This window comes from Hypanus sabinus, chromosome 8 (assembly GCF_030144855.1).
Source record: "Hypanus sabinus isolate sHypSab1 chromosome 8, sHypSab1.hap1, whole genome shotgun sequence".
Taxonomy (NCBI): Eukaryota; Metazoa; Chordata; class Chondrichthyes; order Myliobatiformes; family Dasyatidae; genus Hypanus; species Hypanus sabinus.
The window spans coordinates 81037653-81109741 of record NC_082713.1 but is presented as its reverse complement, the minus strand read 5'-3'; the positions used below and the strand labels follow the sequence as shown (position 1 = coordinate 81109741).

General features: G+C 47.8%; 1 long non-coding RNA gene across 1 annotated transcript; it reads left to right on the top strand.

Moving 5' to 3' along the window:
• Positions 1-14535: 14535 nt before the first annotated feature.
• Positions 14536-32738, top strand: LOC132397770 (uncharacterized). Its single transcript, XR_009513440.1, has 3 exons — positions 14536-14627; positions 21084-21183; positions 25982-32738. It is a non-coding gene; the product is annotated as an uncharacterized LOC132397770 (long non-coding RNA).
• The last annotated feature ends 39351 nt before the right edge of the window (positions 32739-72089 follow it).

The window sequence follows — 72089 nt, the reverse complement described above, 5'->3', positions numbered from 1 at the left end:
GCACAATTTGCTTTTCCACTGAATTTAGTGTCATCATGTCAGGACACTGGAACAGCGATCCACTCGCAGACCCAGTACTGTGCACACGGTGATATTAATTGAGTATCAATATCTGAGATGCAAACAAAGTTGGCATCAAAGTTCAGGCAGAGATCAAAACATCCAGAGGAATCCAAAAACCAGAATTGGGAAACAGGCAGAATTGATATTCAGACAGACAGAGTACAGATACGAATGCTGGAAAGGGAGTAGAGCAGGACCGGGGACAGGAGCACCTGGCAATACAAAACCACAGACCGACTGCTAGGTGGAAACACACAAAAAGACAGAATTCAACTGGAGTTACTGACACATCAGCAAACTTAGATACACTGCACTCGGTCCCCTCTTCCAGATCATTAACGTATATCATGAACAGTTGCGGGCCCAGAACCAACCCCTGCTGCACATGGCTCACCAGAGTAACACCCATATATCCCAACTCTCTGCTTTCTATTAGTTAACCAATCCTCTATCCATGCTAATACATCACCCCCAACCATGCATGCTTATCTTATGAATAAGTCCTTTATGTGGCACCTTATTGAATACCTTCTGGAAATCCAAGTAATAACATCCACCTGTTCCTCTCTATCCTCTGCAATCATTATGTCCTCAAAGAACTCCAGTAAGATTGTCAAACAGGACCTGCCTTTGCTGAATCCATGCCTGATGGATCCATTTTTTTCCAGATGCTTCACTATTTCTTCTTTTCTGATAGCTTCAAGCATTTTCTTAACTACAGATGTTAAACTAACTGGCCTATAGTTACTTGCCTTTTGCCTGCATCCTTTTTTGAACAGTGGTGTGGCATTTGGCATTTTCCGATCCGCTGGGACCTGCCCAGAGTCCAAAGAATTCTGGTAAATTATCACCAAAACCTCTGTTATAACTTCTGCCATTTCCTGCAGTACCCTGGGATGCATTCCATCAGGACCAGAGGACTTGTCTATCTTCAGGCCCACAAGTTTACTCAGCACTACCTCTTTAGTGATAGCTATTGTATCGAAATCCTCAAATTCCTTCGCATCCATAACATCTCTCTTTGACATGTTAGATATGTCTTCAACTGTGAAGCCCGACACAAAATAGTCATTCAATTCTCTGTCATTTCCTCATTACCCAATATCAATTCCCCTTTCTCATCTTCCAAGGGACCTACATTCACTTTAGCCACCCTTTTCTGTTCCATATAATTATAAAAACTTCTACTAACCATTTTTGTATTTTGTGCTAGTTTATGTTCATAATCTAGCTTCCCTTTCTTTATTGTTCGCATAGTGGTTCTTTGTTGCTTTTCAAAGTTTTTCCAATCTTCCAGTTTCCCACTACTCTTGGCAACTTTGTACGCATGAGCTTTTAGTTTGATGCCTTCTTTTAGTTCCTTACTTATCCAAGGCTGGCTTTCCCCACCCTTGCTGTCCTTGCTTTTAATTGGAATATACGTTGTTGAACACTGTGAAAAACTCTTTGAAAGTCTTCCATTGATGCTTAACCACTCCACCATGTAGTTTGTGTTCCCACTAGCCAAATTCTCCCTCATCCCATTGTGGTCTTCATTGTTTAGGCATAATACACTGGCTTCAGATCAAACTACTGCACCCTCCATTTGTAACCCAATCATACTGTAATCACTCTTTCCAAGAGGATCACTAACAAGATCACTAATTTTACCAGTTACATTATACAGGACCAGATCTAAGATAGCACCTTCCTTTGTAGGTTCACTAACATGCTGTTCAAGAAAGCCATTATGGATGCAATCTATGAAGTCCTCCTCAAGACTGCCTCAACCTACTTGATTCACCCAATCCATGTGCAAGTTAACATCCCCCACAATAACTGCTGTTCCATTTTTACATGCCTCAGATATTTCTCTGTTTATTGTCTCTGCCACTGTTATATTATTATTCGGATAGACAACTCCCACCAATGATTTTTTTTTCCTTTACTATTCCTAATCTCTACTCAAAGAGATTCAGAATTCTGCTCCTTAGATCTTCTATGGGCCACTAGATCATACCCCCCTGTACTGATTTGTTCCACAAGTCACTAACCTTGTTTTGAATACTACTGGCGTTCAGATAAAGTGCCCTTACACTCATTGTTCTTTTAAAATCTTATAATCTTTTACTCTTTTGCACTTGACTTTTCTTCACTCCACTTTTACTTTTCTCTTTTTTATCTCTTGCTTTTTCTTTATCTTTATCCACACGTTTATTTTTTACTTTATCTGTACTTCTCCAATCTGTTGAACCCACCCCCCCTACTATTTAGTGTAAAGCCCTATCCATAGGCCTGGTTATACAATTCACTCAGATCCAGGTCCCATCACGGTTCAGGTGGAGCCCGTCCTGTTAGTACAACCCCTTCTTGCCCCAATACTGGTGCCAATTTCCTATGAAATGAAACCCATTTCTCCCACACCAATCCCTGAGCCATGCATTAACTCTCTAATCTTTTTGACCCTATGCCAATTTGCACATGGCTCAGGTAGTAAACTAGAGATTATCACCTTCTTGGTTGTGTTTTTTAATTTAGTCCATAGCTGCTCAAATTCCCTCAGCAGAACCTCTTTCCTTGTTCTACCTATGTCATTGGTACCCCCCCAAGGCAAACATGTATGTGCCCATGGTCTGTTTTTTATCAATTATGCTGTTGTTTGCACTGTTGTAACTATATGTTGTAACTATGTGGTTTTGTGCAGGTCTTGTAGCTTTAGTTTTTGGTCTTGTTTTGTCTGGTGGATTTGGAGCTCCTTTCCGGGGAACGCGCTAAGACAGTAGCACGATATTAATACGCAGCAGCCTCCCCGGACTCCGGATTGGGGATTGCCAAATATTATGTGGATTTTCTGGTGTAGTCTGCTTTGTCATATGCTTTTGTGATATCATTCTGGAGGAAAGTTGTCTCATTTTTAATTGCATTTGTGGTTTCTAAATGACAAATAAGCTGAATCTGAAGTCACCTAGCCTGACAGGCTACACCCCAGGTTCTGAAAGAGGTGGCTGAAGGGATTTTGGAGGCAGTAATGATAATTCAAGAATCACTACATTCTGGAATGGTTCCAGAGGACTGGAAAATTGCAAATGTCACTCCACTCTTTAAAAAATGAGAAGGGCAAAAGTCAGAAACTGATAAGCCAGTTGGCCTAGTTCAGTGGTTGGCAAGATGTTGGAGGCCTCAGGTTACTTGGGTGTGCATGATAAAATAAGCCGAAGACAACGTGGATTCCATAAAGGAAAAATTTGCCTGACTAATCTGTTGGAATTCTTTAAGGAGGTTTACATAAAATTTCCTGAAAATAAAATGGTTAATGTATGAGGAAAATTTGATGCCACTGGGCTTGTATTCACTGGATTTTAGAAAAATGAGGGACAATCGCATTGAAATCTACCAATGTTTAAAGGCTTGGATAGAGAGCTCATGGAGAAGATGTTTCTAATAGTGAGAGACTATGATTGGTAGGCATGGACTCAGAATAGAACAGAAATGAGGAGGAATTTCTATAACCAGAGTGTGGTGAATCTGTGGAATTCATTGCCACAGAATGCTGTGTAGGTCAAGTCATTGGGTATATTTAAATCAGAGATGATAGGTAAGGATTAGTAAGGACATACAAGGTCACAGGAGAATGGAGTTGTGAGGGCAAATAAATTAGCCATGATCGAGGGGCTGTGTGACCTAATTCTGCCCCTATGTCTTATGGTCTTATCATCTAAATCAGAGCACATGGAGGAAACCTATACGGTCATAGTAAGGACATGCAACCTCCACACAGAGAGCACCAGAGGACACGATTGAACCCTGTCTCTGATGCAGTGAGGCAGCAACACCACCAGCATCAATGACCCTACCATCTTCACTTTCATCTGCTCTGAATTATTGTGCAAAAGCAGCTCACTGTACAGCATAAACTTTCCCCCCATTGTATCTCTTCATAAGACTTGTTCTATGCCTCCAAACAGAAAATGGAGCAGCTCAACCATGAAAGTTCACGCCCTATGTGGTATTTCATTCAGTCACATGGCTCACTGTTACTCCGTACACATCCATGGGTTACCCAAATGTTTAGTTTAGGAGTCCAAGTTTCACAATTCCTTTAATTAGCTTTACTGCCACCATACATGATATCCCTCTCTAAAAGATACAAGTGGATAACTGTTATTCTTTATTGTGCCAGAGAACTTACAGAGGAGGACAGGGATTGCACATGTTAAAGCAGAGTGACTTACAGGAGATAAATTGGGGGTGAGGGGGGAGGAGAGGAAGCAGGGGGAGCAGCAATGAGGGAGGAACAAAGGAGGAGCAGAAAGAGGGGAACAGGGGAAGGAGGGTCAAAGAGAGGGAGGAGCGGAGAGCAGAGTGAGAGGAGTAGAGAGGGGAAGCAGGGAGGGAGGGATGGAGGGGGGAGCAGAGAGATATCAGGGAGGAAACAGGAATGATTGTGGCAGCAGCAGAAAATACGGTGGACAGGGAATGTTTTCTGTGGGTTCCCATCCGTGGCTGAGCTGCTGCATTGCACAAGTCTCATGTTGTGGTGGACATCTGCATCCTTCAGGAAAGCAAACTGCTGGACAAACCTCATGTTACTGGTTCCTGTTTAAAGTAGCAACCACCCATAACCCAGCCCCTTATGTCAGAGACGTTTCCAGGATCCCCCATGCATTGTCGTTTTATTATAATGCAGCAGAGGTCAGGGTCTGTGGTCACCAGGGTGCACCTGGGCGTTCCGTGGCAGCCGGTGATGTGAATGGAGTTGCTGAGTGACGTGAGGGTCTCAGGACGGGGCTGTGATGGGTCAGACTCACGGCATAGCAGTTTGAAGATGAATTTAGACAGCTCATCCTTGTCTATTGCTCTTGAGTCCTGCACTCTACAGGTATCACAATCTTGCCTGCAAGATCAAAAGTGAGATTTTGTGTGTTTAATGATTAATGTTTCATTAATAAATTATCAATCAAACCTACGATCTAAAATGATGTGGTAGGTGCAATGTTAAGATGAGTCCTGACACGAGACAATATACTCATCTAATTTTCTAGTTCTCTGTGATATTTATTTATTTGTTTTAATTCAGTGATATAGTATGGTAACAGGCCCTTCAGGACCAGGATGTTAAAGTTCCCACTCCTTGATTATCCTGTTACCGAACCGCCAATCACAATGTAACTTTGAAATGTGATTTATTGGCTCCCTTGACGACTCTCCATGACTAAATTTGGATCTAACCTCAATTGTCAAGGCTCCATTATGAAATCTGTTTAATTTGAAGCATTAACTTTTTGTTGTTAAATTTAGATTGAATCCAGATTGATAACTCTACTGTACTAAATTGGGATTCAATGTGGGTTATCAACTCTCTGTTTTGAAATGGTTTCCACCTTAAATCCCTACTCATTTTGTCTCAAAGCTATAAAGAATAATATATCCTGGAACCATCCCCTCTAAAAGATGCTGATCTTTTTTGATGGATTCATGTCTCTGGAATAGTATCTGGGAATAACGCAGTGTGCAAAGTGTAACACAACATAAGATTACTGCTGTCAAAGAATACTTTAAAAATCTCTTGAAGACCTCTTTTAGACAGATGCAATCTATTTAAAGTAAGCAGATTCTCTGGTTCTGCCACAACAATGGTGCAAAGAGGGGTCTGATTCAAAAGCAATGACAATGGCATATTAATTTCATCTCAGCTCTTGTTCTTCTCAACTAATGGCCAACAATAAAATATTATTACCTCCACAAACAGTAGATTCCCTGTGAAGATTGCTTACATTGTCCTGAAAAACACATGTAAAATTCATATTGCTCAATATAAATGTGACATTTTGTTGCTGTTTCAGTTTTCATTTCCATTGAACATCAAGTCAAATCAATGACAGTATTCAAGTTGTTCTTCATTTGCTATAATGCTCTATAGCAAGTTCTGGGCATAAAATCACTAATGTAATGCTGTCTGTGGTAATTATCTATCTCTCACATTTATCTTCTGACAGCTCAGCTTCTCTTTGATAAACAAGAGAGTATTTGGTCAATATATTGAACGTCTGTAATTAAAAGCAAACGTTTGATGAGAAACAAATGCTTGCAATAAAAGCACATAACAATTTAACATCTTCCAGTGACAATTCTTTCTCCTCATCTCAGTGGAATCATTAACACATTGAAAACAAGTTTAACATAAATCATTAACTAGCTAAAATAGTTCACTATACTGTAACCATATACAGTGTTTTTATGCTGTAATGCCCTGGTTCAGATTGCTACTATGATGCTGTGAGGTATTGTATATTAGTAATTTTCGGTAAAAGCACCATGTCCTGCTGGTAGAATGTTAGGTTTTGGCTAAAGATAAGGGGCTGTGTTGTTCAATTTAGGAATGAAGCTTCCATTATTGTGGGAACAAATACTCCCATTGTGAGAAGGCTTGTGGAAGCCTGCAAAGAGAGAATGGGGAGAATTTTGTGAAAACCTTCTCCAATCACTGGTGTTCAAAGCTGTTTTTGAGAAGGCACAAGTCCCTCCTAAGCAGGATGATGAGCATTAATGAGGAACTGTGTGGCACACCCAGTCCAAACCCATCGTATTCCATCCTGGGGAAGTAGAGTGATTCCCCAGAAAGCCTGATACTGGTGCATGCTCCAGAAGATCATGAAGAAGAGTCATGCTTACCTGCTGGAAAGTTAGTGAACCCTTAACTGCAAAGACCTTCAGCTGTACACGTAAACAGGATGACAGTGATTGTCAGGAACACCTCGGACATGGGATGCCGATGGCACTTCTTTTCCCAGTGACCGTAATGCCTAATTTTCCAGTGAGAAAACCCTAACCTTAACCCTAATCCATCTCCTGGATCGGAAAAGTTAACAGCAAAGTCATTCAAATTTGGTGACTCTCTAGTACTCAAGGGATGGAAAATGAGACTAACAGAGAAGATGGCTTTTCTACTGATGAGTTGCTCTGAGAGTACAAACCACACTATCTGAGTGACAGAGGACACCCCTTTCAGAGAGAGTCTCGTTGGAAGTTGTTTGGCAGCATCTGGTGAAACTAAAAGGAGGAGTCGCTGTGCATCACCCGTAGTGGTGGTGAGGAAGAAGAATGGGAAGGTATGAATGTGTGATGACTATTGGACACTGAACAGACATATAGTCTCAGACCAATATATTGTCACATGGATCAGGGATTCTCTGCCCTGCCTGAGTGGAGCAGAATGGTTCAGTGTGCTGGAGCAAAGGAGTGAGTATTATCCATGAGTAAAGCTGACAAAGAGAAGATGGCATTCATATGTCCTCTTGGATTCTACTGGTTTGAAAGAATGCCCCAGGGCATATCAGGAACACTGGCTAATTGCCAACATGTCATAGAGAAGACTGCTAGGGACATGAACCTGCTTGAGGTACTGGTGTGCTTGGATGATCACTTAGTGTTCGGGTCCACACTGGAGGAGCATGAGATGAGGCTACTGAAGATGCTAGACTGCCTGAAAGCTGAAGGGTTAAAACTGTCCCTGGACAAATGCCAGTTCTGTAAGACTGGATGGAATAGCTAGGGATCTGTCCAAGATAGAGGCAGTGACCACATGGCCAAGGCCCAAAAATGTGACCTCCCTACATTCATTCCCTAGATTCTGTGGGTACTACCGGAGATTTGTGAAGGACCATATCAGAGTGCACCACCCTTTGAATCAGCTTCTGTGTGGCTACCCTCCCTTGGGGAATAACTAGAAGAAACGAAAGGAAGAGGTATGGTTTATCTTAGCCCTTTGCTGACAGATGGAATGCAAAATATGAAGAGAACTTTCAGCTGCTGAAAGAATTGCTGACTAAAGCACCTGTGTTGGCTTTTGCAAACCTGCAGTTGCCGTATGCACTGCATACCAGCACCAGCTGTGAGGGTTTAGGTGGTGTTCTATATCACGACCAGTGCAAAGGGTTGCTTTCATCAGCCAGCGTCTGTCGCCCTACAAGTGAAACTACCCTGCATATAAATTGGAGTTTCTGACATTGAAATGGGCCGTGGTGTATAAGTTAAATGACTACCTATATGGTGCCAAGGTCGAGGTGAGGACCGACAACAGTTCATTGACTTATATCCTGACCTCAGCAAAGTTGGATGCCACAGGTCATCACTGGTTGGCAGAGTTATCTACTTGTGATTTCAGCCTGAGATATCAGCCGGGGATCCAGAATATTGATGAGAATAAGTTGACCCAACATTTGAATGAGGTGCCAGAAATGGATAGAGAGTACCCCTGCTGTGCCAGTTTCCCAGCAGTGTGCCGGTTTTCCACAGTGGGGAAATCAGAGGCAAGGCTATGGCATGATAGAGCTGCGGATCATTTGAGAGCTTCTAGTTGCGCCATTCCACAAACTTATTACAACTTGACTGTTCTGGATATGAAGCAGTTGTCTGCCTTCAGTCCTGCAGAACTGGCAGCATCCCAGCAAGACGACCCTTGAAAAGGGGCTATTAGGTCACCTGTCAGCAAAGGGGACGTGGCCCAAGTTGAAAAGATGAAACACCTTACCACAGCCCCACTGATGAGAGAATGGGACAAACTGGAGTTGAGGAACCAAGTTTGATGCAGGGTCACGTCTCCTCCAGAGGGGCCTCAGTGGTCCCAATTTGCTTTGCCTGAGAAGCATCAGATGATTATATTGAAGTCACTTGCTGATGATTCAGATTACTTGGGCTTTACAAGACCCCCAGATCAGTTCTATTGGCTCTGAATGATGCCTGACGTTGAAGAGTACTGTAATTCGTGCATCCAATGGATTTGAAGAAGATGCTACCTACTAGAGTTGCTCCATTATCACACTTACAGAGTACAAGACCACTTGATTTAGTGCGTAGGCTGAGAAAAGTCCATCTCCCACCCCCGCCCCACCATCCTCACCACATTCTACAGAGGATGTTTCTAGACTATCCTGAGCAGCTACATTACTGCCTGGTTTGGAAATTGCACCGTCTCAGATTGTAAGACCCTGCAGCAGATAGTGAGGTCAGCTGAAGGGATCATCGGGGTCTCTCTTCCCGCCATTACAGACCTTTACAACCCACGCTGCATCCACAAAGCTAACAGCATTGTGAAAGACCCCACGCACACCTCATACAAACTCTTCTCCCTCTTGCCATCCGGCAAATGGTACCAAAGCATTTGGGCTCTCACAACCAGACTGTGTAACAGTTTCTTCCCCCAAGCCATTAGATTCCTCAATTCCCAGAGTCTAGTCTAACACCAACTTACACACACACACACACACACACATTCACTCACTCACTCACTCACTCAACTGAACACCACTCTACTCCCTTTGCAATTTTTGCTAATTTCTTTCTCAATTCCTGCTAGAACATTGTTTACATTGTTTGCATTTACATTTACATCATTATTATATTGTAATTTGCCCATTACTGTGCCTATTGCCTTGTTTATAAATTATTGTACTATCTTGCACTTTGTGCACTTTATGTAGTCCTGTATAGGTCTGAAGTCAAATGTAGTTTTGTGCTGTTTCAGGTAGTCTAGTGTGGTTTTGTGTTGTTTCATGTAGCACCAGGGTCCTGGAGGAATGTTGTTTTGTTTTTACTGTGTACTGTACCAGCAGTTATGGTTGAAATGACAATAAAAAGCGACTTGACTTGTATGGATTTCCTCTCCATAGAGCCTGATTCCAATAACATTGCAAATGTCTTGGTCATCACTGATCAATACACCAGATCTGCTTAAGCCTTCCCCACAAAGGATCAGGGAGCATCCACAGTCACCGAAGTGTTATGATAGAAGTACTTCATTCATTATGGCCTAAAAAGAAGAATACACAAGTGACCAGGGAAGGGATTTTGAGAGTTGGCTCATGCATGAGTTACTGGACTTGCTTGGAGTTGAGAACTCAAAGACCACCGCCCAATCACCCTCAGGGTGATCCCCAACCTGAAAGGTTCAACCGGACTTTGTAAGACGTGCTCGGAACCCTGGATATTAGCAAAAAGAACGAATGGAGTCAGCATATTGAGCAGTTGGTGCACTGCTACTGGTTATTTAACGTTAGGGCGAAGTGAGATTACCTGTAGATCTCTGTTTTTGAGCTGGCAGCGAAGACTTGCAACAGAAGACCTATCTTTGTATGTGTCTGACATGAGGAAAGAACTGCAAAAGACTTATGAGCTTTGCTACTAAACAAAATCAAGGAAACAAAAGGAAACATGATTAAAAGATTAGGTTCTCTCAACTGATGCCTGGAGACAGAGTTTTAATAAGAAATTTGGAGTTGCCAGGGAAGTATAAGCTGGCCGACTGCTACTTGTCTCCACCTTAGAGTGGAGAGCCGGATGCCAATTTGTCAGAAGAAGCCAGTAGATTGAAATAGCCCTGTCAAAGTTTTTCACTGGAATCACCTTTTACCCCTAGGGCAGGAGGTACATGCTGACCCAGAGCTTGACTTGGAAGCTACACCCAGTAGGAGAACTCTGCACAGGAGGAGGAGAACAGAAAGGCAATCATTGGAAAGACCTGAAAAGGACCCAACCACTGAACGCTGTACTCAGAAAATAAGGAAATGGGGCTGTGCTGCGCATTACCTTGTGCAAGAATTGAAGGTATTCCTGATTCCTGACTCAGATGTAGCGAGGAGGACTGCCAACAGGCAGGCAGACGTGATGATAGACAATGAGGGGAACTGGGCTCCAGTATAATTGGAGATGAAGCTGAGCTCAGTCAGGTGACAGAGGGACCTGAGCTGCCGTAAGGCACGAGTGATGACGGGGGAGGCATCCCCAAGTAGACAGGGACAGTCACAAGGAGTGCCTGAGGCTGAAGAAGAGATAAGAAGGTCTCAGAGAGCCAGGAAACCCCAAAAATAGGCTGGTGTCTGGTACACCGGGAAAACAGTGTTGCATCTATACCCATAGTGAGATATGTTACTGCCATTTACAAATGGATTGGGGGGCTCCTGAAATTTATTTCATTACTGTGTTATTAATAATGATTTAATGAGATCCAAAGTCAAGAGGACATGACTACTTTTGGTAGTGGGAGAATAAAATGCCTTGGTTAAGGTGTTCACTGTGATGCTGTGAGGTATTTCATTTTAGTAGTTTTCTGTAAAAGCAGTGTCCTGCTGGTAGAATGTTTTGGTTTTGGCTAAAGAAAAGGGGCCACGTTGTTCAACTTGGGAATGCTGTGTCAGCCAATCAGGATGGTGGTATTGGCAGAAGGTTCTAGAGAGAGCTAGCTGGAGAAAGATTTGGGGTTCTTGGTCTTTTGGCAGGAGATGTGTTAAAGAGAAAATCAAGAAAGATACCCGTAGAATTCAATTCAAATGTTACATAGGGGCCACGGAAGAGAACCCAAGTGCAGGACACTGGCACGTCGACTCAGTTGGGGAGACTGGCGTAGACCTGAACGTTGAGCAGGAAACCAGAGGGATCTTGATAAGGAGATGGGATTCACAGGGACTCTCTAGAAACTAGAGCGGAACTTAGAACTACCAGTTCTAATCGGAACAGGGAACAAAGTATCACACAAGAATTGACCAACGAACTGGCAACCTGTGATAACATCGTCCTCGTATTTATTTCCAGTCTCTGATGAAAGCCAGGTGTACGATTATTGAGTAACTAGCAGCAATTGATTGAAATTGGGGCATGATCAGGAAGAAAGAAGTGTTAAAGGGGAACGGCCAACTGGAACCATGACACCAACGGATAGATGCAATAGCAAGGAGTGCTTTGCGAGTTGAAAGAGTCCAAGATGGGAACCTCTACCTGTAGTTGGCAATGAGATTTCAATGCTGTGAGTAAGAGTTATACCCAGCTTTTGGAAAAGATGAACTCCAACAGTCTTGTGCACATTTAGACTGGTCGAACTATAATGGGCCCTTTTATTTTTTTCCCTTTCTTTTCTTTCTTTTAATAACTGATAAAACTGAAATTGGTAAATATACTTCCTTTATAATTTTATGCTGATGTATGATTTGTCATTTCTTGGTGACTGATAATTCTGTATGGGCAGTACCTGCACAGCATTCCCTTAAGTCAAAGTTCTGTTAATCGGAACATCCCAACTTTCCTGTTTGGTTGAACCCCAAATCATACCAACCCTGCTTATGAAAGGTGGCCTTCTCACCGCTGAGTCACATGGCTGTTAGCAGAGTTAGCCAACGAGCCAAGTTTGCTTACAAGCCCCGTGACGGAGTTACAATGCAATTATAGTTTAAACTAACACACACAAAATGCTGGTGGAACACAGCAGGCCAGGCAGCATCTATAAGGAGAAGCACTGTCGACGTTTCGGGGTGAGATCCTTCGTCAGGACTAACTGAAAGGAACAATAGTAAGAGATTTGAAAGTGCTGTCAAGATGAAGCCACACTCAGGTTGGAGGAACAACTTATATACCGGCTGGGTAGCCTCCAACCTGATGGCATGAATATTGACTTCTCTAACTTCCGTTAATGCCCCTCCTCCCCTTCTTTCTACCCATCACTCTGCCTGTACTCCATCTCCCCATTTCTTCCTCCCTAGGCCTCCCATCCCATGATCCTTTCCCTTCTCCAGCTCTGTATCCCTTTTGCCAATCATCTTTCCGGCTCTCAGCTTCACCCCACACCCTCCGGTCTTCTCCTATCATTTCACATTTTCCCCTCCCCCTCCTACTTTCAGATCTCTTACTATCTTTCCTTTCAGTTAGTCCTGACGAAGGGTCTCGGCCCGAAACGTCGACAGTGCTTCTCCTTATAGGTGCTGCCTGGCCTGCTGTGTTCCACCAGCATTTTGTGTGTGTTGCTTGAATTTCCAGCACCTGCAGATTTCCTTGTGTTTGCTATAGTTTAAACCAATTTGGCAGGGGGATGCGAACCAGAGTGATAGTGCTGACGTAGTTGATTTACAAACAGAGGCAGTGTGTAGTGGGACTCCTAACAAGGGGAGGCTGATGATAGGGCAAAATCACAATCAACAGGAGGAGTTGGACTGTAAAAGGCAGATAGAATCAAAAAGCAAAAAGGATGAATACAGAACTGCAAGTGTTCTATTTGAATGCACACAGTATTCAGAGTAAGGTAGATGAACTTGTGGCACAGCTACAGATTGGCACGCATCACTGAATCATGACTGAAAGAAGAAAAAATGAAATAAAATCATTAGAAAGAGGTAACACAGGGTTGGAAGGTGTTGAATCATTGTGGAAAGATCTAAGGAACTGCAAGGGTAAAAAAAACCCTGATGGGGGTTATATACTGACCCCCCCCCCCCAAACAGTAGTAAGGATGTGGTCTACAAATGGGAGGTAGAAAATGCAGGCCAAAAGGGCAATATTACGATTATCATGAGGGATGTCAATATGCAGGTAGAATGGGAATATCAGGTAGCTGCTGGGTCCAAGAAGGGGAATTTCTAGAATGCCTATGAGATGGCTTTTTATTACAAGACACTCCCAATCACATCAGCTTCTGAGATTTAAACACTCTAGCTCTCTGGGGTATGGATATCTGGCATGGCCTTTTTAAGGGCTTAGGACATTCCTGTTAATTGATAATCATGCTTTGGGAGCCAAGAATTGAATACTTAAGGAACACAAGAACACAGGTTCAGTGCTCAATCATAAGCCTTACCAGAGATTTTATCCAGTGTTTGTTTTGTGCTCAGTTCTTGATCCTGTTTGAATCTGTGTCTCGATCCCAGCCTCATACTCCAGCATTTGGGTCTAAGCCATCCTCGAGAAGGACTCTTGTCACAGTACGGTTGAGCCAACGTGGACCCAGTGGGGTATCAGAGCCTTTCGTCAATGTGGCCAACCACAGTGAGAGAATTTCAGGACAGAGCCTGGAGGTACCTGACATGGCGCCACGTACCAACTATTGCAGGAAGGAAGCCAAATTCCCTTGGGTGAGGCTGTCAGTCATTCTGCAAAGCCGTCCATCTCCCGACCCCAGAGAGATTTGATGGTGACCTGGGCTTCCTCATCCAGTGCTAGTTAGTGTTTGGACTCCAGCCATCCAGTTCCCTTCGGAGTGCGGAATGGCGGTCTTCATAATCTCTCTTCAGACTGGCCTGGGTCACGGCGCATTGGGAACGTACGTCAGAGATTTGCTTGGGTCCGGAGGAAGGTGTTCCATCACTCCGCCAGAGCCAGCTGAGCCTCGGATCGCCTGACGCGGATTCGACAGGTGGAAGGTCAGCAGCTGACTGCACGATTGTATTTCGGACCTTGGCCCAAGTGAATGGCTGGAATGAGGAGGTCTTTACTATGCTACACCACCACAGACTCTGAGATGAGCCAGGACTCAGAGGCACTGATCAACCAATCCATTCCTCTCAATAATCGTCTGGCAAAGCGTAACAGGAGTGGGCTAACCTCAGCCCTGACTCAACACATCGCTGTTCCATCCCCTGATCTCGGTCTCCTGCTCAGGACCCATGCAGGTTGGTTACAATAGACTCTTTGCCAATGAGAGTCGAGGTTACTCCCTTTACTCTGGGGAAGCAGGTCACCTGCAGGTTGAATGTCCAAAGCTGCAGCCATCTGGGGATTCTGGTTCCATTCTGAAGGATGAGTTCACCTTGGCTGAGAACTGGAGGTAGGTGAGTGCTTTTGTGGACTCAGGGGCAGCAGGTAACATTCTGGATTTAGAAACCACCTATCTGTTCGACATACTGCTGCGCGGGATGGCTGACTGCCGGGTTCTAGGCAGTTGAGGATGGGGGAGCGTGTGGACAACATTAACTTCTACATTATCGACTCTCCACTCATCCCCTGACCCTTGGCTGTCCCAGTATAACTCATCCATGCGCTGGAGGGAGGGGAGTATCACTGCCTGGTCCAGTCTTTCTAAGAGGCTTTGTTTACAGCATGGTGTTCCAACACCCAGATGACAACAACCTATAAGGGGGCAGGCTTCACTTCAAGGGAGCCTGAGACCTTCTGGAGACTTAGTTCAGTCCTCCAGAGCAGACAAGCCGATTCTGACCTTCGGGACAATATGAGTCCCAACACAATCCAGCTGGAATTCCTTAGGAACTAGAGAGAGGGAATTTCTAGGTCAGGAAAAGTCAAGGAAACGCCACACACCCAGGAATTGCCAAGACCCTCGAGGTATTGGTGGACTGAAATGATGAGAGAAGTTTGGCGGTACATGCAGGCATGCAAGGTGTGCACCCAATACAAGGAGCCCTGTATCCAACCTCAAGGGCTCCTCCAACCCCTACTACCCATTCTGAAGAGACATTAGGCACACAGCTCCATGAATTTTGTCACAAGTCTCCCGCCATCCAAGGGGAAATCAGTCATCATGGTGGTTGTTGATTTGTTTTCGAAAGCCTACAAGTTACCTTCCACAGCAGAAGTGGCCAAGATTGTTTTGGACCATATCTTCAGGGTCCATGGATTCCCAGTGGCTATTGTCTTGGATCATGGTCCACAAGTCTCATCACATTTCTGGAGGGCATTCTGTAAACTGACAGGAGCAACAGATGCCTTTCTTCTGGGTTTCACCTGCAGTCCAGCAGCCAGACAGAATGGACCAACCAAGATTTAGTACGTACCCTGAGATGCCTCGGAAAGACCTGATGAGTGGTGTGATGTGGCAGAGGTCACCAACAACACCTTCCGGCACTCAATATCGTTCTGAGTACCAGTTTGGTTATTCTCCACCTCCATTTCCAGAACAAGAAGCCGAGATGAGGTCCCTGCAGCAGATGTTGTCCAAAGTTGAAAAGAGAAATGGATGAGGCCAAGAGAGATTTTGCTGGCTTCAACATAGAGAGCGTAGACCAAGGAAAACTGGAGAAGTCTGGGACCCATGTTACAGCCTGGGAAACAGGTCTGGATGTCCACTCGTGATTTGCCTTTCTGAGTGGAATCTAGAAAGTTAGCGCCCAAGTTCATTGGTCCCTTTAAGATCCTGAGGAAAGTAAACTCAGTGGCTTACACCTTGCCTCCCCAAGACCATAAAGATCAACCCCACCTTCCACATCTCCAAATTAAAACCTCTCTGCACCTGCCCCTTAGCCCCATCACCATTGGCCCTGCCACCACCCAGGTTTATCGAGGAGGCTGGGTCTTCACAGAGAGAAGACTGTTGGACTCGCATACTGTTCAAGTCCAATACCTATTGGACTGGGAGGAATTCGGACTGCAGGAAAAGTGTTGGGTGCCAGAAAGAGACACCCTGGATCAGACTCTCATCCACGATTACCATCATCACCTCTCTGAGCAAATAGGGCCATCAGGAGTCAGTCATAGGGGAGGGGGTCCTGTTACAAGACTCTCCCAATCGCATGAGTTTCCGAGATTTAAACGCTTTATCTCTCTGGAGTACAGATAGCTGGTGTGGGCTCTTTAAGGGCTTAGGACTCTCCTGTTAATTGATAATCATGTTTTGGGCACCAAAAAATGAGTATTTAAGGAACACTTGAACATGGGTTCAGTGCTCAATTGTAAGCCTAGCAGTGATTTCACCTAGTGTTTTCTTTGTGCTCAGTTTCTCAATCCTGTTTGAGGCAATGTATGGATCCCAGTCTGAAACACTCCAGCATCTGGGTCCAAGCCATCCTCATCATGGGTTCTCATCACATTTTTAGAGCAGCTCATGGTTGAGCACATGACAGGATCAGCTATTCTGGATTGGGTGTTGTGTAATCAACCAAAATTGACTACAGAGCTTAAGGAAAAAGAACCCTTGGGGGTAAATAATCATAAAATGATAGAATTCACCTACAAACTTGAGAAAGAGATGCTGAAGTCAGATGTAACAGTATTACAGTGGAGTAAAGGGAATTAGAGGCATGAGAGAGTTGGCCAAAATTGATTGGGAAAGAACACTGGCAGGGCTGATAGCAGAGCAGCAATGGCTGGAACTTATGAAAGCAATTCGGAAGCCATAGGATATAGACATCCTAAGATGAAGAAGTATTCTGAAGACAAAATGATACAACTATAGATAACAAGTGAAATCAAAGCCAACATAAAAGCTAAGTGGAGGTCATATAATAGAACAATAATTAATGGGGTTAGAGGATTGGGAGGCTTTTAAAAACCAACAAGGCAACTAAAAAAGTAATTAAGGAGAAGATGGAATATGAAAGTAAGTTAGTCTACGTTATAAAAGAGGATACCGGAAGTTTCTTCAGACACAAAGTGTAAAAGAGGCAAGAGTGGATATCGGACTGCTGGAAATGATGCTGGAGATGTAGTAATGAGGGACGAGGAAATGGCAGACAAACTGAATAAGTATTTTGCATCACTTTCATCATTCAGAAATTGAGGGAAAATTCAAAACTCTGAAGTGTATAGGGACTTGGGAGTCCTTGTGTAGGGTTCACTGAAGGTTAATTTGCAGTTGAGTCAGTGGTGAGGAAAGCAAATGCAATATTAGCATTCATTTCAAGAGAACTAGAATATAAAAGCAAGGATGTAATGTTGAGGCTTTATAAGGCACTGGTGAGGCCTCACTTGGTGTATTGTGAGCAGGCTTGGGCCCCTTATCTTAAAAAGGATGTGTTGAAACTGGAAGGGGTTCAAAGGAGGTTCATGAAAGTGATGACAAGCCATTCATTCCTGGAATATGAAGAGCATTTGATGGCTCTGAGCCTGTACTCACTGGAATACAGAAGAATAAGGGCAGACCTAATTGAAACCTATCGAATGTTGAAAGGACTCAATAGAGTCGATGTGGAGAGGATGTTTCCTATGGTGGGAGAGTCTAGGACCAGAGGGTACACCCTAGAATGGGGGGGGGGGGCATCCTTTTAAAATGGAGATGAGGAGGAATTTCCTTAGCCAAAGAGTGGTGAATCTGTGGAGTTCATTGCCTCAGGCAATTGTGGAGACCAAGTCATTGGGTATATTTAAGACAGAGGTTGATAGATTCTTGATTGGTCAGGGCAGAAAGGGATTTGGGGAGAGGGAAGGAGACTGGGGCTGAGAGGGAAATGGATCAGCCATGTTGAAATGACTTCCTAGTTGAAATGGAGATGACTTCTTAGGCCAAGTGAGCTAATTCTTCTAATATAGCTTATGATCTTATGGTCTTATCAGTAAAATATTACTTTCTTTTCTGTCTGTAATATAGGACATCTTGTAGCCAGTTGGTGGACCCACTATCATTCAATGTAATAAATATGGGTCTCTCATAAGACAAAGATTAGATTTCACATCTAATTTTCTTCAGATGAATGAGATCTTTGCAAGGTGCTTCCTATTGAATGGGATTAACTGCACACAGTTCTTCTTTCTAATACCCCACCTTTAGATAAGCAACCTTGTCAAATGTCAAATCTTTCAACCATTGTAAACAATTCAAATAATGAAACTTCAATATATAATTCCTATCTAGTCATGAATGATTCTGTATAATTATTGTCATTCAGCAATTATTTAGTCATTATAAATTTGTCAGTTCTTTGCAAAAAAACTTGTAATAAGATTATTTTAGAAATACACAAATGATTTATCGTTTAATAACCCTGAATTACTGGTTGCATTCTGGCTGTTGTCAATATCAATCACTGAGATTATTAACTAGTCTAAGACTACTATTAATAACCAGAGTGCATTAATTAGAGGTCTTCAAAATTGTGCTCTAGACGGTATAGAGAATAAAGACTCAGCATTTAACCATTCCACTGATGTAAGCATCCTCTTTGGCAGGTATTGTGGGAATTTCAGTTCACTGCTCGGGACAAATGAGTGTAAAGGTACATTATGGAGATCAATGAAAAAGTGATCAGTCTCTATAACAGGGTTGACACTGACCCCACATTATGTATGGATATCTTCATCGCTATTAAAACTCATTAACATAAAGTAACTTCAGCTGCAACCAAGCTAGCTCCCAGCAAAGCAATTCCACCAGCCTGTTGCCCCTTAATCCAGTGGTTTATTCTCTCACACATACAGTATAGAGGAGGTGACAAAGATGATGGGTGATGATAGGTTAGATGAGGTATGCATTGACTTCAGGGAAGCATTCAAGAAAGGTGGTCCTGGTTGAATCCAGTGATTAAGATCCAATAGACAGAGGTAATAGTGGAGAGATGTTATTCTGACTGGAGACCAGAGACTAATGGTGCTCCACAAGGATCAAATGTAAAGCGACAGTTCATTGCAGCAATCCCAGCTCATAGCTCCCTGAAAGTGAATACGCAGGTTGCTAGTGTGGTCAAGAAGGTAAGGTATACAGTGTGTTTGTCTTTAATAGGCGAGGAAGTGAGTTCACCAGTTGGGAAAATTGTGTTACAGCTTTATAATTCTCTAGTTAAACCATTTCTAGAGTATTGCATTCAACCATTATAGGAAGGATAAAGAGGGTGTTGGCTGAATTAGAGGGTATGTGCTATAAGGAGAGGTTGTTTTATCTAGAGTGGTGCAGGTTTAGAGGAGATATAATAGAGTTTTATTAGAGGTTTATTATATACCACCAGTTTACTTTCTTTCCATTGAAATATCAAGCACTTTAGGACATATATTTATGGTGAGATGGGTAATTTCAGATGAGGTATGCAGGCAAGAGAGAAAGGTGGGTTCCTCACATGGTGGCGGAGCAAATATGACACAGTGTTTGTGAAAGCTCTCAGACACGTGCAGTCAATGGAAGGATATGGACGTTGTGCTGAGAGAAGGGATTAGAGTACATGGGCATTTCATTACTAATTTAATTAGTTCAGCACAACATTGTGGGCCAAAGGGTCTTTGCTGTAGCAGAATGTTCCATTTTCTAAGCTCCATGCTGGGACCACTATTGTTTGTGATATATATCACACTGTCAGCACGCTTTCCAGCGGATCCTGTGGCAGTTTGTGATTATTTCTATGTTTGAGACTCACAGCAACAAACAAACTTTAGATTGTACAAGTACAGCTGCTCAATGGCTGTTAACAAGCTGAGTTCTCCAGCATTATAAGACAAAGGCATTAAGGCAGTTCCCATTCCCAGTTTCCTCCTTTGCCCATAGAGGTTAATTGACTTACTCAGAGGAGGACCTTCCTTCCCTGTGAGCTTGGAAATGGGACTTCTAAAACAGGTTAGGAATGATCATTTTGAGTGAGAAAGCTAAAGAAATGGTAATGGGTTGGTAAGGTGTAGTCTGTGGGTTGATAGAACATAGAACAGTACAAGACAGGAACAGGCTAGCTGGCCCATCATGTTGTACCGACCAGCTAAAAAGCAAATCAAAAACATCCAAACACTTCTCACTCCTACCTACACAATGTTAACATCCCTCCATTTTCTTTACGTGCCTATTCAAACGTCTATTAAAAACCTCCAATGAATTTTCCTCTGCCACCATACCAGGCAGTGCATTCCAGAAATTCACCACTCTCTGAGTAAAAAAACTTACGCCTTACATCCCCCTTGAACCTACCCCTCTTGCCTTTAACGCATGCCCTCTGGTATTAGACATTTCTACTCTGGGAAACAGATACTCCCCGTCTACTCCATCCTTGCCTCTGATAATATTGTAAACCTTTATCAGATCTCCTCTCTAGAGAAAACAACCCAAGTTTATCCAGCCTCTCATGATAGCACATGCCCTCTAAACCAGGCAGCATCCTCGTAAACCTCTTCTGCACCCTCTCCAAAGCCTCCAAATGCCACAGGGAAGGAATCCTGGCTGATCCGACAATGGCTCAAACACTCCCAGTCAGCCAGATCCACATCTTCCTAGCTAAACAACTGACAGAGGAGCAATACACACAAAACGTTAGAGGTACTTGGCAAGACAGTCGGCACCTGTGGAAAAAACTACAGTCGATTTTTCAGCCAAAGGGTCTGTCCTGTCCCCAGTCTATGCAATCTCAGTCCAATCCCCAGTCTATACAGTCTCTGTCCCATTCGCAGCAAAACTGACCTCAGCAGTTGTAATGCCCTGGTAGAGGTTCACTGCTAATGTTGTAGGGTATTTCTGTAGAGGCAGCATTCGGGTTAGTGTTAGAGATAACAGTTACTGAGGAATATGAGCTATCCAATCAGGAGAGAAGGCTGGGGGAGCAGGGTTTTTTGTGCCTGACATCGGTGTGAGCCTTTGTCTTTCTTTGAAGAGAGATTAAGAGAGAAGATGCTGGAGAGAACGGGTCATAGGATTCGATTCGGTGGGGACTGCGATTCGATGGAGCACGTGCGGGAGTCGACTGAGGATCGGTGAGTATGACTTTCAGAAGAGTTGAGCTCCAGCCTGTGCACATTTGACTGTTTAATTATAATGGTCCCTTTTTGTCTTTATTTACTCTTTAGTTAAATTAGCATTCATAAATATACTTCCTTTAATTACATGCAGCATGCAGTCTGTTATTTCTTGGCACCAAGCTGAAGCAGCGCAGCAAATCACACAGCACTCACACAAACCAGGGCTTGGGTGGGAAAGACATCCCAATCACATGGATTTGGCGGGACCAGAGTGAGTATACCCTAGAGGCACGAGGCCGGAGAATGTGGGCTTCTCGGCGCTGAGTTGGGAAACTGCCAGCGAGGGATAACGAGCTGCTTCCTGAGACGCCCGGGTAGAATGGGGGTTCACAGTACACTGTCTCCTTGTATTTTCCCTACCAAGGTGCAACACCTCACATTTATCTCAGTTAAACTCCATCTGCCGTATTTGCAACTGATCCATATTCTACTGTATTCTTTGCCAGTTTTCTACACTATTGAGAGCTCCACCAATCTTGGTATCATCTACAAACTTACTAACCCACCCATTTACATTTTCATCCAGATCATTTATATACATCACAAACAACAGAGGTCCCAGCACAGATCCCTGGGGAACTCCACTAATTCCAGCTTAAATAGGTACCTTCAAACACTACCCTCTGCAAGCCAGCTCTGAATCCAAACAGCAAAATTCACTGCAGACCTCATGCATCTTAATTTTCTGGATTAGCCTCACAATGTGGGACTTCGCAAATGACTTTCTAAAATTCCATGTAGGCAACATTCACTGCCCTACCCTCAACAATCTCTCTTGTCACCTTGTCAAGTTGGTAAGACACTACCTGCCCTGCACAAAGCCATGCTGGCCCTCCCTGATTAGACCATGGGTTTCCATTTCTTCACAAATCCTGTTCCTAAGAATTTTCTCCAGCAATTTCCCCACAACTGGCGTGAGACTCACCAGTCTATAGTTTCCAAGACTTTCCTTTGTTCCTTTCTTAAATAGAGATACAACATTAGTCACTCCCCAGTCATCTGAGACCTCGCCTGTAGGTAGAGAGGATAGGAAGTTACTGGTCAATACCTCAGAAATCTCACCTCACACACGTTCTCCACATCTAAGCAAATGTGCCCCCTTTATCATTGATGGTTGGCACTGGATTGGGTGATTGTGAGATGTTCCAATGACCCTACGATAATCCATTGCATTTTGAAGAGATTAAGAAAAGCAAGTCTCATTTATTTTAATAAAAGGAAAAGATTTGTTGGACTGTTATTGAATAAAGTCTTCTTTGAAGGTGGTTACAATGATGCAATTCAGCTTGAAGCTCTCTAGACCAGTACCCTAGAGACCTGATAAGTGCCTGACAATAGAAATTAACCGACAAAACCCCTTATAAAAACATATGCCTAACCCCAAGCCTCGCTATGAACCTGTGACCATTGGCTTCAGTAAACTGGATCATTTCTGTTCAGTTCAGTTCAAATGCAAATAGACAACAATTTTGAACCTGAGGATTCAGCTGGTTCAGCGAGTGCAGATGTTTGAGTACGCAGAGTCCTCGTCTGCAGTGTCCTAACAAGTTCAATTTTAGAAAAATTACACTGGAAATGTACCAGCTTAGCTGTCCCAAGAATCAACATATATTGTCTAGTCATGGAGAAAGATCTAAAAGAGTTAGCATCACTGTTTACCATCTGTCAAGAGTGCAGAATACACCTACCAAGAAGATGGAGGCAGTGATTTGACCACTTCAGAGAGTCGATATTGATTTTTCTCGAGAGGTAAAAGGAGCTTTCTATTCATGACTGACACTCATTCCAAATGGATTGAAGTTCAATAAGTGGGATTAGGCACAATGATAGATTGTACAAATGGGAATTTGAAATTGATTTTTGCAACCCACGGCATCCGCAAAGAACTGGTGTCAGCTCCTCTTTCTCAAGTCACATCATGTTGGTTGGAAGGCTTCATGGCATATAACCATATTAGGTGATGATTAATTTTTGCATCTATACAGCTTCTAACAGTACAGCCTAAAGATCTGTCCCTGTTCATAAAGAGAAATGTTTTCCAAGATTGTTCAAGTTTATTGCATAGCTAATGCTTTAGTTTATTTTCCAAGAACACAAGTTTCATCACAGATTTTGAGAACTCTTCAAACAATTATCACAAATCTACAAACTTCAAACACATTTGGCCATTGTCAATAAATTCTAGATGCTGAAAATCATAAATTTATAAAAAAAGAAAGTGGTGTAAACACTCAACAAATTGGGCAACACTTGTACAGGAAAGATCAGAGCTAAACTTCGTATTAAAGATCCTTCATCAAAATGTATTTGAATTCACTGCATGCACATTTGGAGGGAAGCTCAGAATCAAAGAGAATTGTGATTTGCACCTAAACAATTATTTGTGAAAGAGAAATTACTTGGATAACAGAAGAAAGTGTGCACATGAAAACCAAGAAACAAATGCAACAATGGGATGTCAATGAAAGTGTTTGAGCCTGTGATTGGAAAGAAAGTCTTGCTTAAACTGGACAAAATTCCAGTGACTGACACCCCAGGATATTTTGAAGGAAAGTATAATCCTTGAAGTGGATTTAGAACCAACCTCCTGAGAGAAATCACAAGGCCTCAGTGAGCTGGGCCAGGAACGGAGAAGGTTCATTGGACTGAGGAGTAACTACACCATCAGAGATTCAGACTCAGTCAAGAAGATATGGACACCTGAGAAAGCTAGTTAACTAACTCTAAGTGCTGAGTATAAATGAAACATTCTTCCAAAAAAAGGAAAGGACAGGATGGAAGCCACATGTATATAGATCTGTAAATTTATAATATTTAGAAACATAGAAAATCATAGAAAACCTACAGCACAATACAGGCCCATCAGCCCACAAAGCTGTGCCGAACATGTCCTTACCTGAGAAATTACCTAGGGTTACCCACAGCCTTCTGTTTTTCTGACCTCCATGTATCTGTCCAGGAACATCTTAAAAGACCCTTTTGTATCCGCCTCCGCAACCGCCACCGGCAGCCCATTCCACCCACTCACCACTCTCTGCATAACAAGCTTACCCCGACATTCCCTCTGTACCTGCTTCCAAGCACCTTAAAACTGTCCTCTCATGCTAGCCATTTCAGCCCTGGGAAAAAGACTGTGACTATCCACACAAACAATGCCTCTCATGATCATATACACCTCTATCAAGTCACCTCTCATCCTCCATCATTCCAAGGAGAAAAGGCTGAGTTCACTCAACCTATTCTCATAAGGCATGCTCCCCAATCCAGGCAACATCCTTGTAAATCTCCTCTGTACCCTTTCTATAGTTTCCACATCCTTCCTGTAGTGAGGCAACCAGAACTGAGCACAGTACTCCAAGTGGGGTCTGACCAGGGTCCTATATTGCTGCAACATTACCTCTCAGCTCCTAAACTCAATCTCACGATTGATGAAGGCCAATGCACCGTATGCTTTCATAACTTTCTTACTTGTGGGTACATTCGGACAATCCCACCGACCCATGTTGAAACTGAAAACTCAGTGCATGCAGTTAGGTTCTGAGTAAAGTTCAGAAAACAGTGGTAACAGTCGTTACCCCAGAGTGGGAGACTCTAACATTAGAGGGCATAGGTTTTTAGGTGAGAATGGGAAGATTTAAAGGGAACCCAAGATGTTAGTTTTACACCGAGAGTGTGATAGGTACAGTACGTGGATCAAGTTGCTAGAGGAAGTGGTAGAGGCTGACATAATCCCAATGTCTAAAAGAGATTCAGACAGATACATGAATAGGAGAAGCTTTGAAGGTCATGGGCCAAATGCAGGCTAATGAGACTAGTTTAAGAAGACACTTGGTCAGCATGAATGAGTTGGGCTGAATGGTCTTTTCCTGTGCTGCATAACTCTGTGACTCTGTCTGTAACATTTACCCTTCCCTTACAATGAAGATGACTGTTTACTATTGTTAATACGTGCAATCAGACCCTACATCTCTACCACTGCTCTCTCCAATGGTCGAATGTTATCAGCAATGGGTATAAATCACCATAAATAAGAATAAATAATCAGGTCCCTAGGAGAGCCATTAACAAGTATTATTTCTTTGGCCCGGAACTTAAAGAGACTGTACAATTAATCATTAAACATACATATTGAATTGAACTCAGTATCTTTTCAATTTATAATGTCACATTCATATACCATGGGCCAAGTTTCATTATTCTCATATAATTCAAGCATATTAGGGTTTTTGTTGATATTCATCTTTGGGATTGCCAACATTTATTGCTTGTCTGCAATTGCTCTTCAGAAGATGGCATTCAACTGCCTTCTTGAACTTCCACTATCTTTCTGAAAGAGTATTCCAGAAATTAAATAATGAAAACCAAGTCAGGGTGGTGCAGTACTTGGAAAGGAACCTGTGGGTGGTGGGTTTAGAAGGTGCTGTTGGAATAGCCTCAGCAAATGACTACAAAGCATTTCTTTGATGTCGTAGAATCACAGGGCACGAAAGCAGAGAAACAAGACCTTCGTCCCATCTAATCTGTACTGAACTCTTATTCTGCCTAGTCCCATCGACATGCACCTGGCCCATAGTCCTCTATACCTTTCTCATCCCTGTACTTATCCAAACTTTTCTTAAGTGCTGCAATTGAACCTGCATCTTTCACTTCTGTTGGTAACTCATTCCAATGATCGGGCCAGAGGGCAACTTCTTTGCTCATCTGCAAAACAGATTCAATTCTTCTCTTTAATGTCTCTTCTTTCCTTTTCAAGGTGTCTGGGGTCCTGTTAAAGTCTGTGATCTACAGCTGCAGTCAAACTGCATTTCTGCACGGTGGGGGATCTCTGCTCTCGGATCTCGCCAAGCAGCCTAGCGTTTTTGATATCTCCAGGAGCAGCCTGAAGGACTCCGCAACCCTATAGATGAACCAATTCCTCACTGATATTGCCGAATGAAGCATTGCAGGAGATGGGACCATCAAGATCGTAGTGTACGTGCTGTTGAAATAAGCAATGCTGTTGACTGTAACAGCAACACAGTGAGCCCTTGGCCTCCCCTCTCACCATGACAGGAGAGAGACAGAGCCTGTGGGATGCCATAATGTTGGGGTGAACAGTGGGACTTATAATAGACTCTAGATCATTGTGGATCAATACACAATGCTATAAACTTTCAATACACATCTATTGCTATTGACCTATTGTGGCAATAGGCAAATTGCAATGGGTCCAGGAGTTCAGTCTAGTCATGACCAACCTCTCAAAACATTTCATCACTCTCGATATCAGTGCTACTGGGTGATAGTCATTAAGGCAGCTCACATTATTCTTTTTAGGCACTGGTATAATTGTCGCCTTTTTGAAGCATCCACCCGTAGCAGTCAGAGGTTGAAAATCTCCTTGAATACTGCTAGTTGGTTGGCACAGGTTTTCAGAGCCCTAGCAGGTACTCCATCAGGACTTTCCACTTTGTGAGGGTTCACTCTCTTTAAAGACAGTCTAACATTGGCCTCTGAGACAGAGATCACAGGGTCACCAGGTGCAGCAGGGACCTTCACAACTGTAGTTGTGTTTTCCCTTTCAAAGCGGGCATAGAAGGCATTGAGTTCATCTGGTAGTGAAGCATCGCCACCATTCATACTATTGGGTTTCACTTTGTAGGAAGTAATGTCTTGCAGACCCTGCCAGAGTTGCTGTGCATCTGATATCTCCTCCAACCTCATTTGAAATTGTCTCTTAGCCCTTGAAATAGTTCTCTGCGTACCTGGTTTTCTGGTACAGGCCTGGGTCACCAGACTTGAATGCCACAGATCTAGCCTTCAGCAGACAACATACTTCCTGGTTCATCCACGGCTTTTGGTTTGGGAATGTGCAGTAAGTCTTTGTAGGCACACACTCATCCACACAGGTTTTAATGAGGTCAGTAACAACTGCAGCATACTCATCCAGATTCGAAGATGAATCCCTGAGTAGACCGATTCAAAACAGTCTTGTTGACGTTCCTGTGCTTCCCTTGTCCTTACCTTCTTGGTCCTCATTGCTGGTGTTGCAGTCTTCAGTCTCTGCCTATATCAGGGAGTAGAAGTACAGCCAGGTGATCAGACTTCCCGAAGTGAGGGCATGGACTAACATGGTAGGCATTATTGATGGTGGTGTAGCAATGGTCCAGTGTGTTGTTTCCTCTGGTATTGCAAGTGATCTGTTGATGGTAATTACTTAGTTTTTTTTTCAGACTGGCCTGGTTAAAACCTCCCAAAACAATGAAACAAAACAATGTTAGGGTACACTGTTTTGTGCATGTTGATCCCATTGCTCAGGTCATCTAAAGCCTGATTGACATCAACCTGAGTTGGGAAGTAAACTGCTACCAAAATGACCCCAGAGAACTTCCGTGGCAGGTAAAAAGGGACAGCACTTAACTGCTAGATATTCCAGATCTGGTGAGCAGAATTGGGATAGCAGATATATTTGCGCATCAAGAAGAGTTGATCATGAGGCATTCTCATCCACCTCTGCTTTGAGAGACTCTATACATCATCCTGACAGTGTATACTAAACCCATCAATCTGGATCGTTGTAGCCAGTACAGAAGGGGTTAACCAGGATTCCTTGAAACAAAGGCATTTCCTTTATCTCCACCGCATCTCCATCTCAGCATGAGGCTTTTCATTCTGAAATGTCTTCCTTTGTAAAAGAATGCAGTTCTCTCTCCACTGTCATTGCTGCTGCCCTCGCCTCCATTTCCCAGACACCTGTTCTCATCCCATCCCCGCTGAGTCGCAAGTCAAATTTAGATTTTTGTTTTAGGCTCACAGGGATGGTTTGGGGGCCTGAGAGTGGAGTTGGGGGTCTGGTTATGGTTTAGGGACAGGATGTGGGTGATTTAGAGGTCAGTCCAGTCAAGATCTCTGCTCAATATCCAAAGGCCAGAGAGGTGGAGGTGGTATATCTGTAATCAGATGTCAAAGGTCAGGCCAGCGGACAAGCACACTTGAGGGCCAGTCATCCCCTGCCGTGTCAGAGAGTTGTCAGCTGGTTTTGGAATTGGAGTACCATGTGGTCTAGAGGGATGAGGTCCAATGACTCTCTGAGTTAGCAAAACATTGAAACTGGAGTTCAACACCTAGTGTTTAGGGTCTCTTCAGTGATGTGTTTAGTGTTCGAGGCCTAATGTTCAGTGATTTGAGGGTCCTGTGGTCAATGTCAAGGATCGAGGCCCAAGTGTCAAATCACAAGTCTGAAAGTCGAGTCCCATTTGCTGGACACCCAAGTGTGTGAATCTCTGTGAGGTCCACTGGTGAAGTTGAAGCCCAGTTTCTCAAGCCCGAGTCTGCTGGAACCTAAAGGCTGAAGAAAATGGCATGTCCTGTGGATGGTTGACTGAGTATGTGCAAGGGTAGGAGAGAGGAATAGGGCTTGTTTTTACTGTTGTTATTTACTGTTTGCTGTGTTCTGTTTTTGTTGTATTCTGTGTTGTTCTGCATTTGGGTTCAGGTTATGCCAATGTGGTTATGCCTCGTTGATGTTGGAATGTACGTCAACAATTGTGGGCTGTCCCCAGAACACCCAAGATTGTACTGGTTGTTAATGCATTTCACAGTATGTTTCAATGTAGAGTACACATGATAAATAAACTTGAATCCCCCCCACTATAGCAGGTATAAAGTCCCCATGTCCTTGCTTACCATCCCACGTGCCTCCAGGAGCCATAGATTATTCTCTATAACTTCTACCATCTACAACTGGATGCTACCACTAAGCATGATTCCCCCCCCCCCTTCCCCACCACTTTCCACAGGAATTGCTTTCTACCTGACCCCTTGTCCACTTGTCCTTCCCCACTGATCTCCCTCCTGTTACTTAGCAGGACAAATGCTACACCTCCTCCATGACCACCACTCAGGGGCCCAAACAGTCCTCCCTGGTGAGGCAACTCTTTACTTGTGAGTTTGTTGGGATCAGCTCCTGTGTCCTGTGCTGTCTGTGTGGCCTCCTCTGCATTGGTGAGGCCCAGTGTAGACTAGGGGTCTGCTTTGTTGAGCACATTCATTCCCTCTGCAACAAAAAATGGGATTTCCCTGTAACCACCATTTGAATTGGACTTCCCATTCCTATTCCAACATGTCAGTCCATGGCCTCCTCTGCTGCCACAATGAGGCTACACTCAGTTTGGAGCAGCAGCACCTCATATTTTATCTGGGTAGCCAACAATCTGATGGCATGAGCATCAATTTCTCTGACATCTGGCAATTTCTACCTTCTCTTTTTTTTATATTCCCCATTCTGAAACCCTTCTCACCTGCCCATCATCTCCCTCTGGAGCCCCTCTTCCTTCCCTTTCTCCCATGTTCCACTGTCCTCTCCTATCAGGTTCCTCCTTTGTCAGCTCTTTACCTCTTCCACCCATCAATTCCTAGCTTCTTACCTCATCACCCCATCCCACCCATCTACCTTCCCCCTCAACTGAAACTTTACATGCCTGCCTCTCCTCCACCTTCTTATTCTGGTTTCTGTTCTCTTCCATCTGAGTCTGGTGAAGGGACTTGGCCAGAAACATAGACTAGTTATTCCTTCTATAGATGCTGCCTGACTTGCTGAGTTCCTTCAGCAATTTGTTTGCGTTGCACCTGCAGAATCTCTTGTGTTTATGACCAATGTTGTACTTCTGCATTGGAAGAGCTTGCTTACTTGACCTTCTAAGTAATAGAGTTCACAAGCTTAGGAGGCGTTGTTGGATAATCTTTGGGAAATGCTTTTTAAAGATAGCACCCACTGCAGCCACTGATTTAGTGGTGGAGGGTATGAAGGTTTAGATAGAATACCAATCGAGTGGGCCACTTTGCCCTGAATAGTGTCAAGATTCCTGAGTATCGTCTGGACACTTCCTACTGCCTCACCTGGAAAACTGTTTGATGGTGGGGGGGGGGGGGGCGGTGGAGGTGCAGGGACAGCTGTATCACTAGCATGTTTGCCAGGTGGGAGCTCAGTGGGGAGGAACAAGTGGATAAGAGAGTAATATAGAGAGTGATTCCTACAGAAAGCAGAGAGTGGGGTGGGGAGGGAAAATTATATATATGACCAGTTGTAGATGTTTGAAGTTACAGAGAATAATGTTAATGTTGTTCTGGATACGGAGGCTCATAGGATGATAGGCTAGGATAAGCAAAACTCTTTCCCTGTTCTGGCATTGGGATTTAAGATTCAAGATTCAAGTCTATTTATCACACACACATCAAAATATGCAGGGAAACATACTGAATTGGACTCCAATTAACTGTCAAGTAGTATTCAAGCACAGAAATAGTAGAATCAGCAGGGAGTGAGGCTATTGATGTGTAATATACAATTCATTAATATTGCAATGATACAAGGTGCCCTGCATTATACTTCAGCCATAGGAAACATTTTTTAATGATGATGTGATTCACACAAATTTATTGAAGCTATAAAAAAGCAAAGCACATGTCAACACTTTGGAATATATTTATGATGTCTGAATGATGAGAATTAACTTCAACTAGGATTTGTAGTTAACACAGAAAGATTTGACGTCTAGTGGGATATTTTGAATTCATCATGACGTCTAGAATTAGTGGGATATTTTGAATTCATTTTTTTAATATATGACAAGAAAAGATTTCTATTCAGATCAGAATGGGAAAATCAAGATTTTGCTAATCAATGCTTTCTGAATGTAGTGTAGAATATGCTTAATTAAAGTTACTTTATTAAGAGAAGAAGAATTGTTCTGACTGGGATTTTTGTAATATGGAAAGAATTTTACAGGATAGATACTGAGATGGTGGTGGAGTTGCTGGAGTACGTTATTATCTACAGCAACACATTTTGGCAGAAAACATCATTTGTACTTTTTTCCATGGATGCTGCCTGACCTGCTGAGTTCCTCCAGCATTTTGTGTGTATTGCTCAAATTTCCAGCATCTGCAGATTTTCTCTTATTTGTCATTATCTACAGATTCCCCTCCAGCTGGAAATACCTTGTTGGTCCTACTTTGTTGCTGGATCAAATCTGCAAAACTTCCATTCCAATGACACTGTGGGAGCACCTTCACCAGAAAGGTCACAGCAGTTCAAGAAGGCGACTCACCATAACCTCCTCAAAGGCAATGAGAAATGGGCATTAACAGTTTCTCTCTCCACAGACATTACCTGATCCATTGAGTACTTCCAGCATTTTTGGTTATTTCATATTACAAGCATTTGCTTTTCTCAGATTCTCAAGCATAACAGGGCAGCTGGGCTCTCGCTGCTCACCATAAAGCGTCAACAATATTTTTTAGCATTTTACCTAAAAAGTCTTCAAATCCTATAGGTCTCATATTGCAAAGAATGAAGAAAAAAGGCTGTATTTACCAATAGCTTCTTTCTAAATGAGAAATACATGCCCACTAAAACTCATTAAATAATACCAATCCATGGTGTGAAATGACCAACAGTGTGAGATTCTTTTCCGATCCATGGTGCAAAGAAATCTAGAATATATGTTGGGCCTCCTAATGGGTATTAAAGTGGATAAATCCCCAGGGTTTACCCAGGTTTTTGAGGGAGGCCAGAGTCAAGATTGCAGAGCTCTTGACCGGTATCTTCATGCACTTTCTAGCTATGGGCAGGGTCCCAGAGGAATGGCGAATGGCTAATGTACTTCTATTAAAGAAAGGAAGAAAGGAAAATCATGGCAACTACAGACCAAGTGAGTCTCTCGTCTGTTGTAGGGAAATTGCCAGAGAAAACTCTTGGGAATAGGATATATACGCATTTAGAAACCCTTAGCCCAGGCATGGGCAAACTACGACCCGCGGGCCATATGCGGCCCGTTAAGCTTTTTAATCCAGCCCGCAGAACTTGATGAAATTATATTAATAAACCTTGTTAACGTTTTTTCCCCGCAATTCTGGCGTCTTCCCAATAGATGACGCACTCTATATACATTGACCTTTGTTGAGGTGCAGCGTATTACTCCACATTTGCGCTTTACTTTGTGACCTTGTGGTGACCCATTTCCTGGCACATCCGAACCGGCTCACAATTAGCTAGCGTTCCGGCTAAGGGAGATAGCCTGCGGGGATTTGCGAGCACAGAGCTCCGCATATTGGCCCGCTCTCACTGTTCTGTCATTGTGCGGGTCGTTGTTGAGTTTTGGCACAGGGGATAATTGAATAAGAAGGAGCAGGACAAGTAGACCTGCATCTCCTGCCATTTTTGAAATAAAGACAGTCAGGAGGAGAGTGATGATGATAATATCTTGAAGGATAACAAAATTTTCAGTGCTTTAAAATAATAACTGTTACTATTAAAAAAAAGCTGTATTTTATTCATTTAATTTTCAGTGTTTTAAAAGACATTTCAATAAATAGCTAAATACCATGGGACTTCAAAGACAGATATTTTGTTGTAATGCATTTGTTCATTTTCAATTGAAATTAAAGCACATGTTTTCTACATATCCCATGATATTTTATTTTCTCTTATGAGGTGTATTACCAAAACACTCCGTCCATCTGCTCCTGGTCCGGCCCCCCTGTCAAATTTTAGAACCCTTTGTGGCCCTGAAGTCAAAAAGTTTGCCCACCCCTGCCTTAGCCTAATGAGGGAGAACGAGCATGGCAGGCCACGCCTTCCCAACTTGATTGAGTTTTTTGACAAGGTGATGAGAGAGATTGGTGATGGTAGGGCAATGGATGTTGTCTACATGGATTTTAGTAAGGCATTTCACAAAGTCCATCATGGGAGGCTAACTCTGAAAATTAAGATGCATAGGATCTGCAGCGATTTGGCTGCTTGGACTCAGAACTGACTTGCACGTAGAAGGCAGAGGGTAGTGGCTGAAAAGACTTATTCAAGCTGGAGGTCTGTAGCTAATAGTTTTCCACAGGGATCTGTGCTGGGAACTCTGCTGTTTGTAACATATATAAATGACCTGGATGAAAATGTAGGTGGGTGGGTTAGTAAATTTGTGGATGATACCAAGATTAGAGGAGTTGAGGATAGTGTAAAAGATAGACAAAGTATACAGTATGATATAGATCGGTTTCAGATATGACAGAGAAATAGGAGATGGAGTTTAACGCAGACAAGTGTTGCGTCTTGATAGGGCAAATACAAGGAGACAGTACACGTTAAGGGCAAGATCCTTAACAGTGTTGCTGAGCAGAGAGGTCTTGGGTCCAAGTTCACAGATTGATAAAGTGGTTAGGAAGGCTTTTGAAATGTTTGCTTTTATTAGCTGAGGCACTGAGTTCAGAAGTCAGGAGGTTACGTTGCAACTTTATAACCACATTTGGAGCATTGTGTACAGTTCTGGTTGCCCCACTATAGGGAGGATTTTGAGGCTTTGGAGAGGGTGCATCAGAAGGTTTACGAGGATGCTGCCTGGTTTAGAGGGCATGTGCTATCATGAAAGGCTGGATAAACTTGTATTATTTTCTCAGCATGGCAGCTAAGGGGAGATCTGAAAGAGGTCTACAAGATAATGAGAGGAATAGAGTGTTCAGAGAGTTTTTGTTCCCTAAGATTGAAATCTCTAATACCAGAGGGAATGCATTGATGGTTAGAGTGAATAAGTTCAAGGGGGATGTGAGGGGTAAGTTTTTTACTCTGAGAGTCTTGGATGCCCAGTATGGTGGCAGAGGCAAATATGTTAGAGGCTTTCAAGAGACTTTTGGATAGGCCCATGGAGGTAAGGAAGATGGAGGGATTTAGACGTGGTGTAGGTAGGAACAATTAGTGATTTGCTTTTTAGCTGGTTCAACACAGCATTGTGGGCCAAATGGCCTCTTCCTGTGCTGTATTCTTCTAACTAGACTGTGAGATTCTTTTCTGAATGGGATTCTACCTCAAAACTATTGCAGTCTCCAATCCCCAAGAATCAATTTGTTCATAAACCAGAGTTCAAAGTGGCCTGACCTTGGACTAATTAATGCTGCTGAAGCACAACTGTACTGAGACACCCAGAGCTGCATGTACTTAACTTCACTAGAACAGGCAGTTGAGTCGGAATTCAGTGAATACTACTTATGAAGTTTGCAAGGTTAGATTAAAACCAGTTGGCATTCTGTCTGAAAGGTCATCCACATAAATATAAATGTCAGATATGTCATCCTTTTCAAATTTGAAGACATGGGTGTTACTGGAATTTACTTAATTGCAAGTAGATTTTCAGGTGTGGGCTGTAGCTAGCTAGAGTCATGGAGACACACAGCAGAGAAAGAGGCAATCACATCCATTCTGATTTTTTTGTCCATCGTCACTAATCCCATGTGCCCACCTGGCCTCCTCTGCCTAGCCTGTTTAGGTATCTGTCCAAATGCTAATTAAACATAGTAACTGTAAGTGGTTTCAACACCTTCTCTGACTGTGTTCCTGATATCAACCACATGTGGGGGGAGATTCCAGGATTGAACTGAATTGCATCTGACAAATCCAGCCCAGATGCAAATGGAATACTGGGTCTGAGGTGGGTAACTATCGTCAGCTGGTGTTCCTAGTCCTCTGCTCCGTGGCTGAAGGAGAGTTAAAATTCAGCTAACACCATTCCCCCCTACAGACAAGTGTGACAAACTATGGCCAGTCTTTGACAACCTTGCTGGAGTTATGAGTTATGAGTATTCAGTCACTGGCAGGAAGTAAACCAAAGGATGAGTTAATCAAAAGATGGTCATGATTGTACTGTTTCACAGGATGATCAGTGGAGATTCAGAATGTTCCTGTTGACTGAGGACACCCATCAGGTATTGACATTGTTCCATCTGTTTTCTTTGGTAGCTGATCGGACTGACTGAGATGCCTTCATCAGTTTTTGATGGATTCTGGATGGGACACATTTTACATTGTTTACATCACCAGGTCATCCATTCATTGTCTGCAATGAGTCACCCTGACAGGCTTCCTTCATGAACCACTGTAGGTTCGCCCCACATGCTATGAGCTGTGAAGTTCCAATGAAGCAGAAGTGAAGGGGCAGTAATGAAAAGAAAGAAGAGTTTCTTTGTGCAGGTGATGTACATCATTAGTCACACTACCTTTGAGAACTTGTGTTAAGCCTTAAAGTGATACAGCATAATCTCTGGTCTTTTGGCCCAACTCATTCATACCAACCAAGATGGCTGCATCTCTCCATATCTTTCCTATCCATGTGCTGTCCAATGTTGTTATTGTTCCTGTCTCAAACACTTTCTTTGGCAACTTATTCCATATTCACATTACCCTCTGTGTGAAGAGGTTGCCCCCTGTGTTCCAATTTCAATCTTTTACTCTAGCTTTTGTTTCCCTTTCTCTGGGGAAAAGGATTGTGCATTCTTTTTATCTCCGCCCCTCTTGATTTTATCATTCCTCAGGAAGTGCAGCTGTCTAATTGGTAAAAGTGCTTTCAGCTGCCTCAGCACCCCATGAGGGACAGCTGATTTACATCCAAGTGGTAAATAATTCCCCCCCATAACACTGACCTGGCTCTTTCACCACAGTTGCTGCTTGGCCAGCAAGTGTTTCCAACATTTCCCCTTTGAATCCAAGTCAGCATATTTTGTGATTACAAGGGAACTTGAAGCCAGCACTGTCACTCTCTCTCTCTCTGCAGCTCTTCATCTTGGTGATGGATACCATGGGATGTGGATTGTTGCTACATTGAACATCAGGATTAGTAAGACTCCAGTAATCTGAGACATTGGCAGCACTGCACTGGCTACAGCTACAACTCACTTAGTTTTTCCATTTAACACAGTAGAACAATATTTTCCAGTGAAACTGATAGTTTAAAAGTAGCCGGGTATGTTATAGGGTGTTCAGGAACATGTGTCCCTTCAGCGAGACACCAATCCAACAGGATTTCCAAACAGCCCGAAGGCAGATACTTGGAGTGGTATTGTCCATGGCAGCCCCTGTGAGAGGCTAGTCAAGGGGTCAGTATCGAACATATAGACGGCTGAACTGCTTTTCCTTGGTGATATCACCAGCTGCTGGAGAAACTCAATGGGTCAGGCAGCATCTGGATTTCTCGCCTGAACTGCTAAGTTTCTTCAGCAGTTTGGTGGGGTTCTTTTGTTATAATCATACTCATCCAGAGAAGTGGAAAATATTCCAGTACTTACTGATATGCCACATCAGGGTGTGTTTACCACAGAGCACTCAGCTCCTGCCCCACCATCATCTCCAGCACCAGAAACCAGGGTTCAATCCTAACCTCGGGCACTGTCTGTGTGGATTTACACAATCTCCCTGAGACTGTGGATTTCTCCCAGTGTTCCAGTTTCTGCTCTCATCCAAAGGTTAAATTGCCACAGTAAATTGCCCCCAGTGTCAGTGAGGGGTGTAATTTGTGGAGTGGGGAGAGTTGATTGGAATGTGGTGGGGGTTGTGGATATAAGGTTGGTTCAAATGGGTGCTTGAGTGTAGGTGAGGACTCAATGACGCAATGAACCTCAATGTATTAGTGCAGAGGGTCCTAACCTGCGGACCACAGACCCCTGAGTTCATGGTAGTGACCCATGGCATAAAAACAGGTTGGAAGCCCCTACATTAGTGTAACAATCTTGCTTCTACAAGTGCTGAACTGATTACAAGCTACACACTCATTCTCGGCTACAAACATCACGTGCTTAATTTTTGCTGACGTAAATATCTCAGTTCTGTTTTACACTATTCCATCCAAACAGAGAAAAACAATAACAGATTATAATCAGATAGACATAGTCAAAGAGCAAACTCAATTTCCAGCTTGAAGGCATCTCTCCAGTCCATCCCATGGTGTGTCCTCTTTATGGAAGATCACTCTGTCGGGAATGTTGAGGAACGTAGTCTGGAATTGGGGGGATGCACTGATTTAAAATGATGGGACAAAGAAATTAAACAGGTCCTTCTCAGATGAGCAAACTGTATCTGCTGGGTACTGCAGGTGTGTGTCAGAGCTAATCTCAGTCTATATCAATGATCTGTGAGGGGGACGAGTAGCAGGGGGCAATCATTACATTCTCAAGTTTTCTGAAGACACTAATTTCAGAGGAGTTGTGAACTCCAAGGAAAACGCTGGGAGGCTTCAAGAGAAAATAGATAAATTGGTTGAATAGGTGAGAAGATGGCAGATAGATTATAATAGATAGATAGATACTTTATTGATCCCAAAGGAAATTGCAGTGTCACAGTAGTGTTATAAGTGCACAGATATACAAATATAAAAGAAGCAAAAAGAATAAAAAAAAGTTACCACAAGTAGTCTAACAGGAGGGGGTCATCACTTCCTTGGCTATAGGTTGACTCATTATAGAGCCTAATTGCCGAGGAAAAGAATGACCTTGTAGTGCTCTTTGGAGCAGCGCAGTTGTCTTAGTCTATTACTAAAAGTGCTCCTCTGTTCAGCCAAGGTGGCATGCAGATGGTGAGAAACACTGTCCAGAATTGCCAGTATCTTCCATCAAGTCCTTTGTTCTACACAGCCTTCAGCATGTCCAGTTTGACTCCTATAACAGAACCAGCCTTTCTAATCAGTTTATTGAGACTGTTGGCATCACCCGTGTTGATGCCATGGCCCAAGCACATGACCGCATAGAAGATTGTACTCATGACAACAGCCTGGTAGAATATGTGAAGGAAAAGCCTGCATACTCCAAAGGACCTCAGTCTCCTCAGGAAGTAGAGGCGACTCTGGTCCTTCTTGTACAATGTGGAAAAGTGTGAGGATTTCAACTTCAGACACATATAAAATAAAAGAATATTTGATTAATTGGGCAATGATTCTCAGTATTTACTTATTTCCTTACAACATATGAGAAAGCCAGGTGGCCCAATGTCTAAACCAGCATTCAGATCATTCCCACTAATTCCATTTCCTCACATATTTCCCTGTTACTATCGTCTCTCTCACAAGTCCCTGGCTTCCCTCTCTCCACCAAGCTCTCAATTGTTTAACTGCCTGCACTAGGGACAGCATTTAGTGATTTAGCCTACCGACATTTCTTTGGAAGTTGGGAGGAAACTGGAAAATCCAAGTGAAACCTACAGAGTCAGAGGGAGAAGACGAGATTACCACGCAGATAATGCTGGAGGTCAGGATTCAACCCAAGCTGTTAGAGCCACGCTGACCTTGCTGTGTTCATCTACAACTTGCTGAAAACCAACATGCCGGTAGTGCAAATAATTAGTCTGTAGTAGGAGAAAAGATGAGTGTAGGCCTTAGGAAGTCCTACTGCACTTACAAGTCCCTGCAGAGATTACACTTGAGTACGGTATAGTTACAGTTTTGGTCTCGATATGTCAGAAAGGACAGTTTGCTGTAAAAGGATTCATTAGAGTAGGTTTCAGGGATGGCCAGCAGATTTGAGACACGCAAGACCATTTTCATTAGTTTCACAGAATGAGAGGAAATCTCATTGAAAGAGTCTGGAAGAGCCTGAGAAGCAAAGAGGATGTTTCCACTAGACTGCGACCAGAGGGCAGGTTGAAAATAAGGGGCAAGAGGGTTGAGACAAAGACAAAGTTCGTTATTCAGAAAGTGATGAAATGTTTGAAATCCTTTACCCCAGAGAGCTGTGGAAGCTCAGACTTAGAAAAAGATTGATAAACCCCTCAACTTATAAGTACAGTTCCCAACACACAAGGTTGTGGTTCATCTTGGTTGCTCCATGCTCCTATCTCAGCCTCCACTGACAGATGACTGAATGATGCTTTTATATGCTCAAACCAGATCTCCTCTCAGAGCGACTGTTCGCCAGAGGAAAAACCAGGTGACTTTGTTAAAATCAGAAAAAGCAGAAATTGCTGGAAACACTCAGCAGGTCGGACTGCATCGGTGGGAAGAGAAATAGTGTTAACGTTTCAAGTTGAAGAACCTTTATCAAAACAGTTCAGGGTTTTTCATAACAGTGTGGCAGTATTGTGGATAACATTTTTTTCAATGAAAATATTAACTGAATTTAGATTCTATATACATCATTGAACTCAATTAATTAATTCAAATTTTGGTTAATAACCCCATAACGCAGTGAGGTATGGTTCGCAGGGAAAGGTCCACTGACCTGTAGAAAACTCATTACAGGTGTAAGATGATGGTTGGTAGCAGAGTGACATCAATGATCTCTTAGCAACACACACAAAATGCTGGAGGAACTCAGCAGGCCAGATAGCATCTATGGAAAAGAGCAAACATTCGACGTTTCGGGCCAAACCCTTTTATCAGCATAAACAAGAAACAAAAATTATCATATTCCACACCAGAAGCAGGACTGAACTCTGCAGTCATGTGCTTTAAGTGGCAGGACAGGAATGCTTCATTAGCCATAAGGTATCAGTAAAGAAAGTTAAATTGAGCACAGGTTTTACTTCCATAACTATTAGTAATCATGCACAGTTCATCTGAAAGTAATGCTTACAAATGGGGAGGAGGGGATGTCATTTCCAAACATTATGAGATTTACCAGATATACTCAAAAAAACCATGCTGAACATAGGTTTGAATCAGAGCCTCAGTGTGACAGAGACCTTCCATCCCGATTTAGTACCTCAGTGTGACAGAGACCTTCCATCTCGCTTTCCTACCTCAGTGTGAGAGAGACCATCCATCCCGCTTTACTACCTCAGTGTGACAGAGACCTTCCATCCCGCTTTCCTATCTCAGTGTGACAGAGACCTTCCATCCCGCTGTCCCACCTCAGAGTGACAGAGACCTTCCATCCCGCTTTCCCACCTCAGTGTGACAGAAACCTTCCATCCCGCTTCCCACCTCAGTGTGACAGAGACCTTCCATCCTGCTTTTCCACCTCAGAGTGACAGAGACCTTCCATCCCGCTTTCCACCTCAGAGTGACAGAGAACTTCCATCCCGCTTTCCCACCTCAGACTGACAGAGACCTTCCATCCCGCTTTCCCACATCAGTGTGACAGTGAACTTCCATCCCGCTTTCCCACCTCAGTGTGACAGAGACCTTCCATCCCACTTTCCTACCTCAGTGTGACAGAGACCTTCCATCCTGCTTTTCCACCTCAGTGTGACAGAGACCTTCCATCCCGCTTTCCCACCTCAGTGTGACAGACACCTTCCATCCCACTTTCCTACCTCAGTGTGACAGAGAACTTCCATCCTGCTTTTCCACCTCAGTGAGACAGAGACCTTCCATCCCGCTTTCCCACCTCAGTGTGACAGAGACGTTCCATCCCACTTTCCTACCTCAGTGTGACAGAGACCTTCCATCCTGCTTCTCCACCTCAGAGTGACAGAGACCTTCCATCCCGCTTTCCCACCTCAGAGTGACAGAGACCTTCCATCCCGCTTTCCTACCTCAGTGTGACAGAGACCTTCCATCCCGCTTTCCTACCTCAGTGTGACGGAGACCTTCCATCCCGCTTTCCCACCTCAGTGTGACAGAAACCTTCCATCCCGCTTCCCACCTCAGTGTGACAGAGACCTTCCATCCTGCTTTTCCACCTCAGAGTGACAGAGACCTTCCATCCCGCTTTCCACCTCAGAGTGACAGAGAACTTCCATCCCGCTTTCCCACCTCAGACTGACAGAGACCTTCCATCCCGCTTTCCCACCTCAGTGTGACAGAGACCTTCCATCCCACTTTCCTACCTCAGTGTGACAGAGACCTTCCATCCTGCTTTTCCACCTCAGTGTGACAGAGACCTTCCATCCCGCTTTCCCACCTCAGTGTGACAGACACCTTCCATCCCACTTTCCTACCTCAGTGTGACAGAGAACTTCCATCCTGCTTTTCCACCTCAGTGAGACAGAGACCTTCCATCCCGCTTTCCCACCTCAGTGTGACAGAGAAGTTCCATCCCACTTTCCTACCTCAGTGTGACAGAGACCTTCCATCCTGCTTCTCCACCTCAGAGTGACAGAGACCTTCCATCCCGCTTTCCCACCTCAGAGTGACAGAGACCTTCCATCCCGCTTCCCTACCTCAGTGTGACAGAGACCTTCCATCCTGCTTTTCCACCTCAGAGTGACAGAGACCTTCCATCCCGCTTTCCCACCTCAGTGTGACAGACACCTTCCATCCTGCTTTTCCACCTCAGAGTGACAGAGACCTTCCATCCCGCTATCCCACCTCAGTGTGACAGAGACCTTCCATCCCGCTTTCCCACCACAGTGTGACAGAGACCTTCCATCCCACTTTCCTACCTCAGTGTGACAGAGACCTTCCATCCTGCTTTTCCACCTCAGTGTGACAGAGACCTTCCATCCCGCTTTCCTACCTCAGTCTGACAGAGACCATCCATCCCGCTTTCCCACCTCAGTCTGACAGAGACCTTCCATCCCGTTTTCCCACCTCACACTGACAGAGACCTTCCATCCCGCTTTCCCACATCAGTGTGACAGTGAACTTCCATCCCGCTTTCCCACCTCAGTGTGACAGAGACCTTCCATCCCACTTTCCTACCTCAGTGTGACAGAGACCTTCCATCCTGCTTTTCCACCTCAGTGTGACAGAGACCTTCCATCCCGCTTTCCTACCTCAGTCTGACAGAGACCATCCATCCCGATTTTCTACCACAGTCTGACAGAGACCTTCCATCCCGCTTTCCTAACTCAGTGTGACAGAGACCTTACATCCTGACTTTCCCACCTCAGTGTGACAGAGACCTTCCATCACGCTTTCCTACCTCAGTGTGACAGAGACCTTCCATCCTGCTTTCCTAACTCAGTGTGACAGAGACCCTCCATCCCGCTTTCCCACCAAAGTGTGACAGAGACCTTCCATCCAGCTTCCCATCTCAGTCTGACAGAGAACTTCCATCCCGCTTTCCCACCTCAGTCTGACAGAGAACTTCCATCGCGCTTTCAAACCTCAGTCTGACAGAGACCTTCCATCCCGCTTTCCCACCTCAGTGTGACAGAGACCTTCCATCCCGCTTTCAAACCTCAGTCTGACAGAGACCTTCCATCCCGCTTTCCCACCTCAGTGTGACAGAGACCTTCTATTCCGCATTCCCACCTCTGTCTGACAGAGACCATCCATCCCGCTTTCCCACCTCAGTTTGACAGAGTCCTTCCATCCCGTTTTCCCACCTCACTGTGACAGAGAACATCCATCCTGCTTTCCCATCTTAGTCTGACAGAGACCTTCCATCCCGCTATCCCACCTCAGTGTGACAGAGACCTTTCATCCCGCTTTCCCACCTCAGTCTGACAGAGACCTTCCATCACGCTTTCCTACCTCAGTCTGACAGAGACCTTACATCCCGCTATCCCACCTCAGTGTGACAGAGACCTTCCATCCAGCATTCCCACCTCAGTCTGACAGAGACCTTCCATCCCGCTTTCCCACCTCAGTCTGACAGAGACCTTCCATCCCGCTTTCCTACCTCAGTGTGACAGAGACCTTCCATCCCGCTTTCCTAACTCAGTGTGACAGAGACCTTCCATCCCGCTTTCCCACCTCAGTCTGAAGAGAACTTCCATCCCGCTTTCCCACCTCAGTCTGACAGAGACCATCCATCCCGCTTTCCCACCTCAGTCTGACAGAGACCTTCCATCCCACTTCCCTACCTCAGTGTGACAGAGACCTTCCATCCTGCTTTTCCACCTCAGAGTGACAGAGACCTTCCATCCCGCTTTCCCACCTCAGTGTGACAGTGAACTTCCATCCCGCTTTCCCACCTCAGTGTGACAGAGGCCTTCCATCCCGCTTTCCCACCTCAGTGTGACAGACACCTTCAATCCTGCTTTTCCACCTCAGAGTGACAGAGACCTTCCATCCCGCTATCCCACCTCAGTGTGACAGAGACCTTCCATCCCGCTTTCCCACCACAGTGTGACAGAGACCTTCCATCCCACTTTCCTACCTCAGTGTGACAGAGACCTTCCATCCTGCTTTTCCACCTCAGTGTGACAGAGACCTTCCATCCCGCTTTCCTACCTCAGTCTGACAGAGACCATCCATCCCGCTTTCCCACCTCAGTCTGACAGAGACCTTCCATCCCATTTTCCCACCTCACACTGACAGAGACCTTCCATCCCGCTTTCCCACATCAGTGTGACAGTGAACTTCCATCCCGCTTTCCCACCTCAGTGTGACAGAGACCTTCCATCCCACTTTCCTACCTCAGTGTGACAGAGACCTTCCATCCTGCTTTTCCACCTCAGTGTGACAGAGACCTTCCATCCCGCTTTCCTACCTCAGTCTGACAGAGACCATCCATCCCGATTTTCTACCACAGTCTGACAGAGACCTTCCATCCCGCTTTCCTACCTCATTGTGACAGAGACCTTCCATCCCACTTTCCTACCTCAGTGTGACAGAGACCTTCCATCCCGTTTTCCTACCTCAGTCTGACAGAGACCTTCAATCCCGCTTTCCCACCTCAGTGTGACAGAGACCTTCCATCCCGCTTTCCTAACTCAGTGTGACAGAGACCTTACATCCTGACTTTCCCACCTCAGTATGACAGAGACCTTCCATCACGCTTTCCTACCTCAGTGTGACAGAGACCCTCCATCCCGCTTTCCCACCAAAGTGTGACAGAGACCTTCCATCCAGCTTCCCATCTCAGTCTGACAGAGACGTTCCATCCCGCTTTCAAACCTCAGTCTGACAGAGACCTTCCATCCCGCTTTCCCACCTCAGTGTGACAGAGACCATCCATCCCGCTTTCCTACCTCAGTGTGACAGAGACCTTCCATCCCGCTTTCCCACCTCAGTCTGACAGAGACCATTATCCCACTTTCCCACCTCAGTCTGACAGAGACCCTCCATCCCGTTTTCCCACCTCACACTGACAGAGACCTTCTATTCCGCTTTCCCACCTCAGTTTGACAGAGTCCTTCCATCCCGTTTTCCCACCTCACTGTGACAGAGAACATCCATCCAGCTTTCCCATATTAGTCTGACAGAGACCTTCCATCCCGCTTTCCCACCTCAATCTGACAGAGACCTTACATCCCGCTATCCCACCTCAGTGTGACAGAGACCTTTCATCCCGCTTTCCCACCTCAGTCTGACAGAGACCTTCCATCACGCTTTCCTACCTCAGTCTGACAGAGACCTTACATCCCGCTATCCAACCTCAGTGTGACAGAGACCTTCCATCCCGCTTTCCTAACTCAGTGTGACAGAGACCTTCCATCCCGCTTTCCCACCTCAGTCTGACAGAGAACTTCCATCCCGCTTTCCCACCTCAGTCTGACAGAGACCATCCATCCCGCTTTCCCACCTCAGTCTGACAGAGACCATCCATCCCGTTTTCCCACCTCAATCTGACAGAGTCCATCCATCCCGTTTTCCCACCTCACACTGACAGAGACCTTCCATTCCGCTTTCCCACCTCTGTCTGACAGAGACCATCCATCCCGCTTTCCCACCTCAGTTTGACAGACACCTTCCATCCCACTTTCCTACCTCAGTGTGACAGAGACCCTCCATTCCGCTTTCCTACCTCAGTGTGACGGAGATCTTCCATCCCGCTTTCCCACCTCAGTGTGACAGAGACCCTCCATTCCGCTTTCCTACCTCAGTGTGACCGAGACCTTCCATCCCATTTTCCTACCTGAGTGTGACAGAGACCTTCCATCCCGCTTTCCCACCTCAGTGTGACAGAGACCTTCCATCACGCTTTCCTACCTCAGTCTGACAGAGACCTTCCATCCCGATATTCTACATCAGTCTGACAGAGACCTTCCATCCCGCTTTCCCACCTCAGTCTGACAGTGACCTTGCATCCCGCTTTCCTACCTCTGTGTGACGGAGACCTTCCATCCCGCTTTCCTACCTCTGTGTGACGGAGACCTTCCATTCCGCTTTCCTACCTCAGTGTGACGGAGATCTTCCATCCCGCTTTCCCACCTCAGTGTGACAGAGACCCTCCATTCCGCTTTCCTACCTCAGTGTGACCGAGACCTTCCATCCCATTTTCCTACCTCAGTGTGACAGAGACCTTCCATCCCGCTTTCCCACCTCAGTGTGACAGAGACCTTCCATCACGCTTTCCTACCTCAGTCTGACAGAGACCTTCCATCCCGCTTTCCTACCTCTGTGTGACGGAGACCTTCCATCTCGCTTTCCCACCTCTGTCTGACAGAGACCATCCATCCCGCTTTCCCACCTCAGTTTGACAGAGTCCATCCATCCCGTTTTCCTACCTCAGTGTGACAGACACCTTCCATACCACTTTCCTACCTCAGTGTGACAGAGACCCTCCATTCCGCTTTCCTACCTCAGTGTGACGGAGATCTTCCATCCCGCTTTCCATCCTCAGTGTGACAGAGACCCTCCATTCCGCTTTCCTACCTCAGTGTGACCGAGACCTTCCATCCCATTTTCCCACCTCAGTGTGACAGAGACCTTCCATCCCGCTTTCCCACCTCAGTGTGACAGAGACCTTCCATCACGCTTTCCTACCTCAGTCTGACAGAGACCTTCCATCCCGATTTTCTACATCAGTCTGACAGAGACCTTCCATCCCGCTTTCCCACCTCAGTCTGACAGTGACCTTGCATCCCGCTTTCCTACCTCTGTGTGACGGAGACCTTCCATCCCGCTTTCCTACCTCTGTGTGACAGAGACCCTCCATTCCGCTTTCCTACCTCAGTGTGACGGAGATCTTCCATCCCGCTTTCCCACCTCAGTGTGACAGAGACCCTCCATTCCGCTTTCCTACCTCAGTGTGACCGAGACCTTCCATCCCATTTTCCTACCTCAGTGTGACAGAGACCTTCCATCCCGCTTTCCCACCTCAGTGTGACAGAGACCTTCCATCACGCTTTCCTACCTCAGTCTGACAGAGACCTTCCATCCCGATTTTCTACATCAGTCTGACAGAGACCTTCCATCCCGCTTTCCCACCTCAGTGTGACAGAGACCTTCCATCCCGATTTTCTACATCAGTCTGACAGAGACCTTCCATCCCGATTTTCTACCTCAGTGTGACAGAGACCTTCCATCCCGCTATCCCACCTCAGTGTGACAGAGACCTTCCATCCCGCTTTCCCACCTCAGTGTGACAGAGTCCTTCTATCCCACTTTCCTACCTCAGGGTGACAGAGACCTTCCATCCCGCTTTCCCACCTCAGTGTGACAGAGACCTTCCATCCTGCTTTCCCACCTCAGAGTGACAGAGACCTTCCATCCCGCTTTCCCACCTCAGTGTGACAGAGACCTTCCATCCCGATTTCACACCTCAGTGTGACAGAGACCTTCCATCCCGCTTTCCCACCTCACACTGACAGAGACCTTCTATTCCGCATTCCCACCTCTGTCTGACAGAGACCATCCATCCCGCTTTCCCACCTCACTGTGACAGAGAACATCCATCCTGCTTTCCCATCTTAGTCTGACAGAGACCTTCCATCCCGCTTTCCCACCTAAGTCTGACAGAGACCTTCCATCCCGCTTTCCCACCTCAGTCTGACAGAGACCATACATCCCGCTATCCCACCTCAGTGTGACAGAGACCTTCCATCACGCTTTCCTACCTCAGTCTGACAGAGACCTTACATCCCGCTATCCCACCTCAGTGTGACAGAGACCTTCCATCCCGCATTCCCACCTCAGTCTGACAGAGACCTTCCATCCCGCTTTCCCACCTCAGTCTGACAGAGACCTTCCATCCCGCTTTCCTACCTCAGTGTGAAAGAGACCTTCCATCACGCTTTCCTAACTCAGTGTGACAGAGACCTTCCATCCCGCTTTCCCACCTCAGTCTGACAGAGAACTTCCATCCCGCTTTCCCACCTCAGTCTGACAGAGACCATCCATCCCGCTTTCCCACCTCAGTCTGACAGAGACTATCCATACCGTTTTCCCACCTCAATCTGACAGAGTCCATCCATCCCGTTTTCCCACCTCACACTGACAGAGACCTTCCATCCCGCTTTCCCACCTCAGTCTGACAGAGACATTCTATCCCGCTTTCCCACCTCTGTCTGACAGAGACCATCCATACCGCTTTCCCACCTCAGTTTGACAGAGTCCATCCATCCCGTTTTCCTACCTCAGTGTGACAGAGACCTTCCATCCCACTTTCCTACCTCAGTGTGACAGAGACCCTCCATTCCGCTTTCCTACCTTAGAGTGACGGAGATCTTCCATACCGCTTTCACACCTCAGTGTGACAGAGACCCTCCATTCCGCTTTCCTACCTCAGTGTGACCGAGACCTTCCATCCCATTTTCCTACCTCAGTGTGACAGAGACCTTCCATCCCGCTTTCCCACCTCAGTGTGACAGAGACCTTCCATCACGCTTTCCTACCTCAGTCTGACAGAGATCTTCCATCCCGATTTTCGACATCAGTCTGACAGAGACCTTCCATCCCGCTTTCCCACCTCAGTCTGACAGAGACCTTCTATCCCGCTTTCCCACCTCTGTCTGACAGAGACCATCCATCCCGCTTTCCCACCTCAGTTTGACAGAGTCCATCCATCCCGTTTTCCTACCTCAGTGTGACAGAGACCTTCCATCCCACTTTCCTACCTCAGTGTGACAGAGACCCTCCATTCCGCTTTCCGACCTCAGTGTGACGGAGATCTTCCATCCCGCTTTCCCACCTCAGTGTGACAGAGACCCTCCATTCCGCTTTCCTACCTCAGTGTGACCGAGACCTTCCATCCCATTTTCCTACCTCAGTGTGACAGAGACCTTCCATCCCGCTTTCCCACCTCAGTGTGACAGAGACCTTCCATCACGCTTTCCTACCTCAGTCTGACAGAGACCTTCCATCCCGATTTTCTACATCAGTCTAACAGAGACCTTCCATCCCGCTTTCCCACCTCAGTCTGACAGTGACCTTGCATCCCGCTTTCCTACCTCTGTGTGACGGAGACCTTCCATCCCGCTTTCCCACCTCAGTGTGACAGAGACCTTCCATCCCGATTTTCTACATCAGTCTGACAGAGACCTTCCATCCCGATTTTCTACCTCAGTGTGACAGAGACCTTCCATCCCGCTATCCCACCTCAGTGTGACAGAGACCTTCCATCCCGCTTTCCCACCTCAGTGTGACAGAGTCCTTCCATCCCACTTTCCTACCTCAGTGTGACAGAGACCTTCCATCCCGCTTTCCCACCTCAGTGTGACAGAGACCTTCCATCCTGCTTTCCCACCTCAGAGTGACAGAGACCTTCCATCCCGCTTTCCCACCTCAGTGTGACAGAGACCTTACATCCCGATTTCACACCTCAGTGTGACAGAGACCTTCCATCCCGCTTTCCCACCTCAGTGTTACAGAAACCTTCTATCCCGCTTTACCACCTCAGTGTGACAGAGTCCTTCCATCCCGCTTTCCCACCTCAGTGTGACAGAGTCCATGCATCCCGCTTTCCCACCTCAGTGTGACAGAGTCCTTCCATCCAGCGTTCGTACCTCAGTGTGACAGAGACCATCCATCCCGCTTTCCTACCTCAGTTTGACGGAGACCTTCCATCCCGCTTTCACAACTCAGTCTGACAGAGAACTTCCATCCCGCTTTCCCACCTCAGTCTGACAGAGACCATCCATCCCATTTTCCTACCTCAGTGTGACAGAGACCTTCCATCCCGCTTTCCCACCTCAGTGTGACAGAGACCTTCCATCCCGATTTTCTACGTCAGTCTGACAGAGACCTTCCATCCCGATTTGCTACCTCAGTGTGACAGAGACCTTCCATCCCGCTATCCCACCTCAGTGTGACAGAGACCTTCCATCCCGCTTTCCTACCTCAGTGTGACAGAGACCTTCCATCCCGCTTTCCCACCTCAGTGTGACAGAGACCTTCCATCCTGCTTTCCCACCTCAGAGTGACAGAGACCTTCCATCCCGCTTTCCCACCTCAGTGTGACAGAGACCTTCCATCTCGTTTTCCCACCTCACACAGACAGAGACCTTCCATCCCGCTTTCCCACCTCAGTCTGACAGAGACCTTCTATCCCGCTTTCCCACCTCTGTCTGACAGAGACCATCCATCCCGCTTTCCCACCTCAGTTTGACATAGTCCTTCCATCCCGCTTTCCCACCTCAGTGTGACAGAGTCCATCCATCCCGCTTTCCCACCTCAGTGTGACAGAGTCCTTCCATCCCGCGTTCGTACCTCAGTGTGACAGAGACCATCTATCCCGCTTTCCTACCTCAGTGTGACGGAGACCTTCCATCCCGCTTTCCCAACTCAGTCTGACAGAGAACTTCCATCCCGCTTTCCCAACTCAGGCTGACAGAGACCATCCATCCCATTTTCCTACCTCAGTGTGACAGAGACATTCCATCCCGCTTTCCCACCTCAGTGTGACAGAGACCTTCCATCACGCTTTCCTACCTCAGTCTGACAGAGACCTTCCATACCGCTATCCCACCTCAGTGTGACAGAGACCTTCCATCCCGCTTTCCCACCTCAGTCTGACAGTGACCTTGCATCCCGCTTTCCTACCTCTGTGTGACGGAGACCTTCCATCCCGCTTTCCTACCTCAGTGTGACAGAGACCTTCCATCCCAATTTTCTACCTCAGTCTGACAGAGACCTTCCATCCCGATTTTCTACCTCAGTGTGACAGAGACCTTCCATCCCGCTATCCCACCTCAGTGTGACAGAGACCTTCCATCCCGCTTTCCTACCTCAGTGTGACAGAGACCTTCCATCCCGCTTTCCCACCTCAGTGTGACAGAGACCTTCCATCCTGCTTTCCCACCTCAGTGTGACAGAGACCTTCCATCCCGCTTTCCCACCTCAGTGTGACAGAGACCTTCCATCCCGATTTCCCACCTCAGTGTGACAGAGACCTTCCATCCCGCTTTCCCACATCAGTGTTACAGAAACCTTCCATCCCGCTTTACCACCTCAGTGTGACAGAGTCCTTCCATCCCGCTTTCCCACCTCAGTGTGACAGAGTCCATCCATCCGGCTTTCCCACCTCAGTGTGACAGAGTCCTTCCATCCCGCGTTCGTACCTCAGTGTGACAGAGACCATCAATCCCGCTTTCCTACCTCAGTGTGACGGAGACCTTCCATCCCGCTTTCCCACCTCAGTCTGACAGAGAACTTCCATCCCGCTTTCCCACCTCAGTCTGACAGAGACCATCCATCCCGCTTTCCCACCTCAGTCTGACAGAGACCATCCATCCCGCTTTCCCACCTCAGTGTGACAGAGACGTTCCATCCCGCTTTCCCACCTCACACAGACAGAGACCTTCCATCCCGCTTTCCCACCTCAGTCTGACAGAGACCTTCTATCCCGCTTTCCCACCTCTGTCTGACAGAGACCATCCATCCCGCTTTCCCACCACAGTTTGACATAGTCCTTCCATCCCGTTTTCCTACCTCAGTGTGACAGAGACCTTCCATCCCGCTTTCCCACCTCACTGTGACAGAGACCATCCATCCTGCTTTCCCACCTCGGTCTGACAGAGACCTTCCATCCCGCTTTCCTACCTCAGTGTGACAGAGACCTTCCATCCCGCTTTCCTAACTCAGTGTGACAGAGACCTTACATCCTGACTTTCCCACCTCAGTGTGACAGAGATCTTCCATCCCGCTTTCCCACCTCAGTGTGACAGAGACCTTGCATCCCGCTTCCCATCTCAGTCAGACAGAGACGTTCCATCCCGCTTTCACACATCAGTCTGACAGAGACCATCCATCCTGCTTTCCTACCTCAGTGTGACAGAGACCTTCCATCCCGCTTTCCCACCTCAGTGTGACAGAGACCTTCCATCCCGCTTTCCCACCTCAGTGTGACAGAGACCATCCATCCTGCTTTCCTACCTCAGTGTGACAGAGACCTTCCATCCCGCTTTCCCACCTCAGTGTGACAGAGACCTTCCATCCCGCTTTCCCACCTCAGTGTGACAGAGACCATCCATCCTGCTTTCCTACCTCAGTGTGACAGAGACCTTCCATCCCGCTTTCCCACCTCAGTTTGACAGAGTCCTTCCATCCCGTTTTCCTACCTCCGTGTGACAGAGACCATCCATCCCGCTTTCCCACCTCAGTCTGACAGAGACCTTCCATCCCGCTTTCCCACCTCACACAGACAGAGACCTTCCATCCCGCTTTCCCACCTCAGTGTGACAGAGACCTTCCATCCCGTTTTCCCACCTCAGTGTGACAGAGACCTTCCATCCAGCTTTTGCACCTCAGTGTGACAGAGACCTTCCATCCTGCTTTCCCACCTCAGTCTGACAGAGACCTTCTATCCCGCTTTCCCACCTCTGTCTGACAGAGACCATCCATCCCGCTTTCCCACCTCAGTCTGACAGAGAACTTCCATCCCGCTTTCCCACCTCAGTCTGACAGAGAACTTCCATCCGTCTTTCCCACCTCAATCTGACAGAGACCTTCCATCCTGCTTTCCTACCTCAGAGTGACAGAGACCTTCCATCCCGCTTTCCCACCTCAGTCAGACAGAGACCATCCATCCCGATTTCCCACCTCAGTGTGACAGAGACCTTCCATCCCGCTTTCCCACATCAGTGTTACAGAAACCTTCCATCCCGCTTTACCACCTCAGTGTGACAGAGTCCTTCCATCCCGCTTTCCCACCTCAGTGTGACAGAGTCCATCCATCCGGCTTTCCCACCTCAGTGTGACAGAGTCCTTCCATCCCGCGTTCGTACCTCAGTGTGACAGAGACCATCAATCCCGCTTTCCTACCTCAGTGTGACGGAGACCTTCCATCCCGCTTTCCCACCTCAGTCTGACAGAGAACTTCCATCCCGCTTTCCCACCTCAGTCTGACAGAGACCATCCATCCCGCTTTCCCACCTCAGTCTGACAGAGACCATCCATCCCGCTTTCCCACCTCAGTGTGACAGAGACGTTCCATCCCGCTTTCCCACCTCACACAGACAGAGACCTTCCATCCCGCTTTCCCACCTCAGTCTGACAGAGACCTTCTATCCCGCTTTCCCACCTCTGTCTGACAGAGACCATCCATCCCGCTTTCCCACCACAGTTTGACATAGTCCTTCCATCCCGTTTTCCTACCTCAGTGTGACAGAGACCTTCCATCCCGCTTTCCCACCTCACTGTGACAGAGACCATCCATCCTGCTTTCCCACCTCGGTCTGACAGAGACCTTCCATCCCGCTTTCCTACCTCAGTGTGACAGAGACCTTCCATCCCGCTTTCCTAACTCAGTGTGACAGAGACCTTACATCCTGACTTTCCCACCTCAGTGTGACAGAGATCTTCCATCCCGCTTTCCCACCTCAGTGTGACAGAGACCTTGCATCCCGCTTCCCATCTCAGTCAGACAGAGACGTTCCATCCCGCTTTCACACATCAGTCTGACAGAGACCATCCATCCTGCTTTCCTACCTCAGTGTGACAGAGACCTTCCATCCCGCTTTCCCACCTCAGTGTGACAGAGACCTTCCATCCCGCTTTCCCACCTCAGTGTGACAGAGACCATCCATCCTGCTTTCCTACCTCAGTGTGACAGAGACCTTCCATCCCGCTTTCCCACCTCAGTGTGACAGAGACCTTCCATCCCGCTTTCCCACCTCAGTGTGACAGAGACCATCCATCCTGCTTTCCTACCTCAGTGTGACAGAGACCTTCCATCCCGCTTTCCCACCTCAGTTTGACAGAGTCCTTCCATCCCGTTTTCCTACCTCCGTGTGACAGAGACCATCCATCCCGCTTTCCCACCTCAGTCTGACAGAGACCTTCCATCCCGCTTTCCCACCTCACACAGACAGAGACCTTCCATCCCGCTTTCCCACCTCAGTGTGACAGAGACCTTCCATCCCGTTTTCCCACCTCAGTGTGACAGAGACCTTCCATCCAGCTTTTGCACCTCAGTGTGACAGAGACCTTCCATCCTGCTTTCCCACCTCAGTCTGACAGAGACCTTCTATCCCGCTTTCCCACCTCTGTCTGACAGAGACCATCCATCCCGCTTTCCCACCTCACACAGACAGAGACCTTCCATCCCGCTTTCCCACCTCAGTGTGACAGAGACCTTCCATCCCGCTTTCCCACCTCAGTGTGACAGAAACCTTCCATCCCGCTTTCCTACCTCAGTGTGACAGAGACCTTCCAGCAAGCTTTCCTACCTCAGTGTGACAGAGACCTTCCATCCCGCTATCCCACCTCAGTGTGACAGAGAGCTTCCATCCCGCTTTCCCACCTCAGGCTGACAGTGACCTTCCATCCCGCTTTCCTACCTCAGTGTGACAGAGACCTTCCATCCCGAATTTCTACCTCAGTGTGACAGAGACCTTCCATCCCGATTTTCTACCTCAGTGTGACAGAGACCTTCCATCCCGCTTTCCCACCTCAGTGTGACAGAGTCCTTCCATCCCGCTTTCCTACCTCAGTGTGACAGCGACCTTCCATCCCGCTTTCCCACCTCAATGTGACAGAGACCTTCCATCCTGCTTTCCCACCTCAGTGTGACAGAGTCCTTCCATCCCGCTTTCCTACCTCAGTCTGACAGAGACCTTCTATCCCGCTTTCCCACCTCTGTCTGACAGAGACCATCCATCCCGCTTTCCCACCTCAGTTTGACAGAGTCCTTCCATCCCGTTTTCTAACCTCAGTCTGACAGAGACCTTCCATCCTGCTTTTGCAGCTCAGTGTGACAGAGACCTTCCATCCCGCTTTCCCACCTCACTGTGACAGAGACCATCCATCCTACTTTCCCACCTCACTCTGACAGAGACCTTCCATCCCGCTTTCCCACCTCAGTTTGACAGAGTCCATCTATCCCGCTTTCCCACCTCTGTCTGACAGAGACCATCCATCCCGCTTTCCCACCTCAGTGTGACAGAGACCTTCCATCCCGCTTTCCCACCTCACTGTGACAGAGACCATCCATCCTACTTTCCCACCTCACTCTGACAGAGACCTTCCATCCCGCTTTCCCACCTCAGTTTGACAGAGTCCATCCATCCCGTTTTCCTACCTCAGTTTGACAGAGTCCATCCATCCTGCTTTTGCACCTCAGTGTGACGGAGACCTTCCATCCTGCTTTTGCACCTCAGTGTCACAGAGTCCTTCCATCCCGCTTTCCTACCTCAGTGTGACAGAGACCATCCATCCCACTTTCCCACCTCAGTGTGACAGAGTCCTTCCATCCCGCTTTCCTACCTCAGTGTGACAGAGACCATCCATCCCGCTTTCACACCTCAGTGTGACAGAGTCCTTCCATCCCGCTTTCCCACCTCAATGTGACAGAGACCTTCCATCCTGCTTTCCCACCTCAGTGTGACAGAGTCCTTCCATCCCGCTTTCCTACCTCAGTCTGACAGAGACCTTCTATCCCGCTTTCCCACCTCTGTCTGACAGAAACCATCCGTCACGCTTTCCCACCTCAGTTTGACAGAGTCCTTCCATCCCGTTTTCCTACCTCAGTGTGACAGAGACCTTCCATCCCGCTTTCCCACCTCAGTGTGACAGAGACCATCCATCCCGCTTTCCCTCCTCAGTGTGACAGAGACCCTCCATCCCGCTTTCCTACCTCAGTGACAGAGACCTTCCATCACGCTTTCCTACCTCAGTGTGACAGAGACCTTCCATCCCGAATTTCTACCTCAGTGTGACAGAGACCTTCCATCCCGCTTTCCCACCTCAGTGTGACAGAGTCCTTCCATCCTGCTTTCCTACCTCAGTGTGACAGCGACCTTCCATCCCGCTTTCCCACCTCAATGTGACAGAGACCTTCCATCCTGCTTTCCCACCTCAGTGTGACAGAGTCCTTCCATCCCGCTTTCCTACCTCAGTCTGACAGAGACCTTCTATCCCGCTTTCCCACCTCAGTGTGACCGAGACCTTCCATCCCACTTTCCCACCTCAGTGTGACAGAGTCCTTCCATCCCGCTTTCCTACCTCAGTGTGACAGCGACCTTCCATCCCGCTTTCCCACCTCAGTGTGACAGAGACCTTCCATCCTGCTTTCCCACCTCAGTGTGACAGAGTCCTTCCATCCCGCTTTCCTACCTAAGTCTGACAGAGACCTTCCATCCCGCTTTCCCACCTCAGTGTGACAGAGACCTTCCATCCCGCTTTCCCACCTCACTGTGACAGAGACCATCCATCCTACTTTCCCACCTCAGTCTGACAGAGACCTTCCATCCCGCTTTCCCACCTCAGTTTAGCAGAGTCCATCCATCCCGTTTTCCTACCTCAGTGTGACAGAGACCTTCCATCCCGCTTTCCCACCTCTGTCTGACAGAGACCTTCCATCCCGCTTTCCCACCTCAGTGTGACCGAGACCTTCCATCCCACTTTCCCACCTCAGTGTGACAGAGTCCTTCCATCCCGCTTTCCTACCTCAGTGTGACAGCGACCTTCCATCCCGCTTTCCCACCTCAGTGTGACAGAGACCTTCCATCCTGCGTTCCCACCTCAGTGTGACAGAGTCCTTCCATCCCGCTTTCCTACCTAAGTCTGACAGAGACCTTCCATCCCGCTTTCCCACCTCAGTGTGACAGAGACCTTCCATCCCGCTTTCCCACCTCACTGTGACAGAGACCATCCATCCTACTTTCCCACCTCAGTCTGACAGAGACCTTCCATCCCGCTTTCCCACCTCAGTTTAGCAGAGTCCATCCATCCCGTTTTCCTACCTCAGTGTGACAGAGACCTTCCATCCCGCTTTCCCACCTCTGTCTGACAGAGACCTTCCATCCCGCTTTCCCACCTCAGTTTGACAGAGTCCATCCATCCCGTTTTCCTACCTCAGTGTGACAGAGACCTTCCATCCCGCTTTCCCACCTCAGTCTGACAGAGAACTTCCATCCCGATTTTCTACCTCAGTGTGACAGAGACCTTCCATCCAGATTTTCTACCTCAGTGTGACAGAGACCCTCCATCCCGCTTTCCTACCTCAGTGTGACAGAGACCTTCCATCCCGCTTTCCCACCTCAGTGTGACAGAGACCTTCCATCACGCTTTCCTACCTCAGTGAGACAGAGACCTTCCATCCCGCTTTCCCACCTCAGCGTGACAGAGAACTTCCATCCCGATTTTCTACCTCAGTGTGACAGAGACCTTCCATCAAGATTTTCTACCTCAGTGTGACAGAGACCTTCCATCCCGCTATCCCACCTTAGTGTGACAGAGACCTTCCATCCCGCTTTCCCACCTCAGTGTGACAGAGACCTTACATCCCGCTTTCCTACTTCAGTGTGACAGAGACCTTCCATCCTGCTTTCCCACCTCAGACAGAAACCTTCCATCCCGCTTTCCCACCTCAATGTGAGAGAGACCTTCCATCCTGCTTTCCCACCTCAGTGTGACAGAGTCCTTCCATCCCGCTTTCCTACCTCAGTCTGACAGAGACCTTCTATCCCGCTTTCCCACCTCTGTCTGACAGAGACCATCCATCCCGCTTTCCCACCTCAGTTTGACAGAGTCCTTCCATCCCGTTTTCTAACCTCAGTCTGACAGAGACCTTCCATCCTACTTTCCCACCTCACTCTGACAGAGACCTTCCATCCCGCTTTCCCACCTCAGTTTGACAGAGTCCATCCATCCCGTTTTCCTACCTCAGTTTGACAGAGTCCATCCATCCTGCTTTTGCACCTCAGTGTGACGGAGACCTTCCATCCCGCTTTCCCACCTCAGTGTGACAGAGACCCTCCATCCCGCTTTCCTACCTCAGTGTGACAGAGACCTTCCATCCCGCTTTCCCACCTCAGTGTGACAGAGACCTTCCATCACGCTTTCCTACCTCAGTGTGACAGAGACCATCCATCCCGCTTTCCCACCTCTGTGTGACAGAGTCCTTCCATCCCGCTTTCCTACCTCAGTGTGACAGAGACCATCCATCCCACTTTCCCACCTCAGTGTGACAGAGTCCTTCCATCCCGCTTTCCTACCTCAGTGTGACAGAGAACATCCATCCGGCTTTCCCACCTCAGTGTGACAGAGTCCTTCCATCCCGCTTTCCTACCTCAGTGTGACAGAGACCTTCCATCCCGCTTTCCCACCTCAATGTGACAGAGACCTTCCATCCTGCTTTCCCACCTCAGTGTGACGGAGTCCTTCCATCCCGCTTTCCTACCTCAGTCTGACAGAGACCTTCTATCCCGCTTTCCCACCTCTGTCTGACAGAGACCTTCCATCCCGCTTTCCTACCTCAGTGTGACAGAGACCTTCCATCCCGCTTTCCCACCTCAATGTGACAGAGACCTTCCATCCTGCTTTCCCACCTCAGTGTGACAGAGACCTTCCATCCCGCTTTCCCACCTCAATGTGACAGAGACCTTCCATCCCGCTTTCCTACCTCAGTCTGACAGAGACCTTCTATCCCGCTTTCCCACCTCTGTCTGACAGAAACCATCCATCACGCTTTCCCACCTCAGTTTGACAGAGTCCTTCCATCCCGTTTTCCTACCTCAGTGTGACAGAGACCTTCCATCCCGCTTTCCCACCTCAGTGTGACAGAGACCATCCATCCCGCTTTCCCTCCTCAGTGTGACAGAGACCCTCCATCCCGCTTTCCTACCTCAGTGACAGAGACCTTCCATCACGCTTTCCTACCTCAGTGTGACAGAGACCTTCCATCCCGAATTTCTACCTCAGTGTGACAGAGACCTTCCATCCCGCTTTCCCACCTCAGTGTGACAGAGTCCTTCCATCCCGCTTTCCTACCTCAGTGTGACAGCGACCTTCCATCCCGCTTTCCCACCTCAATGTGACAGAGACCTTCCATCCTGCTTTCCCACCTCAGTGTGACAGAGTCCTTCCATCCCGCTTTCCTACCTCAGTCTGACAGAGACCTTCTATCCCGCTTTCCCACCTCAGTGTGACCGAGACCTTCCATCCCACTTTCCCACCTCAGTGTGACAGAGTCCTTCCATCCCGCTTTCCTACCTCAGTGTGACAGCGACCTTCCATCCCGCTTTCCCACCTCAGTGTGACAGAGACCTTCCATCCTGCTTTCCCACCTCAGTGTGACAGAGTCCTTCCATCCCGCTTTCCTACCTAAGTCTGACAGAGACCTTCCATCCCGCTTTCCCACCTCAGTGTGACAGAGACCTTCCATCCCGCTTTCCCACCTCACTGTGACAGAGACCATCCATCCTACTTTCCCACCTCAGTCTGACAGAGACCTTCCATCCCGCTTTCCCACCTCAGTTTAGCAGAGTCCATCCATCCCGTTTTCCTACCTCAGTGTGACAGAGACCTTCCATCCCGCTTTCCCACCTCTGTCTGACAGAGACCTTCCATCCCGCTTTCCCACCTCAGTTTGACAGAGTCCATCCATCCCGTTTTCCTACCTCAGTGTGACAGAGACCTTCCATCCCGCTTTCCCACCTCAGTCTGACAGAGAACTTCCATCCCGATTTTCTACCTCAGTGTGACAGAGACCTTCCATCCAGATTTTCTACCTCAGTGTGACAGAGACCCTCCATCCCGCTTTCCTACCTCAGTGTGACAGAGACCTTCCATCCCGCTTTCCCACCTCAGTGTGACAGAGACCTTCCATCACGCTTTCCTACCTCAGTGAGACAGAGACCTTCCATCCCGCTTTCCCACCTCAGCGTGACAGAGAACTTCCATCCCGATTTTCTACCTCAGTGTGACAGAGACCTTCCATCAAGATTTTCTACCTCAGTGTGACAGAGACCTTCCATCCCGCTATCCCACCTTAGTGTGACAGAGACCTTCCATCCCGCTTTCCCACCTCAGTGTGACAGAGACCTTACATCCCGCTTTCCTACTTCAGTGTGACAGAGACCTTCCATCCTGCTTTCCCACCTCAGAGTGACAGAGACCTTCCATCCCGCTTTCCTACCTCAGTGTGACAGAGACCTTCCATCCTGCTTTCCCACCTCAGACAGAAACCTTCCATCCCGCTTTCCCACCTCAATGTGAGAGAGACCTTCCATCCTGCTTTCCCACCTCAGTGTGACAGAGTCCTTCCATCCCGCTTTCCTACCTCAGTCTGACAGAGACCTTCTATCCCGCTTTCCCACCTCTGTCTGACAGAGACCATCCATCCCGCTTTCCCACCTCAGTTTGACAGAGTCCTTCCATCCCGTTTTCTAACCTCAGTGTGACAGAGACCTTCCATCCCGCTTTCCCAACTCACTGTGACAGAGACCATCCATCCTACTTTCCCACCTCACTCTGACAGAGACCTTCCATCCGCTTTCCCACCTCAGTTTGACAGAGTCCATCCATCCCGTTTTCCTACCTCAGTTTGACAGAGTCCATCCATCCTGCTTTTGCACCTCAGTGTGACGGAGACCTTCCATCCCGCTTTCCCACCTCAGTGTGACAGAGACCCTCCATCCGCTTTCCTACCTCAGTGTGACAGAGACCTTCCATCCCGCTTGCCCACCTCAGTGTGACAGAGACCTTCCATCACGCTTTCCTACCTCAGTGTGACAGAGACCTTGCATCCCGCTTCCCATCTCAGTCTGACAGAGACCTTCCATCCCGCTTTCCCACCTCAGTGTGACAGAGTCCTTCCATCCCGCTTTCCTACCTCAGTGTGACAGAGACCATCCATCCCACTTTCCCACCTCAGTGTGACAGAGTCCTTCCATCCCGCTTTCCTACCTCAGTGTGACAGAGACCATCCATCCCGCTTTCCCACCTCAGTGTGACAGAGTCCTTCCATCCCGCTTTCCTACCTCAGTGTGACAGAGACCTTCCATCCCGCTTTCCCACCTCAATGTGACAGAGACCTTCCATCCTGCTTTCCCACCTCAGTGTGACGGAGTCCTTCCATCCCGCTTTCCTACCTCAGTCTGACAGAGACCTTCTATCCGCTTTCCCACCTCTGTCTGACAGAGAACATCCATCCCGCTTTCCCACCTCAGTTTGACAGAGTCCTTCCATCCCGTTTTCCTACCTCAGTGTGACAGAGACCTTCCATCCCGCTTTCCCACCTCAGTGTGACAGAGACCATCAATCCCGCTTTCCCTCCTCAGTGTGACAGAGACCCTCCATCCCGCTTTCCTACCTCAGTGTGACAGAGACCCTCCATCCCGCTTTCCTACCTCAGTGTGACAGAGACCTTCCATCCCGCTTTCCCACCTCAGTGTGACAGAGACCTTCCATCACGCTTTCCTACCTCAGTGTGACAGAGACCTTCCATCCCGAATTTCTACCTCAGTGTGACAGAGACCTTCCATCCCGATTTTCTACCTCAGTGTGACAGAGACCTTCCATCCCGCTTTCCCACCTCAATGTGACAGAGACCTTCCATCCTGCTTTCCCACCTCAGTGTGACAGAGTCCTTCCATCCCGCTTTCCTACCTCAGTGTGACATAGACCTTCTATCCCGCTTTCCCACCTCAGTGTGACCGAAGACCTTCCATCCCGCTTTCCCACCTCAGTGTGACAGAGTCCTTCCATCCCGCTTTCCTACCTCAGTGTGACAGCGACCTTCCATCCCGCTTTCCCACCTCAGTGTGACAGAGACCTTCCATCCTGCTTTCCCACCTCAGTGTGACAGAGTCCTTCCATCCCGCTTTCCTACCTCAGTCTGACAGAGACCTTCCATCCCGCTTTCCCACCTCAGTGTGACAGAGACCTTCCATCCCGCTTTCCCACCTCACTGTGACAGAGACCATCCATCCTACTTTCCCACCTCAGTCTGACAGAGACCTTCCATCCCGCTTTCCCACCTCAGTTTGACAGAGTCCATCTATGCCGTTTTCCTACCTCAGTGTGACAGAGACCTTCCATCCCGCTTTCCCACCTCAGTCTGACAGAGACCTTCCATCCCGCTTTCCCACCTCAGTTTGACAGAGTCCATCCATCCCGTTTTCCTACCTCAGTGTGACAGAGACCTTCCATCCCGCTTTCCCACCTCAGTCTGACAGAGAACTTACATCCCGATTTTCAACCTCAGTGTGACAGAGACCTTCCATCCAGATTTTCTACCTCAGTGTGACAGAGACCCTCCATCCCGCTTTCCTACCTCAGTGTGACAGAGACCTTCCATCCCGCTTTCCTACCTCAGTGTGACAGAGTCCTTCCATCCCGCTTTCCTACCTCAGTGTGACAGAGACCATCCATCCCGCTTTCCCACCTCAGTGTGACAGAGTCCTTCCATCCCGCTTTCCTACCTCAGTGTGACAGAGACCTTCCATCCCGATTTTCTAGCTCAGTGTGACAGAGACCTTCCATCCCGCTTTCCCACCTCAGTGTGACAGAGTCCTTCCATCCCGCTTTCCTACCTCAGTGTGACAGCGACCTTCCATCCCGCTTTCCCACCTCAATGTGACAGAGACCTTCCATCCTGCTTTCCTACCTCAGTCTGACAGAGACCTTCTATCCCGCTTTCCCACCTCAGTGTGACCGAGACCTTCCATCCCGCTTTCCCACCTCAGTGTGACAGAGTCCTTCCATCCCGCTTTCCTACCTCAGTGTGACAGCGACCTTCCATCCCGCTTTCCCACCTCAGTGTGACAGAGACCTTCCATCCTGCTTTCCCACCTCAGTGTGACAGAGTCCTTCGATCCCGCTTTCCTACTTAAGTCTGACAGAGACCTTCCATCCCGCTTTCCCACCTCAGTGTGACAGAGACCTTCCATCCCGCTTTCCCACCTCACTGTGACAGAGACCATCCATCCTACTTTCCCACCTCAGTCTGACAGAGACCTTCCATCCCGCTTTCCCACCTCAGTTTAGCAGAGTCCATCCATCCCGTTTTCCTACCTCAGTGTGACAGAGACCTTCCATCCCGCTTTCCCACCTCAGTCTGACAGAGACCTTCCATCCCGCTTTCCCACCTCAGTTTGACAGAGTCCATCCATCCCGTTTTCCTACCTCAGTGTGACAGAGACCTTCAATCCCGCTTTCCCACCTCAGTCTGACAGAGAACTTCCATCCCGATTTTCTACCTCAGTGTGACAGAGACCTTCCATCCAGATTTTCTACCTCAGTGTGACAGAGACCCTCCATCCCGCTTTCCTACCTCAGTGTGACAGAGACCTTCCATCCCGCTTTCCCACCTCAGTGTGACAGAGACCTTCCATCACGCTTTCCTACCTCAGTGAGACAGAGACCTTCCATCCCGCTTTCCGACCTCAGTCTGACAGAGAACTTCCATCCCGATTTTCTACCTCAGTGTGACAGAGACCTTCCATCCAGATTTTCTACCTCAGTGTGACAGAGTCCTTCCATCCCGCTATCCCACCTTAGTGTGACAGAGACCTTCCATCCCGCTTTCCCACCTCAGTGTGACAGAGACCTTCCATCCCGCTTTCCTACCTCAGTGTGACAGAGACCTTCCATCCTGCTTTCCCACCTCAGACAGAAACCTTCCATCCCGCTTTCCCACCTCAGTGTGACAGAGACCTTCCATCCCGATTTCCCACCTCAGTGTGACAGAGACCTTCCATCCCGCTTTCCTACCTCAGTGTGACAGAGACCTTCCATCACGCTTTCCCACCTCAGTGTGACAGAGACCTTCCATCACGCTTTCCTACCTCAGTGAGACAGAGACCTTCCATCCCGCTTTCCCACCTCAGTCTGACAGAGAACTTCCATCCCGATTTTCTACCTCAGTGTGACAGAGACCTTCCATCCAGATTTTCTACCTCAGTGTGACAGAGACCTTCCATCCCGCTATCCCACCTTAGTGAGACAGAGACCTTCCATCCCGCTTTCCCACCTCAGACAGAAACCTTCCATCCCGCTTTCCCACCTTAGTGAGACAGAGACCTTCCATCCCGCTTTCCCACCTCAGACAGAAACCTTCCATCCCGCTTTCCCACCTCAGTGTGACAGAGTCCTTCCATCCCGATTTCCCACCTCAGTGTGACAGAGACCTTCCATCCCGCTTTCCTACCTCAGTGTGACAGAGACCTTCCATCCCGCTTTCCCACCTCAGTGTGACCCAGGCCTTCCATCCCGCTTTCCTACCTCAGTCTGACAGAGACCTTCCATCCCGCTTTCCCACCTCAGTGTGACAGAGACCATCCATCCCGCTTTCCCACCTCAGTGTTACAGAGACCTTCCATCCCGCATTACCACCTCAGTGTGACAGAGTCCTTCCATCCCGCTTTCCTACCTCAGTGTGACAGAGACCATCCATCCCGCTTTCCCACCTCAGTGTGACAGAGTCCTTCCATCCCGCTTTCCTACCTCAGTGTGACAGAGACCATCCATCCCACTTTCCCACCTCAGTGTGACAGAGTCCTTCCATCCCGCTTTCCTACCTCAGTGTGACAGAGAACATCCATCCGGCTTTCCCACCTCAGTGTGACAGAGTCCTTCCATCCCGCTTTCCTACCTCAGTGTGACAGAGACCTTCCATCCCGCTTTCCCACCTCAATGTGACAGAGACCTTCCATCCTGCTTTCCCACCTCAGTGTGACGGAGTCCTTCCATCCGGCTTTCCTACCTCAGTCTGACAGAGACCTTCTATCCCGCTTTCCCACCTCTGTCTGACAGAGACCTTCCATCCCGCTTTCCTACCTCAGTGTGACAGAGACCTTCCATCCCGCTTTCCCACCTCAATGTGACAGAGACCTTCCATCCTGCTTTCCCACCTCAGTGTGACAGAGACCTTCCATCCCGCTTTCCCACCTCAATGTGACAGAGACCTTCCATCCCGCTTTCCTACCTCAGTCTGACAGAGACCTTCTATCCCGCTTTCCCACCTCTGTCTGACAGAAACCATCCATCACGCTTTCCCACCTCAGTTTGACAGAGTCCTTCCATCCCGTTTTCCTACCTCAGTGTGACAGAGACCTTCCATCCCGCTTTCCCACCTCAGTGTGACAGAGACCATCCATCCCGCTTTCCCTCCTCAGTGTGACAGAGACCCTCCATCCCGCTTTCCTACCTCAGTGACAGAGACCTTCCATCACGCTTTCCTACCTCAGTGTGACAGAGACCTTCCATCCCGAATTTCTACCTCAGTGTGACAGAGACCTTCCATCCCGCTTTCCCACCTCAGTGTGACAGAGTCCTTCCATCCCGCTTTCCTACCTCAGTGTGACAGCGACCTTCCATCCCGCTTTCCCACCTCAATGTGACAGAGACCTTCCATCCTGCTTTCCCACCTCAGTGTGACAGAGTCCTTCCATCCCGCTTTCCTACCTCAGTCTGACAGAGACCTTCTATCCCGCTTTCCCACCTCAGTGTGACCGAGACCTTCCATCCCACTTTCCCACCTCAGTGTGACAGAGTCCTTCCATCCCGCTTTCCTACCTCAGTGTGACAGCGACCTTCCATCCCGCTTTCCCACCTCAGTGTGACAGAGACCTTCCATCCTGCTTTCCCACCTCAGTGTGACAGAGTCCTTCCATCCCGCTTTCCTACCTAAGTCTGACAGAGACCTTCCATCTCGCTTTCCCACCTCAGTGTGACAGAGACCTTCCATCCCGCTTTCCCACCTCACTGTGACAGAGACCATCCATCCTACTTTCCCACCTCAGTCTGACAGAGACCTTCCATCCCGCTTTCCCACCTCAGTTTAGCAGAGTCCATCCATCCCGTTTTCCTACCTCAGTGTGACAGAGACCTTCCATCCCGCTTTCCCACCTCTGTCTGACAGAGACCTTCCATCCCGCTTTCCCACCTCAGTTTGACAGAGTCCATCCATCCCGTTTTCCTACCTCAGTGTGACAGAGACCTTCCATCCCGCTTTCCCACCTCAGTCTGACAGAGAACTTCCATCCCGATTTTCTACCTCAGTGTGACAGAGACCTTCCATCCAGATTTTCTACCTCAGTGTGACAGAGACCCTCCATCCCGCTTTCCTACCTCAGTGTGACAGAGACCTTCCATCCCGCTTTCCCACCTCAGTGTGACAGAGACCTTCCATCACGCTTTCCTACCTCAGTGAGACAGAGACCTTCCATCCCGCTTTCCCACCTCAGCGTGACAGAGAACTTCCATCCCGATTTTCTACCTCAGTGTGACAGAGACCTTCCATCAAGATTTTCTACCTCAGTGTGACAGAGACCTTCCATCCCGCTATCCCACCTTAGTGTGACAGAGACCTTCCATCCCGCTTTCCCACCTCAGTGTGACAGAGACCTTACATCCCGCTTTCCTACTTCAGTGTGACAGAGACCTTCCATCCTGCTTTCCCACCTCAGACAGAAACCTTCCATCCCGCTTTCCCACCTCAATGTGAGAGAGACCTTCCATCCTGCTTTCCCACCTCAGTGTGACAGAGTCCTTCCATCCCGCTTTCCTACCTCAGTCTGACAGAGACCTTCTATCCCGCTTTCCCACCTCTGTCTGACAGAGACCATCCATCCCGCTTTCCCACCTCAGTTTGACAGAGTCCTTCCATCCCGTTTTCTAACCTCAGTCTGACAGAGACCTTCCATCCTGCTTTTGCAGCTCAGTGTGACAGAGACCCTCCATCCCGCTTTCCTACCTCAGTGTGACAGAGACCTTCCATCCCGCTTTCCCAACTCACTGTGACAGAGACCATCCATCCTACTTTCCCACCTCACTCTGACAGAGACCTTCCATCCCGCTTTCCCACCTCAGTTTGACAGAGTCCATCCATCCCGTTTTCCTACCTCAGTTTGACAGAGTCCATCCATCCTGCTTTTGCACCTCAGTGTGACGGAGACCTTCCATCCCGCTTTCCCACCTCAGTGTGACAGAGACCCTCCATCCCGCTTTCCTACCTCAGTGTGACAGAGACCTTCCATCCCGCTTTCCCACCTCAGTGTGACAGAGACCTTCCATCACGCTTTCCTACCTCAGTGTGACAGAGACCATCCATCCCGCTTTCCCACCTCAGTGTGACAGAGTCCTTCCATCCCGCTTTCCTACCTCAGTGTGACAGAGACCATCCATCCCACTTTCCCACCTCAGTGTGACAGAGTCCTTCCATCCCGCTTTCCTACCTCAGTGTGACAGAGACCATCCATCCCGCTTTCCCACCTCAGTGTGACAGAGTCCTTCCATCCCGCTTTCCTACCTCAGTGTGACAGAGACCTTCCATCCCGCTTTCCCACCTCAATGTGACAGAGACCTTCCATCCTGCTTTCCCACCTCAGTGTGACGGAGTCCTTCCATCCCGCTTTCCTACCTCAGTCTGACAGAGACCTTCTATCCCGCTTTCCCACCTCTGTCTGACAGAGAACATCCATCCCGCTTTCCCACCTCAGTTTGACAGAGTCCTTCCATCCCGTTTTCCTACCTCAGTGTGACAGAGACCTTCCATCCCGCTTTCCCACCTCAGTGTGACAGAGACCATCAATCCCGCTTTCCCTCCTCAGTGTGACAGAGACCCTCCATCCCGCTTTCCTACCTCAGTGTGACAGAGACCCTCCATCCCGCTTTCCTACCTCAGTGTGACAGAGACCTTCCATCCCGCTTTCCCACCTCAGTGTGACAGAGACCTTCCATCACGCTTTCCTACCTCAGTGTGACAGAGACCTTCCATCCCGAATTTCTACCTCAGTGTGACAGAGACCTTCCATCCCGATTTTCTACCTCAGTGTGACAGAGACCTTCCATCCCGCTTTCCCACCTCAATGTGACAGAGACCTTCCATCCTGCTTTCCCACCTCAGTGTGACAGAGTCCTTCCATCCCGCTTTCCTACCTCAGTGTGACAGAGACCTTCTATCCCGCTTTCCCACCTCAGTGTGACCGAGACCTTCCATCCCGCTTTCCCACCTCAGTGTGACAGAGTCCTTCCATCCCGCTTTCCTACCTCAGTGTGACAGCGACCTTCCATCCCGCTTTCCCACCTCAGTGTGACAGAGACCTTCCATCCTGCTTTCCCACCTCAGTGTGACAGAGTCCTTCCATCCCGCTTTCCTACCTCAGTCTGACAGAGACCTTCCATCCCGCTTTCCCACCTCAGTGTGACAGAGACCTTCCATCCCGCTTTCCCACCTCACTGTGACAGAGACCATCCATCCTACTTTCCCACCTCAGTCTGACAGAGACCTTCCATCCCGCTTTCCCACCTCAGTTTGACAGAGTCCATCTATGCCGTTTTCCTACCTCAGTGTGACAGAGACCTTCCATCCCGCTTTCCCACCTCAGTCTGACAGAGACCTTCCATCCCGCTTTCCCACCTCAGTTTGACAGAGTCCATCCATCCCGTTTTCCTACCTCAGTGTGACAGAGACCTTCCATCCCGCTTTCCCACCTCAGTCTGACAGAGAACTTACATCCCGATTTTCAACCTCAGTGTGACAGAGACCTTCCATCCAGATTTTCTACCTCAGTGTGACAGAGACCCTCCATCCCGCTTTCCTACCTCAGTGTGACAGAGACCTTCCATCCCGCTTTCCTACCTCAGTGTGACAGAGTCCTTCCATCCCGCTTTCCTACCTCAGTGTGACAGAGACCATCCATCCCGCTTTCCCACCTCAGTGTGACAGAGTCCTTCCATCCCGCTTTCCTACCTCAGTGTGACAGAGACCGTCCATCCCGATTTTCTAGCTCAGTGTGACAGAGACCTTCCATCCCGCTTTCCCACCTCAGTGTGACAGAGTCCTTCCATCCCGCTTTCCTACCTCAGTGTGACAGCGACCTTCCATCCCGCTTTCCCACCTCAATGTGACAGAGACCTTCCATCCTGCTTTCCTACCTCAGTCTGACAGAGACCTTCTATCCCGCTTTCCCACCTCAGTGTGACCGAGACCTTCCATCCCGCTTTCCCACCTCAGTGTGACAGAGTCCTTCCATCCCGCTTTCCTACCTCAGTGTGACAGCGACCTTCCATCCCGCTTTCCCACCTCAGTGTGACAGAGACCTTCCATCCTGCTTTCCCACCTCAGTGTGACAGAGTCCTTCGATCCCGCTTTCCTACTTAAGTCTGACAGAGACCTTCCATCCCGCTTTCCCACCTCAGTGTGACAGAGACCTTCCATCCCGCTTTCCCACCTCACTGTGACAGAGACCATCCATCCTACTTTCCCACCTCAGTCTGACAGAGACCTTCCATCCCGCTTTCCCACCTCAGTTTAGCAGAGTCCATCCATCCCGTTTTCCTACCTCAGTGTGACAGAGACCTTCCATCCCGCTTTCCCACCTCAGTCTGACAGAGACCTTCCATCCCGCTTTCCCACCTCAGTTTGACAGAGTCCATCCATCCCGTTTTCCTACCTCAGTGTGACAGAGACCTTCAATCCCGCTTTCCCACCTCAGTCTGACAGAGAACTTCCATCCCGATTTTCTACCTCAGTGTGACAGAGACCTTCCATCCAGATTTTCTACCTCAGTGTGACAGAGACCCTCCATCCCGCTTTCCTACCTCAGTGTGACAGAGACCTTCCATCCCGCTTTCCCACCTCAGTGTGACAGAGACCTTCCATCACGCTTTCCTACCTCAGTGAGACAGAGACCTTCCATCCCGCTTTCCGACCTCAGTCTGACAGAGAACTTCCATCCCGATTTTCTACCTCAGTGTGACAGAGACCTTCCATCCTGCTTTCCCACCTCAGACAGAAACCTTCCATCCCGCTTTCCCACCTCAGTGTGACAGAGACCTTCCATCCCGATTTCCCACCTCAGTGTGACAGAGACCTTCCATCCCGCTTTCCTACCTCAGTGTGACAGAGACCTTCCATCACGCTTTCCCACCTCAGTGTGACAGAGACCTTCCATCACGCTTTCCTACCTCAGTGAGACAGAGACCTTCCATCCCGCTTTCCCACCTCAGTCTGACAGAGAACTTCCATCCCGATTTTCTACCTCAGTGTGACAGAGACCTTCCATCCAGATTTTCTACCTCAGTGTGACAGAGACCTTCCATCCCGCTATCCCACCTTAGTGAGACAGAGACCTTCCATCCCGCTTTCCCACCTCAGACAGAAACCTTCCATCCCGCTTTCCCACCTTAGTGAGACAGAGACCTTCCATCCCGCTTTCCCACCTCAGACAGAAACCTTCCATCCCGCTTTCCCACCTCAGTGTGACAGAGACCTTCCATCCCGATTTCCCACCTCAGTGTGACAGAGACCTTCCATCCCGCTTTCCTACCTCAGTGTGACAGAGACCTTCCATCCCGCTTTCCCACCTCAGTGTGACCCAGGCCTTCCATCCCGCTTTCCTACCTCAGTCTGACAGAGACCTTCCATCCCGCTTTCCCACCTCAGTGTGACAGAGACCATCCATCCCGCTTTCCCACCTCAGTGTTACAGAGACCTTCCATCCCGCATTACCACCTCAGTGTGACAGAGTCCTTCCATCCCGCTTTCCCACCTCGGTGTGACAGAGTCCATCCATCGCGCTTTCCCACCTCAGTGTGACAGAGACCTTCCATCCCGATTTTCTACCTCAGTGTGACAGAGACCTTCCATCCCTATTTTCTACTTCTGTGTGACTGAGACCTTCCATCCCGCTATCCCACCTTAGTGTGACAGAGACCTTCCATCCCGCTTTCCCACCACAGTGTGACAGAGACCTTCCATCCCGCTTTCCTACCTCAGTGTGACAGAGACCTTCCATCCAGCTTTCCCACCTCAGGGTGACAGAGACCATCCATCCCGCTTTCCTACCTCAGTGTGACAGAGACCTTCCATCCTGCTTTCCCACCTCAGTCTGACAGAGAACTTCCATCCCGCTTTCCCACCTCAGTCTGACAGAGACCATCCATCCCGCTTTCCCACCTCAGTCTGACAGAGACCTTCCATACCGTTTTCCCACCTCACACAGACAGAGACCTTCCATCCCGCTTTCCCACCTCAGTCTGACAGAGACCTTCAATCCCGCTTTCCCACCTCTGTCTGACAGAGACCATCCATCCCGCTTTCCCAACTCAGTTTGACAGAGTCCTTCCATCCCGTTTTCCTACCTCAGTGTGACAGAAACCTTCCATCCCGCTTTCCCACCTCACTGTGACAGAGACCATCCATCCTGCTTTCCCACCTCAGTCTGACAGAGACATTCCATCCCGCTTTCCCACCTCAGTTGGACAGAGTCCATCCATCCCGTTTTCCTACCTCAGTGTGACAGAGACCTTCCATCCCGCTTTCCCACCTCAGTCTGACAGAGACCTTACATCCCGCTTTCCTACTTCAGTGTGACAGAGACCTTCCATCCTGCTTTCCCACCTCAGACAGAAACCTTCCATCCCGCTTTCCGACCTCAGTGTGACAGCGACCTTCCATCCCGCTTTCCCACCTCAATGTGACGGAGACCTTCCATCCTGCTTTCCCACCTCAGTGTGACAGAGTCCTTCCATCCCGCTTTCCTACCTCAGTCTGACAGAGACCTTCTATCCCGCTTTCCCACCTCTGTCTGATAGAGACCATCCATCCCGCTTTCCCACCTCAGTTTGACAGAGTCCTTCCATCCCGTTTTCTAACCTCAGTCTGACAGAGACCTTCCATCCTGCTTTTGCAGCTCAGTGTGACAGAGACCTTCCATCCCGCTTTCCCACCTCAGTTTGAACGAGAACTTCCATCCCGCTTTCCCACCTCACTGTGACAGAGACCATCCATCCTGCTTTCCCACCTCAGTCTGACAGAGACCTTCCATCCCGCTTTCCCACCTCAGTCTGACAGAGACCTTCCATCCCGCTTTCCCACCTCAGTCTGACAGAGACCTTCCATCCCGCTTTCCCACCTCAGTTTGACAGAGTCCATCGATCCCGTTTTCCTACCTCAGTGTGACAGAGACCTTCCATCATGCTTTCCGACCTCAGTGAGACAGAGACCTTCCATCCCGCTTTCCCACCTCAGTCTGACAGAGAACTTCCATCCCGATTTTCTACCTCATTGTGACAGAGACCTTCCATCCCGCTATCCCACCTTAGTGTGACAGAGACCTTCCATCCCGCTTTCCCACCTCAGTGTGACAGAGACCTTCCATCCCGCTTTCCTACCTCAGTGTGACAGAGACCTTCCATCCAGCATTCCCACCTCAGTGTGACAGAGACCTTCCATCCTGCTTTCCCACCTCAGACAGAAACCTTCCATCCCGCTTTCCCACCTCAGTGTGACAGAGACCTTCCATCCCGATTTCCCACCTCAGTGTGACAGAGTCCTTCCATCCCGCTTTCCCACCTCAGTGTGACAGAGTCCATCCATCCCGCTTTCCTACCTCAGTGTGACAGAGACCTTCCATCCCAATTTTCTACCTCAGTGTGACAGAGACCTTCCATCCCGATTTTCTACCTCTGTGTGACAGAGACCTTCCATCCCGCTATCCCACCTTAGTGTTACAGAGACCTTCCATCCCGCTTTCCCACCACAGTGTGACAGAGACCTTCTATCCCGCTTTCCCACCACAGTGTGACAGAGACCTTCCATCCAGCTTTCCCACCTCAGGGTGACAGAGACCTTCCATCCTGCTTTCCCACCTCAGTCTGACAGAGAACTTCCATCCCGCTTTCCCACCTCAGTCTGACAGAGACCATCCATCCCGCTTTCCCACCTCAGTCTGACAGAGACCTTCCATCCAGTTTTCCCACCTCACACAGACAGAGACCTTCCATCCCGCTTTCCCACCTCAGTCTGACAGAGACCTTCTATCCCGCTTTCCCACCTCAGTCTGACAGAGAACTTCCATCCCGCTTTCCCACCTCAGTCTGACAGAGAACTTCCATCCGTCTTTCCCACCTCAGTCTGACAGAGACCTTCCATCACGCTTTCCTACCTCAGTGTGACAGAGACCTTCCATCCCGCTTTCCCACCTCACTGTGACAGAGACCTTCCATCCCGCTTTCCCACCTCAGTGTGACAGAGACCTTCCATCACGCTTTCCAACCTCAGTGAGACAGAGACCTTCCATCCCGCTTTCCCACCTCAGTCTGACAGAGAACTTCCATCCCGATTTTCTACCTCAGTGTGACAGAGACCTTCCATCAAGATTTTCTACCTCAGTGTGACAGAGACCTTCCATCCCGCTATCCCACCTTAGTGTGACAGAGACCTTCCATCCCGCTTTCCCACCTCAGTGTGACAGAGACCTTCCATCCCGCTTTCCTACCTCAGTGTGACAGAGACCTTCCATCCTGCTTTCCCACCTCAGACAGAAACCTTCCATCCCGCTTTCCCACCTCAGTGTGACAGAGACCTTCCATCCCGATTTCCCACCTCAGTGTGACAGAGACCTTCCATCC